Source organism: Chrysemys picta, chromosome 7 (assembly GCF_011386835.1).
Source record: "Chrysemys picta bellii isolate R12L10 chromosome 7, ASM1138683v2, whole genome shotgun sequence".
NCBI lineage: Eukaryota > Metazoa > Chordata > Testudines > Emydidae > Chrysemys > Chrysemys picta.
Window position 1 is genome coordinate 19,018,337 of NC_088797.1, and position 61,176 is coordinate 19,079,512.

Below are 61,176 nucleotides of genomic sequence, written 5' to 3' on the forward strand. Positions count from 1 at the left end.
GAGAGAGGGACTATGCGCGAATGTAACAGGCTGGATGTTTAGTTTGAAGGCAAGGTTTAAAGCAATTGACTCAAAACCAAACAATATTTCATTTAGGAAACTACAGAACAAGGACATTTAATGTGTCATAACAATTCAACAAGTTGAGAAGAGCTGTGTGTGTCACTACATAGTAGGGTCCTCTAATCAATACATCTACATTTCAGTCATTTGATTTGAAACCGATGAGTTGTCTTTATTAGATAGCAACATTTTAAATTGCAACAAGAAGGCATTTTCTCCATAGGAGAATTTTTGTTGTTCTTCTAATTAAGTTTCTCCCCCTCCCCATAAAAAATGTTTTCACTTTATGTGGTCTACAGATTCTGCAAGGTGTTTATTTGGCATGAACAATTAATAAATATCAATAGTCAATCCCATCGTAACTTTGGGTGTCCTTTATGGTTGTGCAAATGCAATTCAATAACGTGAAAAATATCAAGTCCTCCTGAGTTTAAATTAACATGAAAAAATATTTTTCTAGGAAACAACATCTTGCGTCCTGGTGGTTACTACATGTTTGTATATAGAACTATTTTGCTATTGAAGTGGAAGGCTGATTTGTACAAAAGATAGTAGAGTCCCTTTTGAAAACTTCTACTTGTGTATTATAATAAAGATATGCATCTGGAATAAACCCACAAGCATCCTTGTTACACAGCTGCACAATGAACTTTGGTTATTTGAGTCTGAGACTTGTACACAAAAGGATGTTTTACTCTGAATCAGACTGGTTCTACTTAACATTAGAAATTTCATTTCTTTGGTACATGTACAGATTGAACCTTGAAACTTCGGTCAATCTGTGCAGCATGGGTACGTGTCTATACGAAGATACCCTTTCATGCCAGTGACAAGAGACGGAGTAATTCACCAGTTCTTTAACGCTTGGACAACACTTAATGCTCTGTGCTTAGTAACCAGTTACACGGAATCTGACCTGGTTACTGCAACTGTGTGAACAGATTGTATATTTGAACACACATATCTCACATTAAATATCTAAGCAGTCATTTGCACATGTAACTACAAGTATGTGTGTTGTGGTGACATGCAAATTGGCCTGCAATGCACACCATCCTCGGTTTCTATTATTAAAATCAGACACTGTGCAACTCACCTACTTCACAGTGTATCAGCAGCAGAGCAAAGAACAGGAACTAGGAGTGCTGACTCCATATTTCCTGGTCTTACTTCTAGAGACACTGATTTTGTTGATCAATAGACATTTATCAAGTGATGTTGATGTCATCTTCTATGTTAGAAGTAGTAGCACTATAGTCAATATAGCCCATGGCTTTTTAAAAAAAATAATCTGGTTTTTCAAAGCAGATTTATCCTACTTGATTAATCTGAGCAAAATATTTTAATACAAAACTTCCATCCTATAACGTAGTGTTCCTTTTCATAGGATTCCTAATATATAAGCTTTTTTTCCCCGAAGAACTTCACTGCTTAGACATGTTGGTGGTGCCACATGGGTTTGTTACCCTGGAGAGAAATAATTAACAATCTTAGCAAGTTTCACTGAAGTTAAAGGTTTCCAAGGCGACCCACATGCAATGTGGTCAATCAAGCACTTTGCATCTTTGGAGATAATTTGTCCTGTTATATGCCTGTGATGACTGGCAGGCATCAATTACTGGCAATGGCTTTTTAATTAACAACTGGTGAGTAAATCCTCAAAGCAGATAGATGGGTACATCTTGTACACTTCAACAGCCATTGGCACACTTTGTGCATAAGATGCCTTTTAAAGCAGGTATTTCTCGTTTTGTAATGGAAGAAAGGAATTAGTTTAAAGACATTTCCTTGTGTATTATTCCATGCATCATTTCCGATTAATCAGGCTTTTTAAAACAGGGAGAACCCCTAACAATATGACATGTGACCACCAACATGTGTCTTAACAGGTACAAAATAAAGAAATGGGGTTAGAACGTTTTTCATAATTTCAGGAATAGACAAACATTCCATAACAACAAAGCAAACACAACAGAGTCCCACAAGGTGAGGACCCTTGTGACTCTACTCCAAGAACACTGAAGGAAGAACATGCAAAAAGCCAAGGTTTGGGGGGAAAAAAAATAGGCTGATATAGTTCTGCAGCTGTGTGGGGCCTGAGGGAAACTCTCCATCTGCTGGTCAAAGTTATTCATTCACAGCTACAAGCTAAGGTGCTAAATGCGAATGAAGATAAGAGGGCAATCAGAAAGTCAGACATCATGAAAAATACTTTACCGCTATTACTAACAGCACTGCAGATCATTAAAAAAAAGGTAAAGAGTTTAAAAATCCAATTTACTCTTCATTCTGGATAATTGTGGGTTTTGCACTTTTCTCTCAGAGGAGAGAATGAAAAAATCAGCAATTCAGTTTCACTTTTTTCTACGATTGGTTTTTATTTCAGGATTTCAGCACTATCAGGGGGATGCTTATTTGTTTAAAGAAAACCACCACCTCCGTTAGATTTCCTTTTTAAAGGAATTATTTCTGTTGGCATTAGATTTTGTAAAAGCTTGGGGGTTTTTTTGGTGGTGGTGGTGGTGGGGATATAAATTTTAGGCCAAATCTGAGCTGACAATGTTTTACATTAAATCAAGTTTAGCACATCTTTTTTGTGACAGCAATTTTTTATAATTGGCATGAACTTGGTAATGAAGCGCTGCTAGCATTGAACTAAGCCAGGCATAATGCAAGCAGAATGAGATGTTAGGAAATCTTCCCTCACACAGTTCTGCCAGTACACCTCAATCATTAGCCACAACTAAGGCTGGCTGGAAAACAATTCCATTTTGCAAACTAATGTTGAGGTTTCAAAAACAATTTCTGTTCCATGGTGGCACAAAAACAAAACTTTTAGAATTTTGTCATGAAAAACAGACACGGAGACACCCCAGAATAGTTGATAGCCTGTTATAGTGCTCTTACAGATGTGGAAGATCCCATCCAAGTCCCTGCTCTGCCATGAAATAGCATTTTTCAATAGGAAAGGTTTCAATTATTTTTTTGACCAGCTCTTTCCACAGCACTCCATCTACTCCAGTGCCGGGCCCCTGAAAAGCTCTGGAACAGCTCCTGAAAAAAGGGATTCTCAAGCAGAGACTAAACCCAGCTGAACCTGCTGGTAAACTGGGGGTGCTTTAACCTGGTAATCCAGTCAAAACTGGGGTGAGTCACGAGATTCCACTCAGGAAAGTACACGTCACTGACAAGACGGTTTGAGCGTGTCTACACCAGTGGTTCTCAAACAGTGGGTTGGGACCCCAAAGTGGGTCGCAACCCAATTTTAATGGGGCCACCGGGGCTGGCTTAGACTTGCTGGGGCTCATGGCCAAAGCCCAAGCCCGAGCGCTTCAGCCGTGGGGGGCAGGGCTAAGGTTACAGGCCCCCTGCCTGGGGCTGAAGCCCTTGGGCTTCGGCTATGACCCCCTGGCCTGTGGCAATGGGGCTTTGGCTTTGCCCTCCACTCCCTTCCAGGGTGGCGGGCTCAGACTTAAGTCCCCCCTCCTGGGGTCCCATAGTAATTTTTGTTGTCAGAAGAGGGTTGTGGTGCAGTGAAGTTTGAGAACCCCAGTCTACACTTTGAGCTGGAGGTGTGCATTCCAGTTCAGGGAGACAGACCCATGCTAGCGCGTGTTAAACACAGAGTGTAGCTGTGGCAGCGTGAGGGGCTAGCCTCCCTAGTGTGGCGGATAGGTACGTATAGGGAAGGCTAGCCCTCCCGCCACTCCACCTTCACCGTATTTTTAGTGCACTAGCTTGATCAGAGCTAGTGTGGGTCTCTCCTCTCCTGAGGCTGGAATTCACACCTCCAACTTGAAGGAGAGAGATCACAGCTGCAGTTCACCTGGAACTGTAACAGTAGTACAGTCCCATTTGAAATGCTCTTCCCGATATCCGATATTGGCTGTGAAGTGCACAGGTTGGATGATGAAACATGAGGTAATATTAGAGAGGAGCCTGAATCAGAGCCCCGGATCTGAAAATCCACAAACTTTGTTGGGAAGGGGGAGGTTTGGAGCCAGATCCGAACTCTGCACTTCAGTATAATTGCTAAATAGTATTTTTCAGTTATGTAACAAGCATAGGCGTGCGCATGGGGCGTGCTGGGTGTGCCCAGGCACACCCTAATGCACGGGTGGGCAAATGGCTCCACTCTCCGGCGCGGCAAGCCGCGGGGTCCGCGCTCTCAGTCCGGAGCACCCGGCTGAACGCAGCAAGCCGCCGGCCCCTCCCCGCCTTCCCGGGAGCCATACTGCCACGCGTGCAGTGCTCTGGGGCCAGGGCTGCGTGCTCCTGCAGGGCAGTGTTTGGCTCCATGGGGAGGCTATGAGCCTCATCTCATGGTAAGGGGTCCTCGGCCAGGGTGGTTGGATAAGGGGTGGCAGTCAGGGGACAGGGTGGGTTGGATGGGGGGGGGGGTGGTTAGGGGTGGGGGGGTTTTGGGGGTAAGGGGGATTGGATGGGGCATGGGAGTCCCAGGGTTTCTCAGGGGGCGGGGGGTGGATAGGGGTCAGGGCAGTCAGGGGACAGGGAGCAAGGAGGGTCCTGGGGGGGCAGTTAGTGGGGGTAGAGTCTCTGGAGGGGGTGGCCAGGGGAAAAGGAGCTGCAGGGGGTTGGATGAGTCTTGAGTTCTGGGGGGGCTGTCAGGAGGCAGGGAGCGGGGGGGTTGTATGGGTCAGGAGTTCTGGGGGTCCTGTCAGGGGATGGGGAGCAGTTGGATAGGCATGGGAGTCCCAGGGGTTTGTCTGGGGGCAGGGGTGTGGATAAGGGTCAGGGCAGTCAGGGGACAGGTAGGGGGTAGGGTCCTGGGGGGATTCTGAGGGGGGAAGTCAGGGGGCGGGAAGTAGGAGGGAGTGGATGGGGGCAGGACTAGGGCAGGGCTCCCTGGGTGCACACCTTAATGAAATGGGCTGCACACGCCTATGGTAACAACCTTCATCCCATACATATACAAGCATCATTGAACCTATTGTTGAACTGCAGCCACCTCTGAGGTGCAGGGTGGCAGCTACGCTGATTCTCAGCTCTTAGTGGGGGAGGAATTTGGCCAGGACCTTGGGGCAGAACCGTACTCTTATGAGATATCTAATCACCACGCACAGCAGATGGACCTAAGTTTATCAGGTCCCACCAGAAAAGACACGGAATGCAGCGTCTCAGCCTTGAAAGGCTGCAAGTCTGACTGCACCCTGGTGGCCTCATCAAATCTATGTATTTCAAATCTGATACTACAGGCACTAGGCTAGCCCTCCAGGTGACCAGGGCCGGCGCTTCCACTAGGTGACCGTAGGCCGTTGCCTAGGGCGGCAGGGTTTGGTGGGCGGCATTTTGCTGCCCTCGGCCGAAATTTGGCGGCGGGGGGGTCCTTCCGCTGTGGGTCTTCGGTGGAAATTCGGCGGTGGGTCCTTCACTCACTCTGGGACCCGCCGCCGAAATGCCCCGAAGACGCGGAGCGGAAGGACCCCGGCCACCGAATGCTCAGAGGAGGAGCGCTGCCGCCTAGGGTGGCAAAAACCCTTGCGCCGCTCCTGCAGGTGACAGTGTTTAACAACGCGAACAACGGAGCGCGCAGGACAGTGTCAGGAGAGAGTACCAAAGATTGTGGCAAGCCTGAGCAGAGAGCCCAGCAGGCAGAGTTGGGACACTATTAATCTCTTCCATATGCGTTTGTATAATTGCAGGGTAGTGGTGAGTCAGTGAGATCTTTAACTGTCGGGCCACTGCACACGCATGATTATTTCTAATTATGTCCGCCCTGGCTCAGTGAACCTCGTTCCCTTTGAAAAGGCTCAGAAATCCAGTCAGAACTATGGCTTGGGAAAAATAAATCCTAATCTCTAGTATCAACTTCTCAAGAAGGCAAGAATATATCCTGATATCAGTTATTGGTTAGGACCCAAATTTAGTGGCCACATTGGGTACTGAGCACTTCTCAAAATCTGGCCCTCATTTAGGTGCCTAATTAGGAGCTGAGCTCTTTTGAAAATATAGCCCAAGCCGGTGTGGGGTTCTGAGCCCTTGACAATCTGACCCAGGGACATTCCTCTGCCAGTATTAACCCAATGTGCCCTGTGAGTATGAAGAGACTCATGTTCCCATGGTGTGAGTGTCAGGAAATGTTCTCACCTTCTTGAGTAGCTGAGGCTAGAGATCAGGGTTTATTTTTCCAAAGCCATAGTTCTGATTGGATTTCTGAGTCCTGGTCTACACTGTGTGTGTGTGTGTGGTGGGGGAATCAATCTAAGTTATGCAAGCTGAAGTTGACTAGGGTTACCATATTTAAAAAATAAAAAAAGAGGACACTCCACGGGCCCTAGCCCCGCCCCTTTCCCACCCCTGGCCCCACCCCAACTCTGCCCTTTCCCCACCCCTTCCCCAAAATCCCCGCCCTAACTCCCCCTCCTCCCTCCCAGCCACGCGAAAAGGGCTGCCCGAGGGCTCCTGGCTTTACGGTTTGCCGGGCAGCCTCCAGACCCTGCGCCCCTGGCCGGCGCTTCCCCAGCGCAGCTGGAGCCCGGGAGGGGAAGCGCCCAGCTGGGGGCGCAGGGTCTGGAGGCTGCCCGGCAAACCATGAAGCCGGTAGCACTCGGGCTTCGGGCAGCCCCCCTTGCCTCCGGACCCCGAGCCGCCGGCTGGGCACTTCTCCTCCCCGGCTCCAGCTGCTCTGCTCCGGCGGCGCAGGGTCCGGAGGCACGGGGGCTGCCTGAAGCCAGTAGCGCTGGTTCGGGCAGCTTGGCTCTTAAACAGAGCCGAAGTCTGAGTCCGGGGAGGAGCAGAGCAGCCGCGGGAGAGGAAGTGCCGGGCCAGTACTTTTCCCGGACATGTTCGGCTTTTTGGCAATTCCCCCCGGACGGGGGTTTGATTGCCGAAAAGCCAGACATGTCTGGGAAAAACCGGCTGTATGGTAACCCTAAAGTTGACATACTTACATAGACTTACCATGGTGTCTTCAACACAGTGAGTCGACTGCTGCTGCTCCCCTGTCGACTCTGCCTGCACCTCTCACGGCGCTGGAGTACAGGAGTCGACAGGAGAGTGCTCGGGAGTTGATTTATCAATGAGCCAGGGCCAACATCATTAGAAATAATCATACGTGTGCAGTAACCGGACAGTTAGAGCTCACTGATTCACCACTACGCTGCAATCTGGCCCCGAGCTCTTTGGAAAAATCTTACCTGCACTGAGCTCATGCACAGGGCAGCTGGGGGAGAACAGCAAAAGGTGACTAAGTCACCCTCATACCTTCCTTGACCATTGTCTGGCTGGAGGAGAAGGGGTCCAAAGCAGCCCATAGTACAAATTAGGGCTGCTCTAACATGCACCAGTTAGAATAATCCCTTAAGGACTGTTCTGCTGGCCAAGAATTAGTGGAGTGTACCACACTCTGGTCCTGCCCCCTTCTAACCCTTTGCTTATCTCCTACTCTGAGGGAGGGAGACAGGAGAGGCTGACAAAGCCTGCAATGGTGACTTTATTCTAGTCCAGATTTCTCCCATGCTTGTGGAGCCCTTTGGGCTGGTTTCAGGTCCCTTTGCACTGCACAGATTTGACCCATACTATTTCTTCTGCTTTTTGCATCACTCAGTTTATGTTACTACCTCTCTTCTCTGCATGCCCTCATGCTCTATGTTAACAGCCACTATGCTGCTTATAGCATAGCCATTGCCTGTGTTGTCTCCCTGTATATCTTATAAAGGCTAGACCTGTGACTGTGTTTGATAATGAACGCGCTTCAGTCACTCACACAGATCTGCTCTCTATTCTCCAGCTGGCTTCTCTTCTTAATGTCCCTGCTCACAAGTTTGGCGCTGTTGGCTCAAGAGCCTTTCATGAATAGCCTGAAACAGCTTTTCTGCTGCAGACGGTCTCTAGCCAAATCTCTTCCGTAAATACCTCTTCTCACTGGTGTCTTCAATTCTTTCCCCCTCTGCTGTCATTTCTTATTTCACTTCAGCGGTATTATTAAACTCTGTAAAGCTGTTCAGAGGATACAATTTGCATGAAGGGCACTAGGCAAAATAAAGCTGTATTTGATTGTTCTGCTTAAATTAAAGCAAGAGATAATGAAGAGAAATCCACTCAGGATGGTCTTTTTCTGGACTATAAAAAAGGAACTTAGCAAATGGTGCAAAGCCACTGGGAAGAGCACAACACTAATTAGCTGATGTAAGCAACCCCCATGGAAGATGGCACCATGGGCGGCAAGGGGATTGAACCCTGTTAGTTATTTGGGGTCATGCTCTATATGCACTCCATGCACTATGACAGGGGTGGGCAAACTTTTTGGCCCAAGGGCCACATCTGGATGTGGAAATTATATGGCAGGCCATGAATGCTCACAAAATTGGGGGTTGGGGGTGTGTGTGTGGGGTGAAGGCTTCATCTGGGGGTGCAGGTTCTGGGGTGGGGCTTGGGATGAGGGTTTGGGGGTGCTGGAGGGTGTGCCGGGCTGGGACCAAGAGGTTCAGAGAGCGTGATCAGAGCTGGGGCGCAGGAGGGGGTCAGGGGTGCAGGCTCCGGGTGACACTTACCTCAAGCAGCTCCCGGAAGCAGCAGCATGTCCCCCCTACGACTCCTACACGGAGGTGTGGCCAGTGGGCTCTGCGCATTGTCCTGTCCGCAGGCACCACCCCTGCAGCTCCCCTTGGCCACAGTTGTCGGCCAATGGGAGCTGCGGGGGCAGTTTGGGGCACCCCCTGGCTGCCCCTATGCATAGGAGGTGGAGCGGGGACATGCCGCTGCTTCCGGAGCCGTGGGGAGCCACAGCACAGGCAGAGCAGGGCAAGCCCCCAACCCTGCTCCCCGGCTGGAGCTCGAGGGCCGGATTAAAACGTCTGAAGGGCTGGATACGGCCCATGAGCCATAGTTTGCCAATCCCTGCACTAGGATCTGGCAGACTCCAGCCCTCGATCAGATTCTAACCCTCCCCTCTCTCAGGCTACAGCCTGAGCCCTAATGTTTACACTGTTACTTTTAGCCCCATTAGCCCCACAAGCCAGAGTCAATTGCCCGGGCTTTGAGACAGAGTCATGGGTTTTCTTTGCAGCATAGACATACCCCCATGAAACTACAGATCCTGAAGTACTCATTTGAGTAAGTGTTTGCAGGATCAGGACTTTCAGTTGTAAGCATCTGTGATAAATAAAGAGTGTGTGTGTGTGTGTGGGGTGGTGGTGGGGGTGGTAACTCCCTTTTGATGGGCACCCAGCCAGCAGGTTAGCTGTAAAATCCCTCTTGGTAGCTGTTCTCTACTTGCTTTACCTGTAAAGGGTTAAAATGTCCCCCAGATAAAGAAAAAAAAAGTGGGCACCTGACCAAAAAGAGCTAATGGGAAGGCTAGAACTTTTTAAAATTGGGAAAGAAACTTTCCCTTTATTTGTTTCTCTCTGGGCTGCAGGGACACAGAACAGCAATGCTGTAAGCAGGAATTCTGTGTAAGGTTGAACCAGGGTATGAAAAATATCTTCCATACCTAGAAGGGATCATTTGGATAGGGAATGTTTAGATTGGTTTATTTCTTTATTTTGGCATGTGGATCTCCTCTGTGCTAATTCCAGATGCTTTTGTTTGCTTGTAACCTTTAAGCTGAACCCCCAAGAAAGCTATTTTGGGTGCTTAATTTTTGGAATTGCTCTTTTAAAATCTAGCAAAAGCCTAAGTTCCAGATGTATTTTTTTTCCTTTTTGTTTTTAATAAAATTTACCTTTTTTAAGAACAGGATTGGATTTTTAGTGTCCTAATAGGTTTGTGCATATGCTGTTTGATTAGCTGATGGCAATGGCTAATTTCCTTTGTTTTCTTTCTCAGCTCTTCCCCAGGGGCGGGGGGTGACAGGGCTTGAGGGTACCCCACAGGGAGGAATCCCCAAGTGCTCCTTGGTTCAAGGGTTTTTTTTGCATTTGGGTGGTGGCAGCATTTACCAAGCCAAGGTCAGAGAGAAGCTGTAACCTTGGGAGTTTAATACAAGCCTGGACTGGCAAGTATTAATTTTTAGAATCCTTGCAGGCCCCCACCGTCTGCACTTGAAGTGACAGAGTAGGGATTCAGCCTTGACAGCACCTTAAATCAGTGTCTGGATTTTTTATTTGCATACAAACCAGTGGCACTTTAGGAATAATCATTATTATAATACTCACTCCAATGCTCAAAGTCAGTGGGAATTTTTCCATTGCCTTCACTGGGCATTGGATTAGGTCCATGATCAGAATATGTGCCCTGACTCTTGGCTGGAACCACAATAATGCAAAGTCATATGTCCAGCTGTAACAGGAACGTTTACAAGTCAGAGTTGCAGAGCTAAGCAACTCCCGCTAAAGTTTCACATTCCAGAATCATCACCAACTCCTGAAGCATAAAGGAGTTTGATTTCCCAAGCAGCATCCCTTACAAACTTCTCCAACATGGGTTTGGTTTTTTGGCTGGGGGGAGATGGAGACAAGCTGCATAATTAATACCTCTCAACACATTTTAAACCTCTCTCATCACTAAAGCCATGCCCCTCCACCCTCCTGAACATGATGCTGTGACAAATGCTCAACCTCCATTTTAAATCATTATAATTAGCATGGGCTGAGCATTTCATAGGGACATGCGGTCCCAACAAAACCCTTTATTATTATTTTTTAAATGCACTCAAACTCCTTGAGCTGATGAAAACAACATCAACAAAGCTAGAAGTCATTGCTCACCCAGTGACTCACTCAGCTAACATTACATTGCCAACTGCACTTTTGAAGTAATACTTACACCAGTGGTCTCCAACATTTTTAAGCACAAGATCATTTTTTGAATTTAAGTGCAACCCAAGATCTACCTCAAAGAAAACGTAGAAATAACAGTAATCACACAAACCCAAATGCCCCCTGCCCTGCCCCACCCCTTCTCTGAGGCCCCGCCCTGCTCCCTCCATCCCCCCTCCCTATGTCGCTCACTCTCCCCCACTCTCACTTGCTTTCACCAGGCTGGAACAGGGGGTTGGGGTGCAGGAGGGGTGAGCTCTGGGGGTGGGCTGAGCTGAGGGGTTTGGAGTGTGGGAGGGGCTCTGGGCTGAGCCTGGGGCAGAGGGTTGGGGTGCAGGGGGTGTGGGCTCTGGGAGGAAGTTTGGGTACAGGAGGGGGCTCAGGGCTGGGCAGGAGGTTGGGGTGCAGGAAGAGGTTCAGGGCTGTGGCAGGGGGTTGGAGTGTGGGAAGGTTCAGGCTCCGGCCAGGCTCTGTTTACTCAGGCAGCTCCCGGGCGGCGGCACAGCAGGGCTAAGGCAGGCTCCCTGCCTCCCCTGGCCCCGTGCCACTCCTGGAAGCAGCTGGCATGTCTGGCAGCTGCTCCTGGGAGGGAGGGGCAGGTGGCTCTGTCCACTGCCCCTGTCCACAGGCAACGCCCCTGCAGCTCCCATTGGCCGTAGATCCCCATTCCTGGCCAATGGGAGCTGTGGAGGTGGTGCCTGCAGGCGAGGGCAGTGAACAGAGGACCCCCTTCCACCCCAGGAGCCACTGCCGTACATGTTGGCTGCTTCTGGGAGCAGCGCAGGGCCATGGCAGGCAGGGAGTCTGCCTTAGCCCCGTTGTGCCGCTGGACTGTTAGTGGCTGATCTCCGGGTTTGGCTGCAGGAGAGTTGGCAACCCTAGACTGAGACTGAGATCATCTGTCAGAGGCTCCACGATTGACCAGTCAATTGCGATCTACCAGTTGGTGACCACTGAGTTAGATCATGCTAACAAACAACTCACTGCTCAGAGCAGTCAAATGGAGGCACCACACACCAGAAGTGCGGAGGCTGAATCAAGTTCTACTATAAACAGTGACAGTGCACAGAGAGGAGGCAAAGAGAAAGTCAGCTTGTTTTAAGGAATAGAAATGTGGCAGGCTAGAGGTGGATGGAGTTTACTCTGCATGGGACAATGTCAGCAGTGAGTTATGAGGGAGGATTGGAGACTGAAGGCTCCATCAAGCTCTCAAATACAAGGAATCCCTATGAAAAAAGAGTTGGAAGGGGAAAGGTCTCTGAGAAGGGTGGGGGTACTGTACTGTATTCAGGGCTGCACTGTAACTCAGACTGGGGGTGGGTATTTCTGGATTGCATAAAGCCATTCAGGTCTGTTTCTCTTGATAAAACCGTTGCTGTCTAAAGATCTCAAGAAGTAAACTAGGAAGAAACAACTTGCTGACGGAATCCCCATTTGTGGCTGAGCAGGTGGCCCACTCCGGCAGCTCACTTGGAACATAAAAGGTCAGAAGCGGTAGAGATGGAAATGTCTTAGAGGATAGATTCTGTCCGCCTCCGTAGACTAGACACAGCCCCCTGACACGTCAGATATTAAACGGTTTGATTGATCTTAACCAGAAGGCCAAGAGCATATTTCAGTCACTGAGGCCTGGATTGGCACCTTGCAGTCTAGCTCAAGTAAGGAGTAGCACGTACAGTGTAGTTGTGCTGTCCCAGGACCAGGACGGGGAGCAAACGGTGACTCAGAGTAGAGCTGCTCCTGACTTACGCTGGTGTGAGATCAGAATTAGGCTTTACATCCCAAAGCAAGATTCAGGGGAAATGGAGGAGTCTCTCCTGGTTTTGCATCAGAAGTATGGGAAACTCCTCTTTCAAGGCTTTGATACTAAACACTATACTAGCCCCATGTTCACTCAGAACTGGGCCCAGGCTTGTGACTCAGAGCAGATCTCTCGACAAAACTGAGATTGTAATGAAACCCCAAACCAACCAAACCCTCATGTCTTTGGAGTTTTGCTGGACCTCTGAAAAACCAAGGGCCTGACCCCCCGCTGACATAAATCACTGCATTGAGTCAAATGGAGCTATGCTGATTAACATCAGCTGAGTTCTGGCCCCAAGTTAACAACAACTAAACAAACAGCGCTGTATAACAGCTATGTTTTCTTTCTTCTTCAGGTGTTTTTGTGTGTGTGCACGGGGAGGGAGGGGCGACACACATTTGTGAGCAACATCAACATTGAAGGAGGCAGCAAACACACAGGTGAATCACGTTCCTGCTGACCAACAAGAGACAAGACTCCCACTTCTCTCCCAGACTTCTCTCACTTGAGCTAAATAGGACCTCCCTTAGATGCTGATTCAGCAGTTCTATTACCTATTGCTGAACTGGGACCTTAACAGCTAGTTAGGTCCTCCAACCTCTTTGTAGGCCCTGCCTCTAGAGGGCGACATCCTTCTCCCACTCATATACACAAAGCCAAAGTGTCATAGAGGGTCAAAACCAAACTGCAAAGTTTCCTGTGCGCATTGGAGCAATGAAGGCTCTCAGGAAAGAGTGGAGATTTGGTCCTAATAGGGTGACGAAATGTTCTGATTTTATAGGGGACAGTCCTAATATTCAGAGCTTTGTCTTATAACAGGCACCTATTACCCTCCACCTCCTGTCCCGATTTTTCACACTTGCAATTTGGTCACCCTAGGTCCTAATGAATGAAGAGTCCTACATTCAGTGCAAGCACTGCTACAAAACGGAGTGGACATAAGCCAGCATCCATACCTGTCACATCAAAAGGAGTTAGTTTATTCTCATCTGTCTAATGCTGTCCTAGCTGTGTGTGTTCAGTTAGCCCAGCACTTGGGCTACAGGACAGTGTGAGATTAGGACTGGGGAGTTGAGATGGAGGCAACTTGATTCCACAACATAAAAAACAACATAGGACACACCAAGTAACCATTTGACCAACTTATGAAGTTGATGCGGATATGCGAGATAATTGCCGAAGCTACTATAGGAAGGGAAGAAGACGAAAGAGAAAGATCAAAGAGAAATGAAAGTTATAATCATACTTTTATGAAAGCTCTCAAAGTAGGTGCAGTCAAGGCAAAATGTAAGCATATCACCTGAACAAGCTCTTTGGATGAGGGGATTGTGTTGAAAGTGACAGCAATAACGGTCTGTGAGAAATAGAAATTGATCACTGTCAAGCAGGTAGCTCCTTTTGTCTGGCAGTAAGTTGATAACCAAGGTGCAATCTGCATATTGTTTTTTACATTTGTTGCTTTCAACATTTGAGCTGGTCGCTGCGCTAATCAGTATGGAAAAGATGACAAGTAGGGCTAATGGAGACAAAGCGGAACAAAACCCCAAGTCCCAAGACTCCCCAAATATAGGTTTGTTTGACATTTGAACAGGGGTCCTGAGCTGGAACTGAATTTTGTGCCTTGGTCGCCCCTCTAATTATTACTTTCAATAAAATTTAATGATAAATATAGTCAAATGATAATATTTGTGGATTCTGAATCTTCCTCTGCTCCCCTCCTTCACATACATCTCAGCTTCTTTTAAAGTACCAACATTCCACTGCAACATTGGTACAGCAGTGGGGGGGGGGGGAGCCAGGGGGGTACATCTACACTGCAATAAAACACCCGTGGCAGGCCCGGGTCAGCGACTTGGGCTCACAGGGTTCGGACTGTGGGGCTATTATAATGGCAGCGTCGCTATTTGGGCTCAGGCTTGAAACGTGAACTCTGGAACCCTGTGAGGTGGGAGGGTCCCAGAGCCCAGGCTCCAGCCCGAGCCCAAACATCTACACTGCAATTTTATAGCCCTGAAACCCGCTCCCTGTGAGCCAGAGTCAGCGGACACAGGCCAGTGGCGGTGTTTTACTGCAGTGTAGACATACCCCCCGATTCTTCTAGCAGCACGGGAAGGGTCAGCTCGCACCAAGATGCAGGCCAGATAAGTTACTTTGCCCCACTTTAGACAACACTGAAGCAGTTAATGGGCAAATCATTCGAACAAAGTTGACAAGTTTTAGTTGCAGCTCCTACAAACCATCATGCTGTCACTTTTGACAGATGACTCTTCAAACAGCAGAAGAATTATGGAGTCCTTCCCACGCCGAGCAATCAAACCATTTTGCTTTGTATAACAATGTTTACAATAAACAGCTCCAGTTTATTGAGCATGTGTTAAAAGGCACTTGCAAGCTACACAGATCATCATCAAGGAGCATCTCTACTTTAAATCTTAACTCTCTTTTAATGGGATTAGATTCTGTGTAATTTAGCATCCTAAATGCCATAGAGAATATTAAAACAAGGCAAATAACATGACTAAACCTAGGTGGGATATATTTCTAGTGTTTGTGTCACAATTACCAGACTAACTGCACCTCTGACCCCTCAGTCTCAATCCTCACTAGCAGGCACATGTCTCTTGGTGGGATCACATGATTCTCAGTCTCTCAGACTGGGCCCTGGGTTGAGGTCCCCTGTGTATCAACTGAGATTATGGATTTTATGTGCAGACACTGCTATTCTGTTCCCTCTGAAAGTTACGACAGTGATAATTACTGACCAAACAGCCTCTTGGAAGCCCGGTATTAGTTATTTAGAACAAAAGTATTCCAGAGAAAACAGATCACAAACAAAAAAGCAGTCTATTGGCACACCTGATTGCCAGGTATCTACCCATCTTCCACATGGGGATACTGCAATGACTAATTCCCTTTCAGAAAAAAAGAACAGGAGTACTTGTGGCACCTTAGAGAAAGTTTCTCCTTATGTCAGTTTGTCTCCCTGTCAGAGCTGACTGACACCACCTTCGACAGCTCCTGGCAGCTCACCCCCATCACAGGAATTTAGACAGCTTATAGCCCCCTGATTGCCAGATTCTCAGCCTGGCAAAACAAGCTTGCATCAGCCTTGGAGACAGGATGCAAGATCCTGGAGGCTGATGCTTGAAAGACAATGGGTGTTCTTATCTGGAAAGCCAATGTTTCACCTTCCTGCACACACCCCATTGAACTTGAGCATTATAAGTGTACAATGAATATTGCACTTCTCCCAGTATAAATTAGACTATTCGGTCAGACAGGAAATTCTAATAGCCCAGAACACAGTAACTTTCCTTCACTGATGTGATCGTATAGAGTGTTCATAATTTGTAGCCTAAAGTCTTTAGCTGAGTCGTTTCCTAATAACTGTATACATTTCACCCACAATCTGCCATCAAGATTTTCAAAGAGTACTTTTATAGCAGAGGGGAACATTGTCTAGTGTTTAGAATGTTGGATTGGGAGTTAGAACTCCTGGGTTCTATTCCCAGCTGTGCCAACTGCTAGCATGTTTTTGGCAAAAGTTGCTTAATTTCATTCCCGTGTTAATGTCTCCATTTGATGTATGAATTAATACTTTACCAGCCCCCGCCCCCAGGGCATTGGGATGCAATGCTGATTAATGTTTGCAAAGTGCTTTGAGATCCTTGGGTGAAAGAGACTGAAGTGGGAAATATTTCATACTATCTATTGTGTGGCAGAGTAGATGGGGCTAGATAGGGATCTGGAAGAGCAGCAAAGGTGACTGTGGAATACCTGCACTCCAGTGAGAGAAGTAGGACACCACAAAACAGGCTTTTTCACACCTGTAAGCTTTCTAAAAGTGTTTTGCTGTTGACCACAGAATACGACATTTCCAGGTGCTGTGTGTGTAATTTCATACAATTTTATTTTAATAATGTATACATTTAGTGCTCTTGGGAAGAAAAAGGGAGCTTGCAGTCCTGGTTGACTATGCTTAGAACAGGCAGAAGTTGGGCAAGATTTCTGCACTCTTCTGTCACAATGCACTTCAATTTTGACAAGGTGCAGCACCTTCAGCCACGGGCAGCGCCAGGTATCATAGGCTGGGGGAGACTGTGCCTCCCCAAACAGCCAGGTGTGGCTCCGCCCATGCTCTGCCCTCATTTCTCCCCCACTTCCTGCTCAGTGCAGCTCCACTGTCTCCCTGTGGGATCACCCTGGCTTGGGCTGCGCCACCCACCCTCTGGGTGGGGAAGGGGGGCGTGCTACGGGAACCATGACCAATGGGAGCTGCGGGGGCAGTGCCTGCAGGCACAGCGCGTCCCTGGCCACCCATGCATCTGGGGGTTGCAGGGACTTGGTGGCCACTTCCTGGGAGCTGCAGTAAGTGCCTCCAGGATCCTGAACCCCCTCCCACACCCCAAACCCCTCATCCCTGGCCCCACCCCAGAGCCTGCACCCCCAGCCGGAGCTCTCATCCCCACAGATGCACCCCAATCCCCTGCCCCAGCCCGGTGAAAGTGAGTGAGGTTGGGGAGAGTGAGTGACAGAGGGAGGAGGGATGGAGTGAGTGGGGGTGGGGCCTTGGAGAAGGGGTGGGGTAGGGATGGGGCCCTCCAGAAGGGATGGGGCAGGAGTGTTCAGTTTTGTGCCATAGAAAGTTGGCAACCCTACGTGCCATCTGCCCTCATGTTGCTCCGGGGCTGTGGGCAAGTTGGGGGCACTCCGGGGCTGTGGACAGTAGCCTGGGGCAGGTGCTGATGGCTGTGATGGGAGGGGCTCCAGCAGGGTGGGGCCCCAGGTGGAAGGGGCAACGGGAGAGCAGGTGGCGTGGCTGCAGCGCCCCCCCTCCCCCAGCCCTGGAAGGGTGGGTGCCACAGCCCCTGTAGTAGCCTCTGTTATTCCAGTCCTGGGCCCTCACTCAGTACTTCTGCTGGTGTACTTCAGTCTTGCTATTAAAGTCCTTGGCTCACATAGTCCTGATAATGTGTTAGTCCTGACCAGCAGGATCCACTGCAATTCCAGAACTAAATTCTAATTCCCAGTATTCCCCCATGCTTTGATCCCGATCTGCAGCTCTTCCTGCCATTTCAGTCGTGATCATTTTAAAAGAATCCAGACTGAAGGACTTGAAATCTGGGAAGCTTTCATATGAATGTTACGTGTGACCAGTACTCAGATGCATGCTGAAATAGCCGAGCGTCATTGAGCTTCTGAGCTTTTTTGAGAACTGAAGTACTAGCTACCGAAAACTGGATTTTTGTTCATTTGTTATTTTTGGTCTTCAGCCCAATGTATAGCATTATTGATTTACATTCAGCCTTGAAATAGCTCCGTTGATTTAAGTGGCATTATACCAGGGGTGAATTTGGTCCAAAAGGTCTTCAAGGACAACATTTCCCGTCAGTATCTGCTTGTACTGCAATGTGTGTAAGATGGTATAACTTAGACTAGTTCAGAGATTTTGGGGCGGAGGGGGGGAATGGTTCAGATTGTGATTTAAATGAACAATAAAAAGAACTTAACCAGGCTTTGACCCCACCCCACATCTCTCAACCCTCTGGGAGATGGGAGGACATGGGGAGACCTTCCAGAGACCCCTGCCATAGCAGGGACTGGTGCAGACACCCCCACCATGAGTATCTTGGGTGGCTTTGGGAGATTGGGAAGAGTGAACCCCAAGGAAGGGGGGGGACGGACACCTCATGCACCCGCCAAACTCGGGGGGGGGGGGTGTTTTGAGGTTCCTGCCCACCCCCCAATGTCACTGCCTGGGACTGTTGGCACAAACCCATTGGCATGGGGACAGGGCTCCCTCCACTACTATCTGCCTGAGGGTCAGGCACCACTAAGGTTACCACCTGGCCAGTATTTGACCAGCCTGGCCAGTTTTTTTTTTTTTTAAATGGATTTGCCAGTTGCCAGAAAAATAATTTAATTTGCTTTTTTTATTCCCACATGGGTCTAAAGATTTGCATGATCACCACAATACACTGGGATATCCAACGTGAACAGTTTCTGTGTCCAGCTAAAGATGCTGCAGTGTTCCCACCTCCACAGTTTAAGTGATAACAGATCAAAACTTGAAAATAGAGCAGCTGTCTGGCCACCAACAGGCATGTGTCAGAGAGAGGATTTGAGTCACACAAAGTGAGGAGACCTGTGAAGTTCTCTCTCTAGATACTGCAATTGGCTGTTTGGGGTGGGGGGTTGCGGAGTTGCCTTGTGTTTGGGGTTGCAGTGGGCTTGCCTGGGGGGGGGGGGGAGAGTGCCATTTTTTTTGCATTTCAAAGTGGTAACCCTAGGCATCACTGGTGTTAGAGGTGGGACGGACCACAGAGCTCCTTCTGCAACTGCCTTGGTGGGGAGGGGGAGAAAACACGGCAGTGGGGCAGAGTTGCTGGCAGGGCCGGCTCTAGGATTTTTGCCGCCCAAAGCAAAAACAATTTTGGCCGCCCCCCTCTTCTTTAATTACCCCACCCCCGTCCCCGCCTCAACTCCGCCCCTTCCCCAAATCCCAAGCCCTGCCTCCTCCCCCCAGGCTCTCAAGCCTAGGAGGGAGGGAGGGACGGGGAGAAGCGGCGCCCGCGCCGCAGCCACTCGGGATCTCCCCCTCCCTCCCAGGTTTGAGAGCCTGGGAGGGAGGGGGAGACCCCGAGCCGCGGTGGCGCGCGAAACAGCTGATTCGCGCGCTGCTGCTCCCCCTCCCTCCCAGGCTTCAGAGCCTGGGAGGGAGGGCGAGTAGCGGCGCGCGAATCAGCTGTTTCGCGCGCCGTGGCAGCAGCAGCGGAGGTGAGCTACAGTGGCCGGGGCACATTTTTAGGGGCGGCATTCTGGCGCCGGCCATGCCGCCCCTAAAAATGTGCCACCCCAAGCACCAGCTTGTTTTGCTGGTGCCTAGAGCCAGCCCTGGTTGCTGGGTCACATAACCTGGACAAACCTCAGAGCCACTCCCATTCAAGGGCATCACACAGGCTCAGATTTGGGTGGGCATTGGTGCTAATTGGATGGGCTGTGGCCTACCCTGACCAGAGTATAGCTACGCCCCTGCTTTGAGCAAGTGCAAAAAACTTGGGTAGAATTGCCCCCCACCCTTCAGCCCCATTTAATTGGTGTCCCGATTTAGGCTCCCTTATACTAACTCAGGGCTTTTCTAAACTACAGAGCCTTTGCTGGTACAGCTGTATCGCAAAGCCCCCTAATGGCGATGCAGCATACAAACAACTTTTACCTTGGGGGTTTTGCCGACATAGCTATGTAGGCGAGGTGTATTTAATATACACCCACCCTATCTGACATACCTATGCCAGCAAAATTTAGTCACCGGCATGGTCTGCCCTACACTTTTAGGTCTACCAAAACCCCTGAGTGTTAGCGAGTCTGAACAAGTGCAAGGCAGTCAAATTCTATTCTCACTTATACCAGTCTAAGACCAGATTATCTCCACTGACTGCAATAGAGTTACGCAAGTGTAAATAGAGCCAGAATTTTACACACCACTTTACAGATCACAACTGAATTTGGCCTACCAATTTTATACTACTGTTACATATACAATTCTCAGTATAATACATCTTTGTAGTTACAGGACCAGTATCAACAGTCAGTCATGTAAAGTAGTAGCTCTCAACCTTTCCAGACTATTGTACCCCTTTCAGGAGTTTGATTTGTCTTGCATACCCCCAAGTTTCACCTCACTTAAAAACTACTTGCTTACAAAATCAGACATAAAAATACAAGTGTCATAGCACACAGAAATATTGCATACTTACCATATAATTATAAAATATTATCTATAAATATTATAAAATAAATCAATTGGAATATAAATATTATACTTTCATATCAGTATATCGTTTATAGAGCAGAATGAACAAGTCATTGTCTGCATTAAATTTTAGTTTCTACTGATTTCGCTAGTGCTTTTTATGTAGCCTGTTGTAAAACTAGGCAAATATGTAGATGGGTTGATGTACCCCCTGAAAGACCCCTGCATATCCCCAGAGGTACATGTACCCCTGATTGAGAACCACTGATGTAAAGGAGTCTGGGTACTTGATGAAAGACTCCAAAATCAGGACAGAAGTTCAATGACATGCACACTAACAGACTTTCATTTTAAAACTACTAGGAAAAGAAAAAATTCTGTCTAGAATGACTGACACATTGTGGCTTTTTATCTCGAATTCAAATAGATTCATTTATTAAGAGGTTCTCTCATAATCTCTGTTATAGTGGTGGAAAACATTAAAAACTGGCGCTTTGGACAGTGAGCCATACATAGTAGAGACCAGTTCTTTGAAAAAACCTTTGATTTCGGACTGGGAGACATGGCATGCTCCTTTCCAGAGGATGGGTTTGGTTTGAATGTTTGCAGTGAATTGGCTGCCTGCAGAAGCGGGGATCGGATTACACAGGCTTAGGCTGGGGATAATGCAGATAGCTGTCATGCAGTGTTACCTCTGGGTATGTACTGCAGTCCTGGTCAGCAACAGTCCAGCTATTCCACTTCTGGGCTCCGAACACTGCTTGTCAATGCATTTAGTTTCTGATCTGTACCATGCCCACCATCAACCTGTGTAATTAGTCCCCGACCCCATTTATAGCAGATATTAGACAATCCCATGAACAATCTATTATCTTTTTAATCTCTAACCATCCTGGCTACTTTTTACAACAAGCTTTTTAAAGTATTTAACATTGCCAGCAGTTGATTTACCTGTTGGTAAAGTACTGGAGAAGGATAGAGTTAAAGCAAACCATTTGCTGCTCTCTAGCTGATTTTCACATCCCCTGGAAAATCTAATAGTAAAACGACGAGACTGCAAGGATGATTTTGAGCTGGTGCTCTAACTAGACAAGCCAGGTCATCTCATGTGCTCCATAAATAATGAAAGCTAACGTTAACAGTTAAGTAGAACAACATGCAGTGAAATGTTCTCTATGTAGTTGTGCACCAGACATTAGGCTATTTTAGATGTGCCTATTCTGCCATCTGGTGGCATTTACAAATCATATCATAGGCGGCCTCTGCATTTTCATCACCTATTTCTATGCATACACCCACGTTAATTTAAAATTCTACTCCTGATAGGTTACTTTGCCTTTTAATTCCACAGAAAACGTCCCCAGTTTTGCCCTCCAATATTTTCTCTTTTCCCTTCTCTCCCATATTCCCAAGTTCTTTCACTCTTCTCTACTTTTCTTTTCACATCCAAACTTCATTCAAAGGTTGTTCAGATCACAGCTCTTGAGCCACCCTAGAGCTCTTTAAGCTCTTCCTGAAATTCTAGCCTCCCTTGGTCAGTTATTTTGAGCCACCTCTTTGTATGAGAGATGAGTCTTTCACTGGCTCAGACATACATATAACACAGGTCTGGCCAAGCAAAACAGTGGGGTAAAAGGGTTAGAACTGAGAATCAGCACTTTGATTCCACCTGAGAGTTCCCTGTGCAGCAAGGCAGCTTAACACCCCTCCTCCAGCACAAAGCTGCCTGTCCTAAAGCTAGCTAACCCAGACGAAGGAGGATCCCCCCCAGAACAGGGAGACACTTGGATGGCATAGACCCACCATTCCCTCCCTGCATCCTGGTGATCCCAAGCTGCCACTACTACTTAGATCAGCCTCCGCATTGCTTTAATTTGTACCTGGGGACTAGTCCAACTCCAGGGTAGAGCAGCCCAGAATCAGAACATAAAGATGACTTAAAAATAAACTTTTCACCACCACCACCCTCTTTGCCTTGAACTTGTATCAAGCACTCCTGAGTCAAGCTTCAGGTTCAAGTTCCTAGTATTCTGGAATGTCTATGTTCATACCATAGAATAAATACAGCAGACAAACAAATTCATGGACACCTAGGACTTCAGGATTGCTGTCATGTTCTGCTGTATCACTTCTATATTATACAGACAGAATTCAGGTCCTCCTGTGCCAGAAATATAGGCCCCATACCATTTATGCTAAAGCTATTGCTATATACCATTAGATTAGCTGTTATAAATATAGGGCCTATAACACACAGCTGAGCAGTTCTGCTACCATCCAGTAGAGGGTGGCCATGCACATACACTACACAGTTTATTCCAATATCTTTAAAACAGCCAATTGAGCCTCAATAGAGCCATAGAAGACACACGCCATTAAGGAATTTTGTTTCATGCACCATAAAAAAGAAAACAGCTCCACAATTAATATGAAGTACCCTGGGGACGGGAGATGAAAAGTCTAAATGATGCAACTGGCATCTGTGGGAATTCAAATTCACTTCAGCATAATTGAGCGTCATCCCAGACATAGCTAGCCAGAGTGGAGCCAAAATGGACAGTGAGGGTCAGATTCCCAGCTGGTATGTCCCTGCCCACAAAGACCTTGACAATGGCAAATCCAGTCTGAGTATCCAGTTATGAGAACCAACGCGCCAGACCCAAACCCCACCAAACATCTAATTCCAAAATTGGATCCAAATTCTTTCATCTTGAGCCCATCTCTTGTTCACATGATTGTTAGTGTATCGTGGTAACTTTAATGAGCGTGACGCTAACTGAAGTGAGGTCTGTGCCCTGTAGCCATTACTGTGGGAACAAACAATTTCTGTTGTAACAATGAAAAAAGGACTGCATTTAAACAGACTGTCATTTTCCTCACCCAGTGACTCATACTGTCTGCATAAATGCCTTGTGCCGCCTAGTATAATTTTAGATAATACCAAGATCTGTCCCCTGGGAGTGTGATAATCAAATCCACTTTGTCTACTTCACTGGAATATCTAACATGTAGTTAGGAAGCTAGGATTTACCAGACTGAGATGCCACTTGTGAGGTCAAATTATCTTTGGCAGAGGCATACCACCATTGGCTTATTCCAGCATGGCACTGGTCTGTCGGAAGGCCATCATTCTACCTCTTCTTGGGTTTTCTATTACTATTTGAGTACCCCAAAGTGGGTTAGGTGCTTGTCAGGGTACTCACCCACCACCAGTGGCACCTCTTCCTGGCTGTTCTGGGAATTACCTCTTTCAGCTTTGATGCCTTCACTTGCAGTCTCTTCCCGGTTGTCTTCTCTCTCTCACTCTGAAGTCCCACTCTCGCTCCAGGAGCTGGGGCCAGGTCACTATGTGATTTCCCTTTCTGGAGTATAGAGTCTCACTCTACCTGCTATCCAGACAATACAACTCCACCAAGGGCTAGTAGGAGAACCCAGGCCTACCCACCACTCCAGATTCCAGCCCAGGGACCCTAACACACAGTCAAGGTCTGCTCAGTCCCCAGCCTTGCTGCTCTCCCCCAGGCTGCTTCCCATAGGCTTTCTTCTCCATCCTTCTCTGTGGGTATGCCCTTCCCTCAGGGGCAGGCTCCCAGGCTTTTACTCTTTCCTTGGATTCCCTCTAATGCACGAAAGGTGGCTATAGACTTTCTTAATGCAATCTCCTTTCTACTGTCAATTTACTGACTTTATACCAGTCGCTCCTATTCCTCTCCAGCTAGGTTCCATCTCCAATCAGTCCTTCAGTCCCTGGCTCTTCCCCAGGGACAGCCTATCAGGTTAATTACCCTAATTTACAAGGTCTGCCCTGTGTGTGGTGGACATCCCCATTACAATGCCTTACAGAAACAAGTAAAGGCATGCTTCCTGCTCCAGACAGGTTACAATCTAATGTCTCTACCTTGTAAATTGATCAGTACAGGCTGACTCTTGCCAGGTAGAACAAGTCACAGGACTGAGGCCTTAGAGCTCAAATCTGCAAATGCTCAGGCTGGTGACTAACATAGCATCTTTCTCTGCAAACAATGAGGTAACTACAGATGTGAGACAACAAGTGAGGTCAGTAAACAACTGTCAGGGAAAGGGAGAGGTGGGGAAAAGGTCACAGTAATAAAATCAGATATTTACTCATCTAGCCCTGATCCTGAAACTGGATCCGCAGATAGTAGCATGACAAATAAGTTAGTTAAAGAGTTCTCCAAATTGATCCCATTTTCATTCTCATTCTTTTAATTTCTTCCTTTCCCTTACATATGGCCCCCTAGAAACCTGGGTAAAGAGCACCCTAACAATGCTTAGATAAATAGATAAGCAGCTATACAAGATGAAAAACAGATAAGCAGTGAAGGTGGATGTCCTCCAAATTTGTTGTTATACTTAAGTCAATTGTCATGTCTTGCTTCAGTGCAGCAATTTACTGTACTGTTTCCCTCTTTCCAGTCCATATGGGCTGAGGCTTTTTCTTATGTTTTAAAATAAAACCAGTAAAACTGTTTTTTAAAAACTGTTCAAGTTCTTAAGAGTTTTTGATCAGTGTGCCCTCTTAGCATTACAAAAAAATCAAACACCCTTTTAAAAATCAGTTAAGTTTATTATATACAATAAAATTTGCTAACAACATGGTGGAGCAGTATCTGACTGGGACAATTCTTTCTTTTACAGCACCATAAAAATCTCTCCACTGCTTTTCAGAGCAAATGGGTTTTGAGCCTGCACTTTCCATGCTAAACAGGAAAGTGATCATAACTGGAATTCTGCATTCAGTTTCATTGCTGTTTGATTTTCTGTACATAATTGAACCAAGATTGCTTTGTTTTGAAAAGGGGGGAGTAATGGATACAAGAAAGAAAGTGGATATTTAAAAATTCAATTAGCTTGGTTATTTATAACATTTAGTTATTCCTGCAGCTAAATCAGATCAGTTCTGAGCCTTTAATTTCTCTTTAAGCTTTTGTAAGACTGTAGCTATCCAACAGCAAAATGGGCTAAATTCAGTGACAAGATGCTTTTTACATCTGCACTGATTTTGGTAGGGTGACCAGATGTCCCGATTTTATAGGGACAGTCCCGATTTTTGGGTCTTTTTCTTACATAGGCTCCTATTACCCCCCACCCCCATCCCGATTTTTCACATTTGCTGTCTGGTCACCCTAGATTTTGGGCCCCATGTGGATAACTGAAAATGCCCCTGCACTCCACACATCTTTCCTTTTCAAATTCCTGTGAAACATTCATTGGGAAAGAGCCAGATAGTGAGATGGTATTTACCAGAAGGACAATATATTCAGCCCCTAAACCTATAGATACCCTGTGACACACAGATCTCAAGCTATCTGTCACTACCACATATATCCCCACACCCTAGCCAGTTCCTACAGTCTTATGGTTACAAACACACATCAAATTATCCTTTCACTAAGGTGCATATTTATTCTTTTCTTACAGCTTATCTCATTGTAATGCAGGCTTACAGCAAGGAGACTCATCTAGCCCACCTTCAGAACATCACCCTCTGAGCCCCCAGTTGTTTCCTGTTCCTCCGACTTATACCCTTTCATCACCTCATTAACCCACTGATTACCATCCAGATGCTCACAATTCCCCACCAGAAAGTGTATAATAGCCTCCAGTTGGGCCTACAGCCTTTTTCAGGCTGCTGCACTGTCAATGGTCAGGGTGCTGCTGATAGTGCTCTGGCAACTAGGATATTGACAGAGGCCAAGACCCTCCTGATCATCCCCACAGCAAGGCCCTCTTTGGAACCATGCTGCTATGTAGTCCTTAAGGGCCACTACCACAATCCATCCCCAGTGAGGGATTCATGTGGTAGAGGGGGACGCTCTTCAGTGGCACAACTCCAGCACTGCAGCTACGCCACTGTACTATAGACACTTATTACAGTAATAGAAGGGGCTTTTCCATCACTGTAGTAAATCCACCCACTCAAGAGGCAGTAGCTAAGTTGATAGAAGAAGAATAATCATGTTTATTACTGTAATGCCTAAGGACCAACCATGAATGGGGCCCTATTAGACTTGGTACTGTACAAACACAGAGTAGTAGCCAGTTCCTGAAGATAAGAGTTTACAACTTAAACATACAAGACAGACACAGGTTTACATGACCATGTACTATTTTTCCACACATGTATTAGCAGTTAGAACCCAGGAACTTCAGCTCCACCGCAGACCACTTCCATTTGAGATAAGGTGGTAACTAGTATCAGAAAAGGGAGATGACACACACCTTGCCGGTGGTTTACACAACTATTTGTGAGGCAGCGGTGAAAATTTGGTACTGGGACTCCTGGGTTTTACTACTGGCTCTGGGAGTAGAGTGTGGTCTAGTGGACAGCACAATCAAGCATTTCACTCTTGACATATTTTCTTTGAATGACAGGATGGCTCAGAGAATGAGACTTGGATCTGTTAGGTTAGCAACCTTGGTTGTTTCCAGTATGCTCAGTAATAAGGCTGTGAATTGCAGAATTATTACCCCCCGTCAGTGGAAGAGGTAAGCCTAGAATTTATGATCTCCTGCCAACTATACCTAGGCTATAGGATATTTCAGGTGGGAATCTCTATCTCACACTCCCATCCTTACCACCATGGCCATCAAAGCTACTCCAAAGGGGGAAAGAGGGCTGAGCAAGACACAGTACTGCCAACACTTGCAATTTTATCTCCACTCTTGCGATACGTAGTATTTTGCGTAGTACCGCAGCTCCGGGAGTTATGTTGCCAACTCTCACAATTTTATCACAAGCCTTGAGGTATACAATGTTCTGCTTACAGCCCCAACTCTTGAAGACAATTGATGACAAGAGAATCTCAGCTCATTTAAATGAGAACACTAAGTCCCCAGCCCTCAGGGTTGCAGAGAAAAGCAAGAAAACGTGACTGGAGTGTACCCTAAAGGCTTGGAAACCAGAAAGCCACCACCCCTGCCCTTCCCCACTGTTAATTCTCATGATCGTTGGGGGGTTGGCAATACTGGAGATGGGGGGCTGACAATGCCACTTTCACAAGGATCACAGCCCCAGGGCTCCCCTTCTCTCCCTAGCCTACCCCTGCTCTGCTCATAGCCCAGGGGACTCCCCGCCCGCTCCCTTCCAGCCCTGACCCTGGTCTTAGTCTGCTGCAAACCTCCCTCCTCCTCGATCCATGACTCGACGCTCGGCAGCGGCTCCTCGGCCGGGCCCCGCCCTGATATCCCGGATGAACCCGCCTCACTCCCTCATCGCTGGCTCGGCGCTCGTCCTGCCCGGATCCCGGGCCTCGGCCCCTAGCGTAGCCAGACGCGGCTGGGCCGCGGCTCTTTCAGTCCCGCGCGGTCGGGAGCCGCCAGCTGCCGCTGCCCCGCCTGGGAGCCGAGGTGAGACCCGCCCCGGGGTGGGCTCCGAGTCCCCCCAGCTCCCACCCGCCGGGCTGGGCTCCCTGTCAGGCGGGGCTGAGCCCCTGTCCGCACCCCGCTTGGGGCGCGCGCCTCTGCCCCGCGCCGCTTGTACCGCAGGGCGGGGGGCGCCCCCTCCCCGCTCACGGGAGTGGGCGGGGCCGAGTAACGGCTGCCGGGCCCCGAGCGTTGGGGTCGGAGGGGAGCCCCCCGTTGCAGTGGGGTGAGCTGGGGGCAGTGCCGGGGGGTGCTGACGTTGTTGCCGATGCTCGGCGGGGAGCGCCCCGGTGCCGGTGAATCAGATCCCGGTGAGTCAGGGCTGAACCAGGGCGGGGGCGGCAGGTCTCGCAGGCGGTCACCTGTTCCTGGCAGAGATCCCGTGGCGCGTTTCATGACAGTCAGGCTGCCCCAGTTTGGGTAGCTGCATGGCCACTTTAAATTCCCATCACACACCCAGCTCGGTGTAGACTCCTCACTTCCTTTCACAAACTGGGGCAGTGTTGCTCTGTGCTGTTGACCGCTCCACCCTAGAGGTGGCTGCATTTTAAGCCTTTTTGTGGTGTTTGGGTGCGTACATTGTTCCAGGAATGAAAGGTGTTGTATACAAGTGAGATGATAGTTTTAAAGCAGCTTTCTCATGTATCAAGATGTGAATATCCGAGATAGGAGGTGATGAGAGCATTAGGAAGAAATTCCAACAGCTGGGAACTAACTAATGGCATAACAATCTTTGGGACAAAGCAATGTAATGTACAGGCGGGGACATAAACAGAAGCTAAATTACACAATAGGAAGGAGTTAGAATCAGATAAAGAATAATAGATTAGCCCTTTCTTGAACACAATGAAGCAGGCCAGGAAGTTATACTACAAACACAGGGTGGACCAGATCTGCCTCCTTTCTGGGAGCAGATCCTCAAGCAGGCTCCCATTTAGGTGTAACCTACCTTCCTGAACTATTCTTCTCCCCAATAAAGATCCTTCACTGTCCTTCTCGGCTGTTTAGTACATTGTCTGGCTTGGTGTCACAGTTCAGGGCAACAGCAGCTGTATTTCCCCTCTGTGATCCAGCAAAAGCACCCCACTCTCAGGCTCCAAACCCCTGGCTGACATACCTTTTGGGTGGAGACACGTGTGTCTGTCCCTTCTCAGGGGGTATTTCAGTGCTGAACAGCCTCCTAAGTACATCCTAGGAAACCCACTTCACATCAGTTGTCCCAAAAGGTTCTTTACATTATTCACTCTCCTAGAAAATTTACATACAATCATACAGTAACACATAAATAATTGCATTTTTAATACAATGGATCCCAAAGATATTACATTTTTTAATTAAGGTTTAACTTAATTCATTATGGTGTATCCAGGAAATTGCCCTCTGTCACATTTGGTATTGTTAAAAATATTTACCAGAATGCTTCCAGCATCCCAAACATTCTGGGTCAGACTGGCCATGCTCACATAATTTTATTTCCTTTAGCATTCCTTGTCATTCTTCATAGAAGTTTCCTTCCCAAGTGAAGGAGCTTATGAGAAACTTGTGTGTTACACCAAAGTATTGCCTGAAGGAAGGGTCCACTTTTTCCACCCACAAAATACTTGAGGGTCCTGTGTACTGTGTGATATGAAGAGGGGAAGTAGTGATTTAGTCCAGTGGTTCTCAACCAGAAGTATGTGTACCCCTGGGGGTACGCAGAGCTCTTCCAGGTGTACATCAACTCATTTAGATATTTGCTTAGCTTTACAATAAGCTACATAAAAAGCACTAGCGAAGTCAGGACAAACTAAAATTTCATATAGACAATGACTTGTTCATACTGCTCTATGTACTATACAGAAATGTAAGTACAATATTTATATTCCAATTGATTTTTTTATAATTATATGGTAAACATGAGAAAGTCAGCAATTTTTCATTAATAGTGTGTTGTGACACTTTTGTATTTTTATGTCTGAGTTTGTAAGCAAGTAGTTTTTAAGCATGGTGAAACTTGTGGGTATGCAAGACAAATCAGAGTCCTGAAAGGGGTACAGTAGTCTGGAACGGTTGAGAGCCACTGATTTAGTCCCTTCAGTCCGCTGTGGAGCAGTGTTCTAGGCTATAACTGGATTATTAAAAGATCAGAGAGAGTTACTGAGTTAAACTGTTCATCCTGTTTAAAATTGCTCTGTGGATCTCTTTCAGAGTGTTGTTTTGCACAAGCTACAAGGGACGATGGCACTTTCTCTTCGTTAGCTCAGTTGTTTCATCGGACATAATGCTACTGAACAGCATATTGCTGTTCCACTGCTGCTAAGACTCGGGGGACAGCAGTATCCCACGAGTGAACAAAACACCATGGCATCAAACTACCCTCCTCCATTTGATGACCCTGTGGAAGTGAGAGAGGGTTTTCTGTGTCCACTGTGCCTGAAGGATCTGCAGTCTTTCTATCAGCTTCAGTCTCACTATGAAGAAGAACACTCAAGTGAGGACAGAGATGTCAAAGGACAACTCAGAAGTAAGAGTCATGACAGCAGCTTTAACTTCTGCTCTGTAAAATTCCATGCAGTGAAAAATGTTTGTTGTACTACAGACTCCTAAAAGTGTCTCATCTATAAGTTTCACTTCACTAAAATATTGATTAAACTGAGTTAAGAGCGGGGTTGGTTTATGTGTAAATGGATTTAGGCCAAATAATAATTACTGTACAATTTCCAACAGAAAGCTTCCACAATGTTTTCTACCTTGGTTGCCTAACGTTAGGCACCTAAATAAGTGGCTTGATTTTCAGATGCCTAATTTTACACACCCAATTTAGAAAATGCTGGCTTTTCGCTTTTCTGAGAGTTTTCAGTACATGGACGATTTACAGTATTAGAATTAATAGCAGTTATCCTTGTAACTTCCACAGTCTATTTTTGACATTATGCCCAGGGATTTGTCAGCTGACCACTATGTGGATGCCTTGATCTTGTCAATTGCACCCCTTAATTGCTGGGTGCCTTGACTATATTTATACTAGATTTCTGTGCTGTTTAGATAATCATACTTTTCCATTTTTGTGATGATAAAAGATTGTTCTTAGCTTTTTGTTCATATACACTTTCATTTTATGTGTAGAGTAAAATGTGCAGAAACAGTCTTTTGAGTGTTTTTCTGGAAAGTCGCTTAATTGTTTTTCCTTAATTTTGAATTTTTATAATTTTTAACTATAATTGACAGTGCTGCTTAAAAGGACACTTTGAGATTAAAAGCCATATATTCAAACAATCTTTTATTTAAAAACATTGCTTATGTTACTCTTAGACCATGTTAGATTATTAAAATTCAGTTTTATAAATCTCATTTACTTTTCACCACTTCCGCTGCTCATTTGCTTTTAGCCATTCACTCATTTTGGACAATTAGAGTAGACTGGTCAGTTTCGCTCTTGGGGGTTCTCCTGCACTAGCACAGTGCTGTAGTATTGGAATTGCAAGTACCACACTGGAATATTTAAACCAAAACAACAATATTCTTTTCATTGATTTAAGAAAAAGAGAACTTGTGTTAGGTTTTTCCTAACTGTTTTTTGTTTTTAAACTAAACACCTACATTTTGGGTTCTGCTACGTCGGTAGTGTCCCTTTAATTGAAAATATACTAGTCTCACTTTTTCAAAATTTTCTTTAATTTGCATTTTTAAGGATGTTGTTTTTATCTGCCTTTTATAACTTTGTCATAGTTATTCATGTCAGGCCATATCCAGTAAAACTCACCCTAGCCTAGAAAACAACAAAATTGCTTTTATATTAAGTGGGGAGTAGTATTCAAACGTCACGTCAAAAATATTTCTAAGTGATTTCTTGCAGAGTTCAAAGTGTCCTAAATGCGGGTGGATAAGACGATCATTTTATATATAGCCTTTTACATGGGCCTGTGTTAATGTACTATGTTTTTTTAAATTTAAACTTGTATTCTGTTTTTATTGTGAGGGAGATGAAGTGGGTGTGAAAGAGCCTTATCTCTGATAGTCATGAGGAACCCATCCTTTTTCTTGTTTTTGTCCCACCCTGAAAGTCCCCAGGGTACCCCGCAGCTCCCAGCCAACGTGCTGAAGTCATGGAGGTCTTGGGAAGTCACAGATTCTATGGCTTCCGTGACCTCTGTGAGAAATTTTTTGCCTTACCTATGAGATCAAGAATGAGAGGGGAGATGGTTTGCACAGTAGGAAATGGATGCCATTATGACTAAAAGGAGAAGTGGTCCACGAGAAAAATCTCTAAACCAGATTGATCTCCTCACTCGCATTGAGTAGTACCTTACTCCTCAGGTAGCCCTTTTGACTGAGTAAATTTTAATTGAGATGATGTGGGTAACTGATAACAGTGAGGAAAAGTACAGCAGGTTTCCAATTTGCATGTATCCCATGACACATTAATATACGTGTTAAACTTTTTATGACAAATGATAGAAAAATGATGTGATTGCATGGTACTATCTTTAGTAGATACTGTATGGCAACTATTGAGGTGCATTATAATGTCACTATTCACTTTTCACTTGTTATATATTATTTGTGTGACAGATTTGTATCCTACAATATTCTTTAGAAACTGCCAGATATTAGCTTGATAGTAAATAGATATTTTTAAACATGGACTTTACTGGAAATTCACAGCACAAGAGACTAGAAAGCCTTTAACAAAGGCTTTGTAAAACAAATGTAACAAAGGCTATTTACGTAAGGTGGTGTAAATCAGGCTGTTTCTGTAGGGTGGTGTAAATCAGTTATGCCGGTGGTGAAGCTACCAAACCTATGACCTGCAGGTTAAATCTGTAGAAGAGCTGCTGGTGGTGCTAACTCAGGCCCGTCTATGATCATGTTGAAACTGTTGAATGCTTTTTGCTAGCAGATATATTAAAGAACCAATAATTATCATATTCTAATCCTTTGACTCCATTTCCTTGAATAAAATAATCTTCACAGATTTCCCTCCCCACTGTTTGCATGTGCAAATTTGGGTTGTCTCTCTATGAAGATATCAGAGTAGCAAAGATTAAGATGCTAATGTGATTGTACAGCACCTATCATGATGTTGTCCTGGTCCATGACTAGGGTTCCTAGGGCTTTGGTAATACAAAATAATAATTTAATATCCACTTTAGTGGTACTGACCTGCTTCCAACATTTAAAAAGTGCCCCCTAGTGTACTGTTCTTCTAAAAGACCCATAAAGAGCTGTGATCCACTAAGGCAGGGGTTCTCAAACTTCTTGGCACTGCTGTCTCTTTGACAACAAAAATTACTACATGACCCCAGGAGGGCCTGAGCCCACCCAAGCACCATGGCGGGCGGGGGCAGGCAAAGACTGAGCCCCACCACCCCGGGCAGGGGGGTCAAAGCCCAAGAGCTTCAGCCCCAGGCAAGGGGCCTGTAACCTGAGCCTTGCCCCCGAGGGCTGAAGCCCTCAGGCTTAAGCTTCTGCCCTGTGTGGTGGGGCTCAGCTTTGGCCCCAGGCCCCAGCAAGTCTAAGACAGCCCTGGTTACCCCATTAACTTGGGACTTCTTATAGAGCCTTTCACCTGAGGGTTTCAAACATCTTTATAAACAGAATTAATAAACATTGATATTAGCCACCTGTTGGCTCTGGCTGATGCTTAAATTATTTTTGATGACTTAATCAAGGGAAATAATCTTTATTTTGTATAATTTTTAAATTTCAAAAGTGGCCTGTCTCTAAGATGTGGAAGTGCAGATGTGTGGTTATGCAGTTAGAATGAGCTACTCCCTGTGCCCTGCAAACAAAACAAAAACCAAAACTGCTAACAACAAAACAACAAAACCCTTGGGGCTAAAATTCAAAACTGTACTTTCTTAGTTTTCTCTTTCACTTCATAGTTATCAAGTATTCTATCCAGAAAAGTCCTAGAAAAGTTCATTTTGTTTTCTGCAAAGTAATTGTGATAATCTGGAGACTGTCTCATCAATAAAATGTGAAACAGGGATTTTACTCTAATTTTAAGTGAAAGTATCAACATAACCCTTCAGTCTTGCATCTGAAGAAGTGAGGTTCTTACCCACGAAAGCTTATGCTCCCAATACTTCTGTTAGTCTTAAAGGTGCCACAGGACCCTCTGTTGCTTTTAACATAACCCTAATTATAGAATTGCTACTAATGGACATCTGTAATATGCTCATAGTAATTGTTTTCTTATTTAATTGGTTGGACTAATGACTGTAGTTCCTCCTACAGCATAGGTGGTGGTTGGAAAGTTGAGGTTGGCTCCTGTCTATCAAGAGTTGTCATAAAAACAGTATAAACCCCTAGCAGCCGCCCTGATTTTTCTAGAGGAAAGTCTTGGGTGTCAGGACTTCTGGCCTATGTTCCTAACTCTGCAACTGACTCTGTGAACCTATGTGAAACTCATCTTCTGTGCCTCAATTTAACCATCTGTCAAATGGGGCTAATCAGACCTGTGACCTCAGCCCACAGCTGTTGTGAGTCGTAATGTTTGTATAAAGCAACAGAGGGTCCTGTGGCACCTTTAAGACTAACAGAAGTAATGTTTGTATAAAGTGCTTTGAGATCGTTGGAAGCAAGATGCTTTAGAAGAGCAAAATATAATTATTGTTAACTGGTGGATAAATGTGACATTTGTTCTGTTTAAAACAGTATACGTGGGAGGGTCTGCAGCCAATTCACTGCAGATGTGAGCTGGTGCTTGTGAACAGTAACTTCCTCAGAACAGGCTGCTTACCTGCCCTCTAATAGCTGCTAAATGAATCAGACTTGTGTTATGTTTTTAAAATGTTCTCATATCTAGTACTTTGTCCGGTGTTTTAATTTCACAGATTGCTTGAAAAATAAGTCTTTGTCAGGGTACACTGTATTCCTGTGAGCTGCTGATAATTGGGAAGATGGTTTAACTGGCACATTAATATTCCCACCAGGTTGAGCCAAGTAAGAGAATTTGACCAATATTATCATAGTACTTACAGTGCTTTTCAACTTCAGAGCTCTTTCATTCAGCCGATTAATTCTCATAACATCCCTGTGAGTCAGTAGCTAAGTATTCCCATATCTCTACAGAGGGGGAAGCCGAAACAGAATACTAAAATGCCTCGGCCAATATCTCAGGGGCAAGTGTGGCAATAGGGATGAAGACTCAGGAGTTTCAGACTCCCAGTCCTTTGTCTGGCCCACTAGACCATGCCCCTCTCTCAGTAACACTCATCTCATGTGAGGTAGTCTGGTACAATGCATTCATATTTAAAATATGTTCACTATTGCAACATTGCTAAATGTCTTCTTTTTACTTGTTTTTTGTGTGTGTGAAATACAAAAAATGTAACTAAGTACTGCAAAGCAATACCATTTATAAGCAGAATCCTCAAAAACAAAGGTACTGCACTAAAGATAGTTGTACATTCAAGGAGCTGCCTTTATAATGCTTAATGAAGAGGACAAGGCATTTGCTGATCATTGTTTTGTGGCTTTCCTTAGGGTGGGGTCGGTAAATTGACTTTGGACAGGGTTCCCTTTCTTGGAGCTCAGTCCTGTGAAGTGCTGAGTAACCTCAGCTCCCAGAGAAATTACTGGGAATTGAGAGGTGCTCAGCACTTGCAGGGTGTGCACCACCCTGCAGGATTGGACCCCTGCAATGATGCGTCAGTCAATAGTTCACTATTTTAGATTCATTTATTTGCATAATTTTCTGTCATAAAACACTGATGCTGGTGCTAAGCACCTGTAACTCAAGTTTGTTAACAGGAGATGTGAATGCTAAACATCTCCTTATGTCCAGCCTCACCACTGTCTGACATATGTCTGGGGATGCTTTCGGGATCTATACACCAGGCCAGCTTATTTTTATGAAGGAGGAAAAATATTATTGTTTTCAAGGAAATTGGATTATGCTAAATGAGCAGATGAAGTTGCTAGTGGCTTCAAATGACAAGTGTTCCGGGACTGACTGCTTAGTGTTCGGTCTGTTTTTCAGATCTAGTCCAAAAGGCCAAAAAAGCAAAGAAGAAGCTATTGAAACGAGAAGGAGATGACCGAACTGATACTGGGGCTCAGGAGCGTTACGAGTCTTTCAGCTATGGTGGAGTAGATCCATACATGTGGGAGCCCCAAGAACTGGGTAAGAAAACAGGAAAGCCATGTGTAGTAGGACAGATTTTCTGTTAACTTACACTCCGTACAATCCAATTGATTTCAGTGGAGTTGCACAGATTGTAAGTCTACATAGAATTTGGTCCACTATGTAGAGAACTGATGCCTTGTGTATTGTTTTGTTATCTATACGCAGGCTCTTGGGTAACATTTTAGAAAATAGATGTGTTACTTTATGTCCTTGAGCCACTAAGTATGGATTCAGGTTCTGATTTTCTCAATATTTCTGTATTGCTTGGGTTTGAGTTAGGGGGGGCGTTGTTAGAAACAGGTCTGCTTGGCAAAGTTCAGGTCCATATCAAGACTTCTTTAAAGTTCAAGGGTGTCTTGTTTGTACTATCTACTTCTAATATCATTATTGGAGATTGCCTCTTACTCTGTATCCTGTTGTTATGGTTACAGTTTTCAGGGGCATTTTTGCTGTTGGGTCCTGGGATGAAATCCCACAGGACTGGTGGCAGACCTACACCTCTGGAACTCAGTCCCTTTGGTCTGCCAAAGCCTAAGTGGGTGAGCTTCATGGTGTATTGTATTGTTCAGCTAGGCTTTGAGTGTTTTACTCTTCAGCAGGAAGAGACACCTATATTTTGTATGTGGTTATTGGCTTGCACTAGTATGAGGAGGTGAGGCGACAGATGCTGTTATATATTTATAAATAAATATTTGTAGTGTAACCTCAGCATTGATTTCTTGCTCCATCAATTGTGTTGCAGGAAAAAAAGTCATTACTTCGTGATTTCCATATATCTGAGAATAAAATATGAGCCAGAAGAAACATCTTGAGCAGTGTTGAATTGCACTTTTCTTGAAGTGATTAAGCAGTTTTGATTTCTCTTATGTATTTGGCAGTCAGATTTTAAAATCCTTGAAGAGGAAAAAAAGGAAATTTAGAAATCTGAAAGAGGAATTGCAGTTGCATTTTTAATATCCGTTTGACAGCTTTAGTCCCAATTCCAGTGGTAGTCAGCAAATGAAAAGGAAGTAACTCTTACATTTAGTAAGCTGTTGTTGACTGGTAATTGAGGGATCAAGAGAGTAATAGGAAAAGGGTTTTTTTTGTTGCTTTTGCTGTCTTAAAATAATGCTTGTAATTTTAGCGGTAGAAATAATGTGCTCTGTTTATCACTAAAGCCAGCCTGCAGATAAGAGGTTTAATCTACAATTGTATTCAAAGCAGTGCTGTTAAAATACAGGATTCCAATTGATCTTTAAACTTCCATTTGAACCTGAGTAGCAAATAATGAAAAGAGATTAAAGTTTCCTTTAAACTGACATTTTACAAGGTCATGTGACTGAATCTAGAGACTTTCTTAATCTGTCTTTTCTGACCAGGTGCCATGAGGAGCCATCTTTCTGATTTCAAGAAACACCGAGCAGCTAGGATTGATCATTATGTTGTTGAAGTCAATAAATTAATAATCAGGTTAGAGAAGGTAAATTTGTTACTTCTTGATTATTCCTATGAATGTATAGAAGACTTGATGTAAAATCTTGTTTGAGTCTGTAATGTGCACAATTTGTGTAATGCCCAAGTTGTTTCAGAAATGTTGGAGGTTTAACCATAAATATTTTGTCTCCCATACAGTTTCCTTTTTGGCTCTCATTTTCTTGTGTGTCCTGTGCTTGGCCTGGTCCTGTACTTAAGCGCTCCATTTTCAATTTGAGTTAATGCCCCTATTCCATGTTGCCCCTTATACTTCTAAGAACTTCCACCTCTCAGTGGGCCAAGCCCCATCCCTTTACATTTTCTTCTAGTTTTCCAGTGCTAAGCCTCTCCCTCATACTGTCTGCTTCATATTTTTGCACCGAATCTTTTATTATTTATATTCTATTGTGGACCCTGTCTCATAGCTCTAGTTTACTTGTATCTTTTCGTAGATACAGTGATGATGGGTGCTGTAGGAAAAATACGCAAGACATTGTAAGCAATCTGTTGTAGTCATCGAAGTTAGTATGAGCTCCTCAGGTCAGGCACCTGGCTTACCTGTGTCATGTGCTGTTTACACCAGTGTTGCTGTAGAAATACTGGGAAAGTACAGGGAGATTGCTGTAAAGGACAGATTACTTTTTCAGTACATAAGAGAATGCTGTCAAGGCTGAGAGGTCCAAGCTGTTAAAAATGCCATTCTTGAGGCCTGTAAATATTATCTTATGAGAAGCATGCAATTGACCTGATTAACTCCTCTGTGTCCTTTGCCAGCTTACGTCATTTGACAGAACAAATACAGAGTCAGCTAAAATAAGAGGTTGGTATAAACTTACATCAAACTAACTTTGCTGATGTTTCACACCAGCTGATAAATGGATTTCATGGTGGTTCTAAGGTGAGGTGTGTTTTTTGTGTTTCCCCATGAATAGCTATAGAGAAGTCTGTTGTGCCTTGGGTCAATGATCAGGATGTACCATTCTGCCCAGACTGTGGCAACAAGTTCAGCATTCGGAACAGACGTCACCACTGCCGCCTTTGTGGGTCTATCATGTGCAAGAAGTGTATGGAGCTTGTCAGCCTTCCGTTGGCGAGTGAGTACAGTGGGCAGATGTGAGTTACTCCTGTCGTCCTCTTTGAGAACACCAACTAAAGGGGTTCAGCTTTTTCCATCTGAGCTGCTTATGTCTGTTTTCATCAAAGGTTCCTGTCTCTGATTCTCCAGTTGGTATACCCAGTTCCCAGGATTTCCCAGTGTGGTGCAACTGAATTTCTTTAATACTGGCATTTTTCATTTCTGTAGCATCTTTCCAAGGAGTTCAAAGTGCTTTATAAACATTAATGAATTCAACCTTACTGCAGGCTAGATAAGTATTAGACCCAGGTAAACAGAACTAGAATCCAGATCTCTTGGTTCCTAGCGATGTGCTCTGACAGCTACACCATGCCTTCTCCTAGCAGCTGTAGCACCTGGTAGCTTTGACTAAACAAGACAAATTGTTGCTGCAGCCCTTATACGCTGGTCTGCTAGCACTAATGACTATTTAAGAGAGCAGTGGGAAGAAGACAGATGGATAGTGCTATGAAGTGGTCAGCTATCAAGTCTGTAATGAACCCACTAGCAGTACTGTGAGAAAAATACTATCCTCCCTTTTATGAATTAAATGTGGATTAGTTCACAAAATCACTTGATTAACATTGGTCTTGATCATACAGTCATTTTAATTTATTCTCCTCTGTCTTCAGGCACATGTCATATAGTTCCAGAGAGGAGCTCGTGATGCCCCATAACTGGCTAATTATTAATATAAAAATAATCTTGGTAATTGTTAATTGTATATGCGAGTCTTACAACATAAGGTCCTCATCTATCTGATTAGCCGCTTGCTAATCTGATAAATTGCTTACAAAGGGGTGTAGGACGTCCCAATAGCTAGTTCGTGCCTCCCTAACAAGGTGTTTTCCTCTCTGAAATTTGTAGAACATGTGTGTCTATTTAGTCCCAGTGAGAGAGTGGAAATATTCATTCCCTTCTGCAGTGGTTCTCAAACTTGTACTGGTGACCCCTTTCACACAGCAAGCCTCTGAGTGCGATTTTCTCCCCCCTCCTCCCCCATACGTTAAAAATATATATTTTTTTATATTTAACACTATTATGAATGCTGGAGGTGAAGCGCGGTTTGGGGTGAAGGCTGACACGTGGGGGGTCACAAGCTAATAACCTCGTGATCCCCTGAGGGGTCATGATCCCAGTTTGAGAACCCCTGGCCTTCTGGGTATTACAGAATCATTTGTTTGTGTTTGTGGTTTTCAGGCAAACTGACCAGTGCCAGCAAAGAGGCCCTGGCCTCTCATACCAGTCCAAACTCCTCACCTAATAGCATCCATGGTTCCCGTCGTGGCAGCATTAGCAGTGTAAGCAGCGTGAGCTCAGTTCTGGATGAGAAGGACGATGACAGAATCCGCTGCTGTAGGCACTGTAAAGACACCCTACTCAAAAGAGAGCAACAGATTGATGAGAAAGAATACACACCGGATATTGTGAAACTCTATGAGGTAAAATAAAACCTATTACTTGTTCAGGGTGGGTGTGGAGGATGGCATGGAACTATATGTAGGCAATGCTCACACTTGGTCCCTGCCTTAGCTCCCTCATCTGACTTCCCTTATCTGTGCACCATTTATTGTTCACCACTCCAGGAAAATGGAATACAGGATGGGGTTGTCTGTCCACTAGCTGGGATATAAATGTATGTAGGGCTGTGTAATAAATGGTTCCTTCTCCCTAGCCTGATGAAGAAGCATCTCACTTTGTGACCTGTTTTATCTCTAATCATCTGGAGACAATAGTTCTGAGGTGACTCCCAAATTCTGGTCTTCCTCAGCTGGGTTGCTCATAAAATGCATTTTAAAAGAAGTGTGTATGTGCATATTTGTGTGTCTGCACTACATTAATGGAGTGTACACAATCTATGCCTCTTGCATTTAACTGTTTCTTGTATGGGGGCTGGAGGACAGTTGGACAGGATGGCTCAGGAAATTAGTAATAGGCTATAACTGGAGCCTTTCACTTCTAGGTTATGGGTTCAAATACAATCCAAGCCAATAGCGACTGAAAGTCATAATCTGATGGCTCTTTGGTGGTGTCTGTGAAATGGATTGATGGGTTTTAGTTCAGTTCCCAGTGGCTAGATGTCAATATCACATATCAGAACACCATAGTTAGCACTAACTGGTCCTCTTGTCAACAATCTCAGCAGAGAGGCCAAGGACTGAAGAAGTCATGACGACAGATATACCCCCTCAGCCCTAGAAATGGTCTCTGAACTTGGTTCAGTGGTGGGGCAGTGTAGGAAAGCTTGCTGTGCTACTGCACATGCTGAATTTGTTGTGTGGATAAATAGAGGACCTCATTGTCCTAGGTAGTCAATTTGACCGCATTCATCAGCACTAAACTCTTACATACATGCGCACATGCCCCAGATGAAAGGTTTATGCCATACAAATGTCTATTTTTTGCATGTGAGGAGAGTATGTGTATAGCTAATATAGGAGAACTGCATTGTAATCTCTTGATTTTATTGATTGATTAAACAAGAAACTCCGACTTTGCATGGAGAAGGTTGACCAGAAGGCTCCGGAATACATAAAGATGGCAGAATCATTAAAGTAAGCCTGTGTGATTTTCTTGCATGTGTTTTTCCCCATAAAAAGCTATTTTTAATACAAAGTCTATAGTAATTAAAACTGGCAACCTGTTCTCTATTGAGATTTGAGGACAGCCAAATATTAGATACTGAGATTTCACTATAGCCATATATTAGACACAGCTCAGTGGCTGAAGCTAAGCTAGTAAATATGAATCTCCTAAATTATTAAGGCATATCTTAGAGTTGACAGGTTTCATCTTTGGCTTAATTCTGGTAAGATTTCAGATGACAGTCTGAAATGTCTGAAGCTAAATATAAATATCTCATCTAGGTGGCCTGGAGAGATACTTTGGTATATCACGTCAATGTACAGTGTTTTAAACTGTTATGTTTGTGGAAATGAGGGGAGGATGTTAGATAGAGGATTTGAATCAGTGAATGTTTATTATGCAGTATGAGTGAAATTCTGGCCCTATTTAAGTCAGTGGTCAGAATTTCATCTGAGAAGTCTGCATAATACTTTACAGACAAGTACAATAGACTCTGTCCCAAAGGGTTCGACTCTAGGCTAGCTGTGGCAAAGGAAGAGATCCTCTATTGTGTAAGAGGAGGTCTACACAGTGTATGGTCAGTAGTAGGACATGAGTTATTTCATTGAGTAACAAAGGCTTCAGGGAATGACAGTGCATTTTTTATTTACAAAGCATTGGATCAGCATTGGAAATTGAGCTGAAAACAAACATTTTAAGTTAGGTTCTGAAGGAGGAGAAGGAAGCTGCATGGCAAATGGATTCAGGGAGACCATTCCAGTGAAGGGGCAAAGTGGGGTATTAAGTAGGGTTCCCCTTTCAATTATTTGAACTCACGTTATCTGGTCTAGTATGTGCTCTTGAGCTGCTCTGAAGACTTTGGAGGATCATTAAGTGCAGATAACTGGCTGAGCATGTCAGGATTTTGCTCCCAGATACAGTGCTGCTACGCGGGAAGTCATCTTTTTTACTCTATTGTCTTTGTGAAGAACACTGAGATTCTCTGGGGAAGGCTGTATAGAACTACAAAGTGTGATGATTATAATACCCTCTCCCTACTTACTACTATAAAATTCCAAAAGCCAAATGAATTAATTTATCATACTAATAGGCACTTCCAGGAGCTCCTCTTGGGACATATTCTCTCATTCAGATTGACTTATTTTGTGTATCTGTTGTCATGCTTAGACTCCTCACAAGGCTATATTTGTATTCTCTGGTGGCACATATTAAATGTAAAGTATAGGGTAAACCCTCACTAACTTGTGCTAATGACTGGGAGACCCATTTCGGATCTTAGAATTTTTGCAAATTAGCGAATAAATTCACAAACTCTCTGACAAATCAAGGCTACCACATCGCTGTGTGTGCTCAGTTTGTTTATTTTGGCAAGTATAGTTATGCTTTATTATTACATTATATGGCAATAGCACCCAAAATATTGTAGGCACTTTCCAAACAGAGTGATACAAATTTAATTATTTATACTAATATACAAATTAAACATTTAAGTCTAATTTTAAAAAATGAGTTTCAGCAATGAGATCTCACTACCACACTTTGCTATTACATCTGTACAGAAAATTGGTGCGAGACTGAATTTTTTAGGGTTGTGGATTAATGAAGTGAGATACGATACCACAGTACAGTCTGTAGTACTATGTCCACCACTAAATGAAATGTCAAATGTGTTGCAATGCCAGTTATTTTGAGATTCAGTTATTAAAAAAGGCATGTTAGCATTTTCATGCATCTTTCCAAAAAGCTATTTGCTTTTTTAATACAAGGTCTACAGAGAAGAAAATGGGCAGTATGTTATTTGAGACTTCATTACAGCAAAATATTAAGTACACAGCTTAACTGCTGAAGCTAAATGTAAATGTCCTGAATTACTAAAGTATATCTCAGAATTGACAGGGCTCATCCTTTCCTTGATTCTGATGGGTTTTCAGATGCTTGTTTGAAATGTCTATGATATTTGTGTTCTGTTGGATCATTTGATATAAAATTAATTCAGAATAGTATAGTCTTTGCATAATGTGCAAGATATGAAAATGGGTGGTGGGACCCTTCGTTCTTACAAATCCTTACTGATTATATTTTATTCAATAAATATAAAAAGCAAGATGCTAGGAAACTACAGTCTATTGATGTTTGTTGTTTCTTCATGCTGATTGATAATTGTCCTGATTTCTGACCAACTTAAGGAGAGGATAGCTTTGGTATCACTGTTTTACTTCAATTTAACAAAATAAACAAATATGCCATTAACTGTACACCCACACCCACACCCACCCACCCACACACACAATAAATTCACAAGACATTATGCATAAAGATACAGGCAGAAGAAAAACTGCTGTATTTAAAATATGGGTACTATACATGAGTTCATAAAATCATATAGTAAACTCTTCTGTGAAACGTTAGCATTCACAAATTAACCATTGTCTTCCCTTTCGCAAATAAGAAATTTGTTTTCACTTATGAGTTTAACATAGAACATTCACCCTGAAATCTTATTGGCTGCAGTAGACTTTTTATCTGACAGAAGAGATAAGAAATATTAAAAGGCCTCCTGTTAATTTTTACTATTGCATAGATTGCTGGCAGGACATAACTTAGTGTAAATGTGGATGTGTTTTCTTTCTTTCTTAGTGTTGGGGAGACAACTTACAATCTTGAACATGCTAATGACCTGAGGGTGGAGGTGCAGAAAGTGTATGAGTTAATAGATGCTTTAAGGTAAGGAACAAACCATTGAGAGAGAGATTTCTGTAACTATTTAGTGGATGGACTAAACTAGAGAGACAGTGTCTGAAATTGAAATGTACTGTACTTAATTTAATCAAACATAGAAAAATGAAAAATCACCTCTTCTAATAGAGTTTGAGTGAGAATATGAAAAAACAAACCAAAAAAGCAATCATGCTAGGTCATGAATCCGCTATGTGCACAGCACCCCTGTCTACATAAAAGGATAGTCAACTTCATTCTCAATTTTTAAAAACAAGTTTAAATAGATAGTATTCCTGTCCTCCCTGTCAATATTTTGTAGTTTTACAGCTCACTTGCTAATTTGTAAGAATATTTGTTTCCCCTCTTACTGTGTGAGAACCACTCACATGGGAAATTAACTATAGTGAAAGTGACTATACATAAAATGCTGCCAAAGGCACAAATTAAGCAAATTGAACGATATTTTTCTGTAAACTTTTTCAGTAATATTAGGTATTGTAGTAATTAGAGCTGTCGATCAATCGGAGTTAACTCGCGTGATTAACTAAAAAAAATTAATCGCGATTTAAAAAAAAGTAATTGCAATTTTAATCGCACTGTTAAACATTAGAATACCAATTAAAATGTATTGAATATTTGTGGATGTTTTTCTGCATTTTCAAATATATTGATTTCAATTACAACACAGAATACAAAGTGTACAGTGCTCACTTAATATTATTTTTATTACAGATATTTGCACTGAAAAAATAAAAGAAATATTATTTTTCAATTCACCTTGTACAATACTGTAATGCAATCTCTTTACTGTGTAAGTGCAACTTACAAATGTAGATTTTGTTGTTGTTACATAACTGCACTCAAAAACAAAACAATGTAAAACTTTAGAGTCTACAAGTCCACTCCGTCCTACTTGTTCAGCCAATGACTAAGACAAACAAGTTTGTTTACATTTACAGGAGATAATGCTGCTGGCTTTGTATATACGTCACCTGAAAGTGAGAACAGGCGTTTATATGGCACTTTTGTAGCCAGCATTGCAAGGTATTTATGTGCTAGATCTGTTAAACATTCGTATGCCCCTTCATGCTTCGGCCACCATTCCAGAGGACATGCTGCTGATGCTCGTTAAAAAAATAATGCGTTCGTTAAATTTGTGACTGACCTCCTTGGGGAAGAATAGTATGTCTCCTGTTTTACCTGCATTCTGCCATATATTTCTTGTTATAGCAGTCACGGATGATGACCAGCACATGTTGTTCGTTTTAAGAACACTTTCGCTGCAGATTTGACAAAACGCAAAGAAGGTACCAATGTGAGATTTCTAAAGATAGTTATAGCACTCAACCCAAGGTTTAAGAATCTGAAGTGCCTTCAAGAATCTGAGAGGGACAAGGTGTGGAGCATGCTTTCAGAAGTCTTAAGAGAAACACTCCGATGTGGAAACTACAGAACCTGAAACACCAAAAAAGAAAATCAACCTTCTGCTGGTGGCATCTGACTCAGATGATGAAAGTGAACATGCGTTGTTCTTCACTGCTTTGGATCGTTATCAAGCAGAACCCCTCATTAGCATGGACGCATGTCTTCTAGAATGGTGGTTGAAGCATGAAGGGACACATGAATCTTTAGCGCATCTGGCATGTAAATATCTTGTGACGCCAGTTACAACGGTGCCATGTGAACACCTGTTCTCACTTTCAGGTGACATTGTAAACAAGAAGTGGGAAGCGTTATCTCCTGCAAATGTAAACAAACTTGTTTGAGTGACTGAACAAGAAGTAGGACTAAGTGGACTTGTAGGCTCTAAAGTTTTACATTGTTTTATTTTTGAATGCAGTTATTTTTTTGTACATAAGTCTACATTTGTAAGTTCAACTTTCATGATAAAAAGAACGAGGAGTACTTGTGGCACCTTAGAGACTAACAAATTTATTTGAGCATAAGCTTTCGTGGGCTAAAACCCACTTCATCGGATGCATGCAGTGGAAAATACAGCAGGAAGATATATATATACAGAGCACATAAAAAATGGGTGTTGCCATATTAACTATAACTGTATTTTCCACTGCATGCATCTGATGAAGTGGGTTTTAGCCCACGAAAGCTTATGCTCAAATAAATTTGTTAGTCTCTAAGGTGCCACAAGGACTCCTCGTTCTTTTTGCTGATACAGACTAACACAGCTACCACTCTGAAACCTTTCATGATAAAGAGATTCTATTACAGTACTTGCATGAGGTGAATTGAAAAATACTATTTCCTTTGTTTTTTATAGCACAAATATTTATAAATTTTATAGCAAAAATAAATATAAAGTGAAATTTGAAAATGTGGGGAAAAAATCCTAAAATATTTAAATAAATGCTATTGTATTATTGTTTAACAGTGTGATTAATTTTTTTAACTGCTTGACAGCCCTAGTAGTAATATACACCTCTACCTCGATATAACGCTGTCCTTGGGAGCCAAAAAAGCTTACCGGGTTATAGGTGAAACCGCGTTATATTGAACTTGCTTTGATCCGCCGGAGTGCACAGCCCCAGAGCACTGCTTTACCGCGTTATATCAGAATTCATGTTATATTGGGTAGTGTTATATCGAGGTAGAGGTGTATTAAGAAAAATCATGCTTCTGTCTGAATGTAGATTGACAGTGTCTCTCTCTAACACCTGGATCTTGTTTTGAATTTTTCTTACTCTGGGCCCTTATTTTTGTACTAATTCACTGTATGCATATTCTGATTCAGTAAGAAGATTTTGACTCTAGGCTTGAATGAAGAGCCTCAACCTCATCCCAAAACTCTACAACTTCAGAGAATGATTAGATACTCAGCTACCCTTTTTGTACAGGTAAACAAAGCATGAGTTGCACATATGTGACTCTTCTGCAGTGTTCTCTTGAAAAGCAAAAATTGGAACCATAACTAGACTCAAATTACTTATTGGAGAAGAATAACTTTTCAGGCTATTTAAATGGTGAATATCCTGCAGTCTGACTGATGAGCCTTTTAAGGCTTTCCCTTGGCATGAAGATAACTTGTATTGGAGACCTAGTACCGTACGCTTGTGCAACATGTTTAAATGCCCTTCTTGAAATGACAGCGTATTTTGCACATCTAGTTTCACCAATTGTTGCTTATTAATATTTTAAGTACAAATATATAGAAAACTTTTTTTTTATTTTGTAAGCTAAACTTTTCATTAATTCTGAGGAGATATTAGACTAAAATGTGTGCTCTAGAGACGTATTATTTCAGAATAGTGTATATTCTTACCTAGATGTGCTTTCATTATTTTCCCGAGTATTAAATTGTTGCAGGGAAACTTTTTTTTCTGTTGAGCATTGGTTTGTGGTATAGAAAAGTTGAGAAACTGGATCTCAGTACGGCACTAGATCACCTTACTCTTTTAATTGAGTTTCTGTTTTTGAGTAGGCTAAAAACCTGCAGTTTGTTAGCAGTATTATTTTACTATTTATACTCTTCTCTAGGAAAAACTGTTGGGTCTGATGTCCCTGCCAACCAAAGACAAGTATGAAGAACTGAAAGAGAAAAGAAAACAAGAGATGGATAGAAAACTGCACATGGAAAGACAGGTGAAGATGTGGAACTAGCTTTAGCTGCGTTAGGGCCTATTCCTGCAGTCACTCACGTGTATGTAGTTACTCATTTAGTACTCCATTGTGCCTCCATGTACGTGAGTAACTGTTTGCAGCACTGGCCTTTGTGTCTCATTTAGCCTGACAGGAACTGGCCCATTTCTATATGGATCCCTGTGGAATGAGGTTGTGGTATTCCCTGGAGGGAGACAGGGCATGTCTTGTGAGGAGAAAGGAGTCATTAGCAGAGAGAGGGCTGGGTTGGGTATGTCTTGGGGTAGGAGTAGAGGGAGGAATGAGAATCCTTTTCCTCAATTCAGTGCATTTCCCTGAGGGAGGACAATTTGCCCTCTGTTCTAAGATTTAATGAATATTGTTATAAGATTTCTGTAGGTTTCATTATATTTATGACCCCTTTAAATTAATATTGTGTGATATTCCATTACAAGAGCGTCTGTTAGAGACAGGCTTGGCCAGTTTAATACCCAAATCAAATTAGGATTGCTCTTTGCACAGTCTCATCAGGCACGTTTTTCAGTAAGTGCACACAACCTTCAGTGAAGAGGATGACAGTTATATACTTTATAACACTACTACTAGTGTAGCGCAGGAGAGGGTTTATGTAGGCAGCTCTGGTGGGATTTGAGTTGATTTGTGAAACTACTAATAAACTCAAGGAAAAAAACATCCAGTTATTGTTAGGAACTCAAGCATCTTGTGAAGTGTGGTGATCACTTCTCTCTGGGATATACTCATGTTGTGAGTTTGGATGGGCACATCGTTGTATGATTCAGAAGTATCTCCATGTAATTGGCCTTCTGAACTCATTGCAAATACCTCATATAACTGAACTATGGGTTGTTTTTAAGGATGGTAAGAGGTATTTTAACCCTCTCTACTAACACGCTGTCACTGAGGAACAGTGTATTCTGCATAATACAAATACTGCCCCAGGCATAACTACAGGACAGAAGGTTTGTAGCAACCGGATCTGAGTTTTTGGGTGGAAATTAATATGTGTAGATTTTAAATTGTGGCTCTGAGTCGTGTCTTGTTTGAGCAACACAGAACACAAGGGTGACACCAAGACAAGCCACTTCACATTAATATCTTATTTAAGCCCTATATATTCCTCCTGTTGTAGTAGAAATGAGTAAAAAATCTGTTATGTTGCTCCTATAATCTAAATAATCTGAGTCACAAAACAAAATAGTGCAGCCATCCTCCCTTTTTGAGAGACTTGTGCATATTGCCCAGTTCTGAAATGGACACTGTCAACTTTTTAAAATTACTTTAAAAAAATTTCATTTCTGATGGAACCACCTTCGAATAGTGCACACTGAATTTTTTAAAATAGGGTTTTCTTGCTCCTTTGATGTTTGAGTTTTTTCAGCAAAGGGGAAACTGACTTGATACAAATGCTGTCAGCTGCACAAAATAACCAAAAAAGTGACTAACTCTTTTCAGGTATAATATTCTCAGGTGTTGGAACCATATAGGTACAAAAATTTCAGGCAAAAATGGGGGTTTAAGCTGATGGGTCTCCTGTTAAATCTTGTCTCTGCTAGGCAACACTTGAAACGCAGAGAAGACTGGAGGAAAAGCAGAAAGATTTGGTTTCCCGATCCACAGCTGCACCCAATGGTGAGGTTCCTTATCCAAAAAGAGGCACAGTAAAGAAATCTGAAGGTTGGTTACCTACATCCAGCTTACCTCGCCAAAGGGAAATAGCCGACCCGCTTCTTCAGCAGATTGACAATATTACATCCTTTATTAAGCAAGCAAAGGCAGCTAATCGGTTAGATGAGGTCCGTATGTTGCAAGAGAACCTGCGACAGCTTCAAGATGAATACGATCAGCAGCAGACTCTGAAAGCTATTGAGCTTTCTAAAAGGCAGGCAGAGGAGGAAGAGATGCAGAGGGAGCAGCTTCAGGTCCTTCGTGAGAAGGAGTGGGAAAGGGAGCAACACAAAGCAATGTCTCAACACTCAAGGACACGTTCTCTAGACTTCAGAGAAGTGAAGCAGCACCAGCATGAATCTGGAAAAGAAAACCTGAACCAGATAGCACAGTCTTTGGACTTAGATACCACTCAGATGAAAAGCAGCCCAAGTTCTAAAACACCGTCTCCAGATGCTGTCCAGAAACAGGTACCTAAAGAGAATTCAGTCTTCCCAATCAAACCCAGAGAAGGCCCACAGTACATCAGGGAGACAGACCAAAATCAGACACTGTTGCTAAACCCTTTTGAAGATGAGGCAGATACTAGTCAAGTAGAAGACCCTGCTAACACATTGGCTAGAGACAGTTCTCAGGTGGTTTCTTTGCCCACCAAAGCCCTGCACAGCGATAAAAAAGAATATAATCCATTTGAAGATGATGAGGAAGATCAGCAAACAAATGGGGCAACTGTTTATGCTCCAAATCCCTTTGAAGATAATGGAAATTCATTTCAAAAGTCTGTGAATGATCAGAATTCTGGTAATCCATTTGAAGGGTTGTCTTCTACCAATCCCTTTGAAGTTGATGATAATGAAATCTCAGGAGAGGACATTATAGAAGAAGAACTCCTTCTCCAACAGATTGATAATATCAAGGCTTATATTTTTGATGCCAAACACAGCGGACGGATGGACGAGGTGGAGGTACTGACAGAGAACTTAAAAGAACTTAAGCGCACATTAGCAAAGCAGAAAGAGAAATCCAAGTGCTGAAGCAATAATACGTCCACGTAAAAATAACTTTATAGTCCACTGTTAATGCTGGAGGATGGAGCAGATTGAATTTAAAAATAAGGAGCACAGGTTACAAGAGGGAATGATGAGAAGAATCTTGAATTTTGTGCTATGCACTTTCATTTAGGTGTTTCCACTACTATTCGGATTTGGAGACTAAAACTGAATATTCTAATACTATTATATTATTCTCAAACATGTTTAATGATACAAACTTTAAATAGTATGAACTTTGTCACAACATTTTTAAATTGTTAATTATCATCACATGCTTATTTCTGGGCAAAATGGGAAAGTGCTAATAGGGAAATAGATGATTCAAAAATATCTGTGATGATGCAGACATCAGTCTGCCATTTTCCCTTCTTCCTTTGGCTTTGTTGCAATATTATAGGTCAGCCTTTAAAACTGGACTTCCATTAATAAGTGACCAACATTATTGTCTAAAATTTTTGTGCATCAGATGTTTCCCCTGAAAATGACTTAGTGCAAGTTGTTACAGGCTAGTTCAACTGCCTTATTGTGCTACAAGAAAGTGCTGTTAAAAAGCAGGCTGCTATGATTCTTTGAGCTGCAGAATATAAAAGCTACAGATCAATTTGTGCAATGCAAATATGTAAAGGGATTTTTAGGGATTTAAAAACAAATTTGATAACTGTGATCTCATAGGTGTTTGGGAATTTTTTGTAATAAAAAAGCCTTGCATGCTGCCACTTCATTTCCCCATACATTTTTTTTTTTTAAAGCTGCTGCCATTGCACTGGCCATAAATTGCAGAATAAAAGTAGAGGGGTCTGAGCTGTGTTCAGAGGTGAATTGTTTTTATAAAAATAAACATCTAACTCCCTCTTTCCAGGAAGAAAGTGGCAGTATCACTGCAAAATCAAACGTTAGGGAAAACCATCCAATTTCTAATTCCTTTTTTGGAACCTGCACATTCCTTTGTAAACTCTGGGTGACAGAATGATCACGTGTGTGTTATTTGTGAGACTGGAACCCTGTTTACATAGCACTTAGGGAACAGAATTTTGTTTGCAATGGAAAAGCTGAAAAGCCACTAAACTGGAATTTTGTGAAAAAGTTGAAGGACAAAGTTTGTGGCTGTATAATGCCCTTCAGTACTTCACTTCACTACTTGATTCACTTCCTTTAAAAGATCGTGAATCTACATCACTGAATCAAACTTGATTGCCTTACATAAAATAAGGTTGGATGTGTTTTAAGCTCCAAGTATGAGCCTCTGTTAGGATCCACGTGAATGAAGGCCATCACTTTTGAAGTGTGAGTGCCCAAAGTTGGTCACCTAAATCTTGATTTGGGTACCTGAATTTGCTTCAATGGGAGATGCATGTGCCTGCATCTCTGAAAAATCAAGCCCCTCTTGTTTTCTAAATCTAGATTTAGGTGCTTAGCTTTCAGCACCCATGTTTGAAAGTTTTGGCCTAACTGTGTGTATAATTTTAGATGAAATAGAGCAAATGATTAAAACAGACCATGCTAGCACTAGCATGCACATTTTATTGATCAGTGAATATGAAAATACAAACCCTTATGTGACAGAACAATGTTTGTAGTTTTGCCTAAATAAGTTACTTATGCCTTTTTTAAATCTCAAGAGGCATAAGTAATGTTAACTGCCTGAAAGTCAAAAGAAGGCTCTTTAAGCTTCGTTTCATTCTGAGAAAAGGACAGGGAGTAATGCATACCTTCTCATAAATATATAACATTTCCTTTAGTGACTTTAAATAGTAACTGATTAGATAAATCAATTGTGATTTAAAGCAGTCACACGTGGAAGGTCCTGTTTCCTTTTGAAATGGCTAGTAGCACCCAGAGTTTGCTGCTGCAAACTAAGCATTTACTGGTTGTATTATTTAAAAGAAGATCCTTGAATATTAATGCCATAAGACTCTCTCTAATCAGAGCTCATCGAGCCCTTTACCTGTGCTGTCCACTGGGTAAAATCCACCGGGACTAATGGTCTTGCAGAAATATCAGGCTGTGGGGAAGTGTATCATGGCACCTCTTGAAAAATGCACTAAAACGGGTGCTAGCACCAGATTAATTAAAGCAGGTGAGATGCATGTCCCTGTAGCTCTGAGATTAGTCAAGGCATGGAACTGTTTACATTTTAAAAGCATAACAATTTAGCAGTTGTTCATTTAAGGCAAAACTGTTTCCTGTACCAAAGCAGAACTGGCTCCTTGGCTGCAATCCAAAATTTATTTTGCTCTCAATTTAAGAATTAAAAATGGTTCAGTGGCTTCAGCTTTTTACATTGGGAGGCAAGGGGAGAAAGTGTGTTCCTTTGTTGCAAATATCTTGCATTGTTTGTGTTTTACAGTCTAATACACTAAAGTATATGTATTGTACATGTAACAATGTATTTTTACAAGCAGATAAGATGCTAGTGTACCTCATGAGCTCAATCAATGTTAAATGTGATAGACTAGAACTCAACAGTAAAGGTGATCTCCAAAGTGAAAACCTTATATCTGTATGTGGACTGCTGTGGAGATTACATTATAAAGCAGAATGAAGACATCCTATTGTCAAATAACTAGCATTGACATTTGTTAATAAACTTGCATGCACTACTCTATACTGAAAATTTGTAAGAAATAAAATAACATGTTTATTTTGGTGTGTGTGCAGTAGTTGGAAAATGCTTTTAAATGTTGGTCTAGAGCCCAATAGGATCTGACAGGGGCAACGTTAAATGTGCAATACCAGGGGAACTTTAATATAGTGCCATTACAGTAATTTTCTTTTGGGGGCATATCAAACTGCTTTAAATTAAGATATGCAGCTTCACACTTATCCCCCATTTCCTCTCAGGTCCTGACTAGTCAAACTAACTTCAATTTTATGTGGAGTGATTCTTCCACTTGACAGCACATTCAAACCAAAATATATTACTGCTTGTGGGTTATGCTGTCATGCAGCAACATTCAGCAGGACACAGGTGTTGATACAAGTTTGGTGAAAACTGATTGGTGGAGTCTACGTATAGCTCAATCTTTTAGTTTTAAGTAGGAGACTTTAGGGAATAGATTCGGGGTGAAAGTGGGCCGGTAGTGGCTTGTATAGCCCACATTAAAAAGTGCTGTGGCGGCGCTTTAACGTCGGTACCCCTTCCATGTCGGCGACCCTATTGTCAGGGCCGCCACCAGGGGAGGCAAAAGGGGCAACTGCCCCTGGGGCCGACGATATAAAAGGGCCCGGGGCTGCCGCGGCCAGAGCCCCGCACCCTTTTAAATCGCTGCTGGATCCCTGAGAGGCAGGGGCCAGGCAATGCGGATGGGCTGGCTGGGGGAGGCTGACCCCTTCCAGGGGCTGGAGCTGGCCCCATACTGGTAAGAATTTAATATCACTGTCACCCCTGAATCGGTTTAATCTTTTAAAACTGGCCTGCATTATTCTGCATTTCATTTCTTGCAACACTGTTGCTGACAATACCAGAGCACATCTTAGACCCATTTAAAAAAATCAGACTTGTTTGTTAACATACTGGGTACTACCAATAGCTACTGAGTACCTCTTCCTTATACATGTAGGATCTTATCTATCAGTTGATATGGGAACTGTATTTCTCAACCCAGAGTGGTGGTAGCTGGGTGGACAAGGTTAAAATACACCTCCCTCACCCACCCTGCTTGACTAAAGTTTGAAAATCCATCCTAACGCTACTTACTTTAGTAAGTAAATATCATTAGTTTCACCCTGGGAGTAGGGAAAAGTAGATTGGGCAGTTAGGCGCATGATGATTTTGCAAGGTTCCCTGTATTTAGTTACCTGCAGTGTAACTTGTTTTCTTTCAAGAGTCTCAAATCTGTCTCCGCTGTTCCTTGCCTTTCACATAGAATCACAGAACTTGAAGAGACCTCAAGAGGTCATCTAGTCCAGTCCCCTGCACTCAAGGCAGGACTAAGTATTAACTAGACCATCCCTGACAGGTGTTTGTTCAACCTGCTCTTAAAAATCCCCAATGATGGAGATTTCACAACCTTCCTAGGCAATTTATTCCAGTGCTTAACCACTCTGACAGGAAGTTTTTTCTAATGTCCAACCTCAACTGCTCTTGCTGCAATTTAAGCCCTCTGCTTCTTATCCTAAACTCAGTGGTTCAGAACAATAATTTTTCACCCTCCTCCTTGTAATAACCTTTTATGTACTTGAAAACTGTTCTCCTGTTTCTCCCATCTTCTCTTCTCCAGACTAAACCCATTTTTTTCAATCTTCCCTTATAGGTCATGGTTTCTAGATCTTTAATCATTTTTGTTGCTCTTCTCTGGCCTTTCTCCAATTTGTCCACATCTTTCCTGAAATGTGGTGCCCAGAACTGGACCCAATACTCCACTTGAAGCCTAATCAGCACAGCGTAGAGCCGAAGAACTGATAGTTCCTTCCTAAGTGGAGTACTTTGCATTTGTCCTTATTGAATTTCATCTTATTTACTTCAGACCATTTCTCCAGTTTGTCCAGATCATTTTGAATTTTAATCCTATTCTCCAAAGTGCTTGCAACCCCTCCTAGCTTGGTATTGTCCACAAACTTTGTAAGTGTACTCTCTATGCCATTATCTAAATCGTTGAAGATATTTAACAGAACTGATCCCTGTGGGACTCCACTCGTTATGCCTTTCCAGCATGACTGTGAACCACTGATAACTACTCTCTGGGAATGATTTTCCAACCAGTTATGTGCACCCACCTTATAGTAGCTCCATCTAGGTTGTATTTCTCTAGTTTGTTTATGAGAAGGTCATGCAAGACATATCAAAAGCCTTACTAAAGGCAAGATATACCACATCTACTGCTTCCCTCCCCCCAAGCACAAGGCTTGTTACCCTGTCAAAGAAAGCGGTCAGGTTGGTTTGACACTGTTTGTTCTTGACAAATCCATACTGTTATTTATCACCTCATCTTCTAGGTGTCTGCAACTTGATTGCCTAATTATTTGCTCCATTATCTTTCCAGGTATAGAAGTTAAGCTGACTGGTCTGTAATTCCCTGGGTTGTCCTTATTTACCTTTTTATAGATGGGCACTATATTTGCCCTTTTCCAGTCTTCTGGAATGTCTCCTATCTTCCACATGCTGAACCTCCTCTTCCACAAGCATCCTGTGCTCCTTCTCATGTCCTCAATTCACTTCTCCCCTCAAAAAAGTGAATTACAGGAGCTGGCTTCTTTGTGGAACTGTAACCTTACAAACATCTACTTGTCCCTGGTAATAGTCTCATTTTACAGTTAGGGAAATTGAGGCAGAACTATTGGGGCATGTCACCTTTAAGTTACAGTGCCTACTCATAGTATAGTTTTTTGATTAAAGGTAGATAAACTTGAGACAGGGCCCTCCCTCTTACATATAAAGAACTCAGCATACAAGGCTGAGAGGAAGCTTTGCTGGACAGGAGAACTTACCGAAAAATAGAACAAGCTGACGTTTTAAAAAGATTTATTTAAAAATATTTTCTTCCACTTGTCTGCGTAACCAACATTAATGGGTCCAACCATATCTATGAAAAGACCTCTTGTGAATCAAGGACTTTCATCTAATAACATGGACCAGTTTTTTGGGGGTGTGAGGAGAGGCTATGAAGTCGGCCGCAGTTACTGAAGCACCTCGTCTGTCAGCAAATTGCCTGATTTGTTAAATCAGGCTGTGGCTTTGTCTTTCATGGCAGCTTTATATTTGCCCGTCATCTCTTTAGGCAGCGGTACTAGACCAGGGCAGGGAACCTGGCCTTCAATTTCACACATACATTCACGCAGGTGATATTTTTTGGGTCCAAAGGTTGCAGGATGAGAGAGCTGCTTTTTCTCTTGCTCCTCTTTTTTTAGTGTTTCCCTGGAAGAGGAAAAACAATTAGCTATTAAGAAGGCTGGATTTCTTCCTCTCTTCCACCTGCCCCCCGCTGCCTAAAAAGAATGGTGATGCATTTTTTTTATACACCAAGATTTCAAAGGGCAGCATCTCACACAGTAATGGCTGCTAGCAGCCAAACAACCTTTCCAGGACTGACTTGTAGAAAGAATTCCCATTCGCTTAGCTTGGAGCAGCCTTACTTTGTCAATAGCACATTTCTGTCAGCCACAGGGGGGAGATCAGGTCCCCTTTCTTCTAAACCAGGGGTACATCAACTCATCTAGATATTTGCCTAGTTTTACAACAGGCTACATAAAAAGCACTAGCGAAGTGAGTGCAAACAAATTTCATAGACAATGATTTGTTTATACTGCTCTGTATACTATACCCTGAAATGTAAGTACAATATTAATAAATATTCCAATTGATATTATATGGTTCAAAATGAGAAAGTAAGCAATTTTCCAGTAATAACGTGCTGTGACACTTGTGTATTTTTAGCTCTGATTTTGTAAGTAAGTGAGATGAAACTTGGGGGTACATAAGACAAACCAGACTCTTGAAAGGGCACAGCAGTCGGGAAAGGTTGAGAACCACTGTTCTAAACCTCCTGGTTTAAGAGGCCCTGTCCACTTTCAACCCATCAGGCAGTGCTGTGACATTACAGTTCTATCAGAGACAAGACAATGACTCCTCAGGTTGTGAAGTATGTTTACTTACTCGCTTTTACCCAAGATTTTTTTAATGTGCTCCACTATCTCTTTGTTGCTTTTATCTTCCACATCAACCAAGACTTGCTCACCACTATCTGTAGAGGAAAGAGGTACAGAATAGGTATCAACAGGTGACTACCCAGAAGCGTCTACCATTTCGCATTAGACAGAGTAAATATTTGAAGGCGTAACACACCAGCAAGACAGTCACAAGCAGCACAATGTGCTACCTGTTCCTTGGTCAGTAACCTCACTTTTGTATGCAGCTCTCAAGGATGCAAGCTAAACTGTTAAAGGGGTCTTAGGGTGGGTGTTAGCAGGTAAAACTCAGTTCCCTGTAAACATTATTCCTTTTTACAGATAGGGCAAAGCTAGGAACAGAGCCCAGGTCTTCCAAGTCCCAATCTAATGCACTATCCACTAGGCCACACCGCCTCCCTATAAATGGATCTCATGACCAGAAAGCCATGTGGGAAGCCACAGCCCTAATCCACCAACCTCACGTATGGACTAGTAAAAGAGAGCCACTGGAAGGCTTTACAGATGCAACGTATGTATGATGTGAGGTCCTTATTAAGATTACCCTTGTAGTAGATTGTTACTGTTCTGCAGTTATGGAACAAACCCCTACAGCTTAAAATAGTGACACTGAAGTGCTGTGAGCCGGGAACACTGTAAATATCAGCACAACAGGTGAGCCAGCAAGTCTGGAGCACCCACTAGTTGTACAAGGTGCCTCAGGTCTTTGCTCTCTAGGCCCTTTTAAAGGGTGAGATTGCAGTTACCCTTGGCAGTGCCTGGATGTCTGACACCCCCTGAGAATCACAGTCAGTATAAGGTGGCTAAGGCACCCAGCAGCTTGTGGGAGAGGAGAATCTGCTCCGTTAATTTGGGGTGGGGGGGCACGGGAAGGGGTGCCCAGCACTCCAAGATAAAGGCACTTACCTAAATAGAACCTTAGAAACGGCGAAGGGGTCATGTTCTTAAACATCACGATCTGGACCCAGGGGTTTTTGTACTGAATCTGAGGGATGTTGAAAAACACAAATTTTCTAGGGGGGAAAGAAAACCAGAGGCTCTTTTAGCGAGCAGGTCAGCGTAAACGCACACAGCCCTTCAGAAGCCGGTAGCAACATCTGCCCCCACCCCCCAGCACAGACAGTGCAATTCACAGCCAGAGCGCGGGGCCCCAGGGATTGGGGAAGAGGGGGGGGGTTAGGCTCTGAAGCCCCCCCACCGAGGCTGCACTCACCTGGCCCCCACCCCAGGGCGGGCTACCCGGCAGCCTCCTCTCCCCGCCGCTGCACTCACCTGGCCCCCTCGCTCAGCTGCCCCGCGGTGTTGTAGTTCACAGTCATCACCTTCACCGCGCTCTTGAGGACGATCTCCCCCTGGGTCAGGTACTGCAGGGTCCTGCGGATGGGGAACCGGCCCTTCATCGGCATGGCTGCAGCTGGCAGGGGGCTCCCTCGGGCACAGCCCGCACGCGGCGGGCCCGGCTGCTCAGCCCCGCAGCCCCCAACGCACGGGGGAAATAAGGCGGCTGGGCCCGGCAGGAAGGGAGAGGAAACACGTGCTCTCCGCCCCTGCCGCAGAGCGCGACGGGAGACGTAGTTTCGCTGCCCCAGGCTAGGGAAGCGGAGCGAGAGGATTTGCAGGTGCAATGGTGGGAAGAGGAACAGGGTGGGTGTGTGTGAAAGGAAATAATGCGGGGACCGGGCGATAGGGAGGAAGGAAGAAGAAAAGAATTAGGGGGATGGTGAGTAGAGAGGGGGCAGCCCTAAGAGACGGCTGCAGTCTGAGTCACCTCCCTGGCTCTCCTATGCATCTGTTTGCTTAATGTAGTGAGCGGGTAGTGCTTCTTAACTGTTTGCTGTAGGATTGATTCAGCTGCCTGTTCGTATTCACATCACCTCTCATCAGTATTGCTTAGGTCACCAGGTGGGGCTCCACTGAATTAACCCCAGGAGGAGTTGGTGGCCTTAAAAATAAATATTGAAAAAGAAAGCATTATCCAGCCTGGTACATGGGCATCAGAGTTCCCCAGCTGCTGGAGTGAAGAGATTCCATGAGACTTCAGCTTTGTTTCTTCCTTTTGTTTTTTCTCTTTTTTTTTAAAGCAAGCTTTTAGCCCTCTTGGGTGTGAATAAAAGCTTGAAAATGAAGTTGTGCATCTAAGTGCTCAGAAATCAGAAGGCAAATAAAGAGCCTAAAATTTACTATTTTAAACAAATCTTGTTACTTTTGAACTGTTGGCAGGACTTTTTGTGTGTGTGTGTGTGCGCATGCACTTGACTCATGATTTTGGAAAAGCTGGACTTGGCAATACTGATTTACTAGTATAGTTGTCAGGGTTCAGTAATTACTACTAGCGGTGGGTTGAAGAAAGGTGACTATAATCATGAAAACCACTGAAACATCAAGACCTTGTTTTAGAAGCCAACAGCGTAAATCAATGACAGGTTATGCATGTATGTAGTTAACACACTTGTTTATGGGGAGGTGATTTGTGATTAGAGCAGGATACTGGTAGTCAGGACTTGTGGGTTCAATTCTTCTCTCTGCTACTTACTAATTAGGTATATGAACTGTTGAAACCACAGCTACTCTGTGCCCATTTCTCTACTTGCTTAGGTTGTGTGGTTCTGATCTACTTGTTCATAACACACTTTGCAGTTATGTAGCACTTTTTGTCCAACCATTTTGAAATATTACTAATGTCTAGTAGTTTAACAGTCAAAATTGGTGTGGAAAGGGGTTTAATTCAATGTTATTTACACAATATGAACTTGAGGATTGATACTCTGATCCAGGAGCATTTCCACAGTTGGGTGTGGGCTACTGTCGAATACACAAGCTCCCACCTTTGCCTGCAGTGACTGCGCTACCGCTATGATTACAAGCATTTACATGCTATTACAGTATGTGTTCCCTTTGCATGGTTTACAGTAACAGTAATTTTCCCAACTGAGGAGTATGTACTTCCTACTTCTACCCAGCACTGAGCATTAACCTTAGAAAACAGAGCTGGGAAAACCCTGCCATCAGGCGAAGTGCCAAGAGATTCCAGAGCCTGCAATTAGGGGAAAGCTGAAATGAACAAGTTTATTATGGGCTAAATGTGGCCAACAGTCTATTTCTAGCAAACTCCAACTGAAAGGGCATGATAGTGAGAACACCCTGACCTCTGCTCCCATTAACTTTATACTTGGGCCAGATAGTTGAAAAATTCCAGTTCAACATGGGAAATTACAAGAACTTAGACCCTCAAGGGCTTTGGATAAAGAGACCAGCACCTTGAGTGTCTGCTGTGTGGATTGCTAGTCAGTGAAGAGTTGAGCACTGAAGTTGTGAGTAGGACAAACACGCAGGACTGTACATAAAGTGAGCAGTAGCAGTATTTTTCACAAGCTGAAGCTTCTGAGTTGCCCTCAGCATAGCAGTCCAGCATTGAATAACAAAGATACAGATGACTGTGGCTAGATCTACCTTGGAAGAAAGGAAGCGATATCTTGGCCAGCATAAGACAGATGATGGGGTTTCTAGCTTCTGCTGCTATTTGGGTTTGTATAAATTGAATAAAGTCTGCAAGAATCACCTGAGATTGAGAACCATTTTATAAATGGCTGGGCAGATGCCTTCAACTAAGGAAGTGGTTATTGACTTCCCCAGGTCAATCAGCAATTCACAGACTGAGCCTGAACTAAAAACCTGCCTTTTATCCATGTCCCTAGCTTTGTCAGATACTGAAAAAGAGAAAGGAAACAGCTCCATTGCCATATGAAGGAACAGATAAGGAGCTGAGGATCCTCTGCATATTGATTACCCCACAGACCATAAGCACCTCACAACCTGCCTATGTCTGTCCTGCTATTTTTTGAAGTGTTTTGAGATGTTAGCATGAAAGATGTTATATAAAGTCAAATCCCTTTCTATATGTCAATAGTGGTTTTGAGCAACTGAATTTGCTATTAAGCTAATCCATTACGGACAAGTTGGTTTAGACTTAGAGGAAGAAAGCAGAGAACACTGATACATACACAATATTTTGCAAATATTAGACTAATTCTCTGCTTACAATGTAAATAAGGCAAATACAAGACTTGGGATCACAGCACAGGAGAGGGAGGATGTAGAATTATTTCTGAGGAGATATAGCTTTAAGAGAGTTGGAAGAGAAATCTGAAGGAAAGAAAAGCCAGTTTGCAGCTGAAGTCAAGCACAGTGTCCCAGGCATACCATGACAGAAGGCATGAAGTTGAATGGGAAAGGATGAGATGATAGAGACAAGCGTAAGGGAAAACTAGAGAGAATTAAAGAGAAATGAAAGCTGAGATAAATGTAAAATCAAGACTATGTAGGGCCTTGTAAATGAGGCTGAAGAGTTTGAATTTTATGTGAAGCCAAAGGAAAGATCAATGGAGGAGTTAACTTGGTTGGAGCAGGGGAATAGGGAAATTATTCTGGAAGCAGTGAGACCACTCAGTAAAAAGTAATAATTAAGGCAAGAGATGGATCAGGTTTCAGACAAGGATGTAAGCAATGG

The 61,176-nt window shown here is 43.7% G+C and overlaps 3 protein-coding genes across 8 annotated transcripts in view; 2 read left to right on the top strand and 1 right to left on the bottom strand.

Moving 5' to 3' along the window:
- The window catches only part of TRH (thyrotropin releasing hormone), a 4,639-nt gene extending 3,963 nt beyond the window's left edge, over positions 1-676 (top strand). The window contains exon 3 of the mRNA XM_005288452.5: positions 1-676. This exon is cut by the window's left edge and continues 1,228 nt beyond it. The gene's annotated coding sequence lies outside the window, so the exon portion shown is untranslated.
- A 26,877-nt stretch (positions 677-27,553) lies between these two features.
- Positions 27,554-52,686, top strand: RBSN (rabenosyn, RAB effector). Of its 6 annotated transcripts, none has more exons than XM_065550888.1 (12): positions 27,554-27,712; positions 29,915-30,230; positions 35,694-35,837; positions 37,202-37,302; positions 38,070-38,115; positions 38,228-38,408; positions 39,610-39,851; positions 40,894-40,964; positions 43,633-43,719; positions 46,463-46,565; positions 47,206-47,310; positions 48,882-52,686. In XM_065550888.1, exons 6-12 carry the CDS (start codon positions 38,258-38,260, stop codon positions 50,025-50,027), a joined length of 1,905 nt encoding a protein of 634 aa, XP_065406960.1. In that variant the 5' UTR covers positions 27,554-27,712; positions 29,915-30,230; positions 35,694-35,837; positions 37,202-37,302; positions 38,070-38,115; positions 38,228-38,257; the 3' UTR covers positions 50,028-52,686. The 6 variants fall into 6 exon arrangements, with proteins under 6 accessions (XP_065406960.1, XP_005288508.2, XP_042705801.2 ...); XM_005288451.5 differs by having other exon boundaries at positions 38,228-38,389; XM_042849867.2 differs by having other exon boundaries at positions 37,202-37,292.
- Positions 52,687-55,489: 2,803 nt separating this feature from the next.
- MRPS25 (mitochondrial ribosomal protein S25) lies at positions 55,490-60,689 on the bottom strand. The gene is made up of 4 exons (XM_005288450.5): positions 57,942-60,689; positions 57,576-57,682; positions 56,638-56,725; positions 55,490-55,899 (listed from the first exon to the last, which is right to left on the bottom strand). Exons 1-4 carry the CDS (start codon positions 58,073-58,075, stop codon positions 55,707-55,709), a joined length of 522 nt encoding a protein of 173 aa, XP_005288507.1. The 5' UTR covers positions 58,076-60,689; the 3' UTR covers positions 55,490-55,706.
- Positions 60,690-61,176: the final 487 nt, after the last annotated feature.

Excerpts from the sequence above, each read along its gene's own strand:
- RBSN (XM_005288451.5), top strand. The coding sequence starts at position 30,068 with ATGGCATCAAACTACCCTCCTCCATTTGATGACCCTGTGGAAGTGAGA. Across the intron at positions 30,231-35,693 it reads TGTCAAAGGACAACTCAGAA|ATCTAGTCCAAAAGGCCAAA; the intron begins GTAAGAGTCATG and ends TCTGTTTTTCAG. Across the intron at positions 40,965-43,632 it reads AAGATGGCAGAATCATTAAA|TGTTGGGGAGACAACTTACA; the intron begins GTAAGCCTGTGT and ends TTTCTTTCTTAG.
- MRPS25 (XM_005288450.5), bottom strand. The coding sequence starts at position 58,075 with ATGCCGATGAAGGGCCGGTTCCCCATCCGCAGGACCCTGCAGTACCTG. Across the intron at positions 56,726-57,575 it reads GTTTCTAAGGTTCTATTTAG|ATAGTGGTGAGCAAGTCTTG; the intron begins GTAAGTGCCTTT and ends TTTCCTCTACAG. Across the intron at positions 55,900-56,637 it reads AAAATCTTGGGTAAAAGCGA|GGAAACACTAAAAAAAGAGG; the intron begins GTAAGTAAACAT and ends TTCCTCTTCCAG.